The sequence below is a fragment of the Nesoenas mayeri genome (genome assembly GCF_963082525.1).
Source record: "Nesoenas mayeri genome assembly, chromosome: 2".
Taxonomy (NCBI): Eukaryota; Metazoa; Chordata; class Aves; order Columbiformes; family Columbidae; genus Nesoenas; species Nesoenas mayeri.
Genome location: NC_137543.1, coordinates 155,457,507 through 155,529,595, shown reverse-complemented (window position 1 = coordinate 155,529,595; position 72,089 = coordinate 155,457,507).

Genomic DNA, 72,089 nt, shown 5'->3' with positions numbered 1-72,089 from the left:
AGTGCAGCAGCACCACAGCTCCCACTGTGTGGATAACTCAGTGTTTACCATGACCAGCCACCACCTGCACTGGCCTTCCTGGTAGTACTCAGATTTTTGCACACAAAACTGCCCAGGAGACCTCAGAGCAGGTCTCCTTCCTCAGTGGCTAGTGACTTATTTATTAGACCACAGAGACTTGCATGGGGGCTGTTGCTGTCATGATGACATGAGCAGCTGCTATCTCCTTCCCAGCAGGAAAACCAAAGTAAGAGGGTGTTTGGGGGGACGCGCTGCTGTGCCAGAAGAAAGCAGAAAGAACAATGTTATTATCATGCCTACAGAGGCCGTTGTGACCACAAGAGACAGTGATGGTAATGATGTTTTACAGTAATTCAATCACTCTTTGTGCCGGGGGATGCGTTACTCAGACTGGCCTTATTTGCTAAGTTACTAGATCACAAAAATAAGAGGATTTTTGTAGCTGGCACAGAGAGGCCACTTTGTCTGTCTTTCAATATAGGGAATAATCAAAAGTTGTTCTAAGTGGACAATTAACTTAATCGTTTGAAATATTGAATGCTCTCCAGTCTCAGAGAGGTGCTCTGCAGAGTCGAGAGGTGCTGAGAGGGAGCTGAGCACACCAGGGCTGGAATGAATGAAGTGGTGGCCAGGGCTGAGCACCAGGAGCAAAGGCAGGAGATGCAGGAGTCTTCTCCTGTCTCCAGACCAGCTCTGCTGCCTGAAAGGCATCTCCACCATCAACGTTCTCCCACGCAGAAGCTGCGTTGCTGTTCAGTTGTAGTCCCGCAACTCTATCCTCATCACCCCAAAAGCATAAAAATAGGGAGATGGGTAAAAATCTCCATTCCTGACCACATATCTTTCCTCCCTCTGTCTTATTAGAGGACAGTGTCCTCCAGGTGCACGACTGCTATTTGGGGAGGAGGGCGGGGAATTTAACCCTCAGGATCAGCCATGAGCCTCTTTTTCTCCTCTCAGCAAGAAGAAGAAAGTGAAGCTACAAGGAGTGTGTGGAGGAGCCAACCCTAGCTCTCCAGAGAAGTACACAAATGCATCTGCAAGACCCTCCTTCCTTGGGAAAAATAGAACAAAACAAAAAACCACACTCATAACCATTAGTAATATTCACTATCCAGACTTGCTGAAAGCCACTGAAACTAATCAAAATTCCACATCTCATTCCATAAACTGCGCAGGGATATATTAAGCAAGTGAAACATATACACACTGTTTGGATGTGCTGACACATACCCCTGTCAGGTATAATTAAGACTTCCATTCTTCCTCTTTCCTACTAGTAGTTCTATATATTAAATTCCATTCTAATTTAATTACCTTTATTGCAGCATTTCTTCATTCAAAACAAATAGCTCCTAGGAATGGTGCTTTCAGGGGAACATAGTGGGCTTTTTTTTTTTTTTGGCACTGGAAATTGGCATTTGCAGTAATTGGGGAAACCCCAGTTCCCAGTGCCTTGGGGAAGATAATGAATTTTGCACAGTTCTGAGAAATTCAAAGGGAACTGGAGGTCTAAAATAACTTGTACTAAAGAAAACAGGAAACTTAGTTTTTGTTACAAGAAGCAAATGGGAGTCTCACAGACAAGCTAAACCCTTGTGAAGTAATTTGTTCCCCATGTTAATGTTATTTATGTACCACAGAGCAGCATCTGAAGGCTTCGCCCAAGCCTGGGACACCCTTGTTCTAGGACAGTCCAAACAGGTTACTGCAAATCATCCACACCACGTAGGATACAGAACAACAGCTTAACAAAAATTTCCCTTAAGACTAATTCTTCTGATGGAATTTGAAATTCCTGCAAAATCATCTGTTTTAACCCAGTTCTGACTCTTTCAGATGGAGGAATGAGCCCAGAGAGCTCATGCCCTGTGGATACCTGCTTTCCTGCTGCCAGGGAATGGCCTCAGGTTTGCATTCAGGGGCTCTGTTAATTTCCCTGGAAATCCTGAATGCGTTTTCTGTGCAGGGACAGTGTATGGCTCCTCTGAAACACATTGGACTTGCTGCAGCCTACAAGGAGTGTCTGCACATGCATCCAAAAGTTGTCTGTGGAGCTCCTGGGTACACCATCAGCATAGACATTTATTTCTGCTAGGAATAAAACCTCCTTCTTACCCGTGTAGCACATCATGGAGCATATGTCCCATCCTCAAGCATTTTACCAAAAGAAGCTGAAATCCAGAACAAGTGGAGCAGGGGTTTCCAAAAGGGGACACAAAAGCAATCTGCCTGAAGCATGTCAGAAGTAACTAAGTCATGATTGCAGAGATGACAACAAAACCGAGAAATGTCATCTAACTGAAAGGTCAGCCTCGCTCTTCTTTTTCTTCCATAAGAATAAAAAAAATTTGTAGATTCTGTATATGCCATTAACTTCTGATCTAAATATGTGTACGGATAAGATGAGCGAACTGGAAGAAAAATGGCTACAGAACAGTGTTCTCAGGAGACTTGAGCCCAAGCACATTTTGTTCTCAGTCCTAAGATTTAGAGCCACTAATGAATTTGGGTATTTCCTTTTTAGACATCCATGCAGCCTGAATATTGCTTAAATCCCCCAGGTTGGCATCACCCATCTGTAAACTTCATCAGTATGCTGCTAAGCCCTATTGCTGGCATTTGGAGTACAGTAACACGACCAGTTATTGATATTTCCTTGAATATTATACAACCCCTTGACAATGTAATCCATCACAAGAGTGAAAGCAGATAATTTCTTGGGAGCACACTGAATTCCTGTGTTTAGTTTCCTTTCTGGTTAAGCCCACTTGCTGGTCCCATTGTATTGCTGCCTGTTCTTTGAATTGCCATTTATAAATTGTTCTGGGTACAACTAACTCTTGCATAAAAGGCTTCAATAATAGCGATATACAGTCAAATGCACGTAATTGCTTTTACAAAAGGAAAAGAAATCACATCAAGGAACATAAACCTCAGTCCCTGTGTGCTGCAGTTTAAAATAGATTATGCCCTATGGCTGATAATGTACTTCAGTTATAATCACTATGAGTCTACTAAATAAGAAGCCAAATTTTGTTCTAACAAGGCATTTGTTAGTAATCTGGACAGAGATCATATAGATGGTATACAACAGCTGGAAGAGGCAAAGAAAAGCAGAAAGTGATGGGATGAAGGTACAGGTATAATAAGTAGAGCTGCAGCCCTTTTAAAAGACCTGGCTTTAATTAGGAAGAACAGCAACCTGCCAGCAGCGACACATGCTCCATCTTGCTGGGTTTCTGATGAGTGCTGTGCTTTCCCCAGCCTTTAACGTGAGATGAAACCAAACAGCACAGCTGCAGAAAAGCCACCGCTGTGGCCAGCACAACCCTCCATTCCAGGCTCATTCCAGCTGGTGGCACCTGTGCAAGCATCACACAAAGGTGCCACATCCTGCTAGGAAATTAGCACCACACATAAATAGGGCAGGACATCTGAGAATCATTTAAGCTAAGCAGCCCTATAATTTGCCCAGGTAACACCAGGCTGAGGTATAAACTTCCTGAGCTCGAAGTGGTGCTTGGATGGCAGATGAGTCACAGCCCTGTGGAGCTATATGGTGGCCACCATGTGGTTCAGCTGATAAATTGACTAATTTTCACTGCTAAGAGATTTCAAGCTGATCCTGCAAACACCAGGTCTATAAACAATTCTGCAAACTAATTGTAGGCTCCTGCCATAAGGATCTGGGTGTCACCATCGCTGAACCACCACAGGCGCAGGTGAAGGTGGCAGCCAGTTTGGTGGGATGTGCTTTCTGCAGCATGGTTGCATCCAAGGAGCTTGATGGAAGAAATTCTGTAATTAGGGGGTTTTTTTTCTGTGGCTCCTACCCAGGTCAGGAGCATAAGGCTTGGCCCCGGGAGCTCTGTGGGAGAGAAAGCCTCTCTCTGTGGATAGCTGTGTTAGATCAGTGCAGAATGATCCCTGACAAGCTCTCTGTTGCTTTTAAGCCACCTTCGAGTAGACAAGACAAATCTCCATCTGCACTAGCATGTGGGTGAGCATGGAGATGACACCCTGAGATGACATGGAAGTCACCATTGGTCACACAGGGAAGACTGAAAGTGGTCAGAAAATGTATCTAGTGGGGCTGTTGGAGGGGGAAATGGAAAGCCCTCAACTTGGCCAGGAAGAAAGCTGCCCAGCTGGTCTTTACCTTGGTTGGAAGTGACCCCTGGCAAACCACTGAGGACAACACCCAGGTGGATCGTGGGCATCACACAGTGACTGACCCAAAGGGCAGAGGACGTTGGCAGGTACAGTCAGATCTTCATGCTGTCTCCACCAAGTGCAGGATGCATGTCCCAAAGGCTGTCCCAAGGCTTGCTTGCTCATGCTCCTGCCACAAACTTGGGTAGAACCCAAGAAAGACTGGACATGAGCCAGGAATATGCACTTGCAGTCTAGAAGACCAATCGTATCTTGGGCTGCATCAAAAGGATTGTCCCCAGCAGGTGGATGGAGGTGATTCTGCCCTTCTGCTCCATTCTGGTGAGACCTCCCTGCAGTGCTGGTCCAGCTCTGGTTCCTCAGCACAGCACAGACATGGACCTGTTGGAGAGGGGCCAGAGGAGCCACAGAAATGATCCGAGGCTGTAACAGCTCTGCTGGGAGGACAGGCTGAGAGAGTTGGGGTGTTCAGCCTGGAGAAGAGAAGACTCCAGGGAGACCTTATTGTGGCTTTTCAGTACTTAAAAGGGGCTGATATGAAAGATAGAGACAGACCTTTTAGAAGGGCTTGTTACAATAAGACAAGGGGTGATGGTTTCACACTAAAGGAGAGGAGGTTTATACTAGACATGAGGAAGAAATGTTCTACAGTGAGCGTGATGAAACACTGTCCCAGGTTGCCCAGAGAGGTGGTGGATGAACCATTCCTGGAGACATCCCAGGCCAGGCTGGACGGGGTTCTGAGCAACCTGATCTGGTGAAGATGTCCCTTCTCATGGGAGGAGTGGCACTGAGTGAGCTTTGAAAGTCCCTTTGAACCCAAACTATTCTATGATTCTATGGCCCAACTCCCCCCAGGCCTGGTGAAAGTGTGACTATGGCTCAGATCAACTGACGTTCCCTGATGAAAGATGGGGATAGTAGAGGGCTACCTAGCATGTGTTTTCTGATCTCAGTAATGTCTTTCTGCTGCCTCTTTCCCCATGCCGGTGCAATGAGCATCAGGCTGCTGTGCCAGCACCAAAACCTGTGACGCAGGATATGGTGGCCCAGACCCTTGATTTTGGTTTGAAACAGCAGGTTTTGCCAGTAGAAGCCCAAAAGTTAAATAAGTGCACTGATAGTTAGTGCCCTTTCCTTTGCAGGGGAGAGAAGGAACAAAATTGCTGTCCTGTTTGCCTTGCAGCATGGCAGTGGAGGAATGGCTCTACCATCCCTCCATAGGCCCTTCTGAAGATGAAAGCAGCATATTTTCCCCTCCAGGAAGATTTCCTTTTGGCATTACTAGAGCAGGGCCGGCCACCACCACAGTGGCCCTTGTGTTCCCCTTGCCATTGTCACCTGGCAGCTGTAAGAACCCTGTTACTGTTAGAGAAAGAGATGGAGGGCTGTGTCCACCCCACATGAGCCCACCTGCATGGGGTGTCCCTAGGAGAAACCACAAAGCCACCACAGCAGAGAGATTCTCCGATCTCCACATTGCAGAGGGAAAAATTCATACTCCTGTGGATCCTGTAGCTATCTGAAGACATAACAATAACTTTACTGGTGCATTTTCCAATATGCCTGGGTGAAATATCCACAAATTTGGGACAGGCTTGTAAGATTTTTGTGGGGGATAAAAAGCAGGAGGAAGAAATGGAAGGTAACAAACACAAGCTGCTCATTTGGTCTCAAGCTGGGATCAAGACCTGTAATGAAGGCACCAAGGCAACCATCCAGTTTGATTAAAGGAGGCAACAACTCCTGTTCTTTTTGCAATATTTGGCTCACCGACATATCAGCAGAAATGCCAAACACTTACCCTTGGTCTTTTTACCTTCTCAGGTATCAGTTCTTTGTTGCCTTGCACACTGCTTTCCTTGGGGTGGAAAATGATACGAGAGGAAGGCAAGGTCTGGCTTTCTTCAGAACAAATGCTTCCAGACATTATGGAATTAACCTGGACTGGTGGAAGAAGTGAAACTCAGCTAAGAACCAAAGATTTCGCTATTAAACTTGTGAAGATGTGGTAGGAGGTTGTCAGTCTGGTGGATTCCCAATGGGAAACAGCCCAACATAGTGCCTCTGCCCATCTGGGAGGGCAATAGGGTTTGCAAATGGCAGGAGATTACAGCCTTCACTTGTTTATTGGATTTGTCAGTGTCCTGCAAAGTGTTGTTTTCCAGGTCTTCTGGAAGCCAGAGAACTCTCTGCTTATATATATACACAAAATATAAAAGCACACAAATGCTGAATTTTTAAACAATCTCTTACAAAAATCTTTCATTGAAGACAACACACACATTGATTGTTAAAATGCTGCCTTGTGAACCTTAATAGTGAATGCTGATATGCAGGTATTAAATCTTCTCCACTGCCAAACTACACATTTGCAGGAAGAGGTTTCTGACCCTAACTGAAGAATTCTGTTGCATTTATTGCCTCTCTGTTTTGTTGTGGGGTTGATTTTTTTTCTGGTTGGTGGTGTCTTTTTTGGTTGTCTGTTTGTTGTTTTTTCATTTTCTACAACTGTGGGTCACCCCATTGCAGATAAGCCAGCCTGGACCCCTCTCCATGCTGTAAGGCTCTCTCCCTGCTGCTCCCATTTAGCCCAGAGCAACACGGTGCAGCACAGCATCTCGTGTACTTGACCCAACAGCATCCAAAGAGCGATGGAGAAGCAGACAGGGGTGTATGAGGATCTCATAACAACCCCCATTTAAAAATAAATGGGGTGTGCTGAACCTGTTCTTCCAGCCTCTATTTCTTTTTTATAGTTTTACTAGGTTAGTCCTGCAGTTTTTTTCTGCCAGATATAGGGGGCTGCAGGAGCTTGCAGAGGTGGGAATGACTATGATGAACTACCATTGCATGTAAATCCCACTCCTTTCTTCTGGTTTTGGATTTTCAGGAAAAGCTGGGTAGGGCATGGGAAAGTGCAGAGAGTGGATTCCCAGCAATGAAGTGCAGAAGCTGCTCCACTGGGCTCCAATACAGTCCTGATCCCTAGTGTGCCTCAGTTTCCCAGGAGTGTGATCCAGAGCTCAGCATCCCCCTTGGCAGTGCTCTCAAGCTAGATTTGGTCTTTGCAGAGTTGCCTGAGAGAGGAGATGAAGGTTTCCACATCAGCAAAGAGTAAATAATCATTAAATGAGAGCTAATGAATGATCACATGAATCTCAAACTGGAGCAGTTACTCACTCTGCTGCTGCCAGAGGGTATTTTCCCTGCTGCCACAGTTGCCTCTAGGTGGCTGATTTTTAAATTACTCTTTCCTCATCACTTCAAGACATTGCCTTGGGACCCAATCAAGCTTTTTATTTTTTTTATTGCAAAATATGCCTAAGCACTCATTTACATCCAAGAGCTGTGCTCCTGCTGCAGTCCAGGTGGAGCTGACCTCTCAGTCTGGATGAAGTTTACTCTTATTTGCTTGAAGGTGGGATAAATGCTGGCTAGTTACAAAGCAACTTTGCACACACACACCTGCATGAGGAGCTATAGGACCAGTAGCTACACCGGGCCATAGGTACGTGGGCAACTATTGGCTTTGCTGTGCAGGAAAATCTGCTTCATTTCTTGCAGTGGAACCCACACCAAAGCAACATCTCAAACTTGCTACAAAGATTTCTGCAGTTACCCTGGACACATGCTGGGACTGGAGTCAGGATCTCTGGCCAGGTTGCTGTTATCATCCCTGGGTGCTGAGGCAGAAGGAAACTGAGGTAGGAGAGGCAAGGGAATCTCTGAAATCTCTCAAGAGGCAGCAACAGGATCCCTGGAGCTGTGCAGTGAGTTGGATTTAAGTGGCTACCAGCAATGACTCCTTCACAATCCTAACAACAACCAGGCAAGGAACCTGGCCCGTCAGGAGATTGGCTTGAAAACATCATAGGGTTAAAAACTCAAATTATTCTGAATCCTCGTTGCTCAAAAGATCCCCATTTTAATCTAGTTTTTTGCAGCTGCAGATGTGGGGACTTCTGTACCCAGTAAACCCCAGCCCCAGGGACTGAGGTGGGTTCTAACACCCAGGGTCACAAATTGTAATTACTGGTGCTGGCAGCTCTGGTGCTTTTGCCTGAACATTTGTATTCCATCCACTTTGGGTCCATTTAGGTGTATAAAAGCTCAGCACATGTCCCAGCTGGCAAGCGAATGCAGCAGAAGAGGTTTAGGCAACTGGCTTTTTTTCATCACAAACCTGGCAAACAGTAGCTGCAGGATAAAAAAATGTCCTTTGCTACCACATCCCTGCTGAAGTCATGTCTCATAAACTTCTTTATGGCTCATGTAATTGTTTCACTCACTCATAATTAATGCCCTTTTGCTCTCTACGAGCTGGGTAAGATGTGTTTAACCACCCACGGCAATGTGCCCATGGCTCATGTCTACAGCTCTGCAGAGCCGCTGCTTCGGCTGGGAAAGGGCGTGAGCAGCTCCCAACAGCAAATCGAGCACCTCTGGTAGGGTGAACCACTGGTAACAACCTCACTTCAGCCCATTTTCCTTGACTGACTGCACCTTTTTAAGCACTTACTTCAGTCTTCCATGATCAGCATGAGTGCTGAGACCTTGCCATGCTCAGATTCCCTGGTACGGAGTTTTGCTGGTGGAGGAGACACGGGCAGAATTTGGCTGAGCGCTGCCAGAGCTGTAGCCAGCCCTGACATTTTTTTCCTTAGGTTATAGCTAATTCAGCTGGGCACATCAGCTATGTTTATATTTCAACAACACACAAAGAAGTGACTTCATCGCCATGGAGACAGCTATGATTTGCATCTTAATTAAGCAATGACAGATGCCCTACTGATAAAGGCAATCTTTAGCTAGGGATCCCCATTGACTTCAAGTTCCAGCATTCCCATTTATTATTAGGTACTTCTGAAATCAAAATTTTACCAGGCGATTGGCAGGGAGTTATGTCTCTATGTTTTTGCTGTGCTGATGTTTTGATGTGAATAAATATTTCCAACTGGTGAGACAATCAAATGCTCCGGACTGGAGCAGAGTGAGACTGGGAGAACACTGGCCAGTTCTGCCTAGCATAAAGCCCACCGTCTGAGGGGCACAAAGTGGTCAGCAAGAGAATGGCCATGGACATCTGTATGATGCTGACAGCGTAACACAAAGCTACCCAAAAGGGCTCCAAAGGCGGCAGAGTTGGGCACTCACAAGGCAGGTGATGCCCATGCTGGATTTCCAGCCCTGACAGCTCTTGCCTGGTTGTTGGACACTGAAATCTTTGTTTCTATCCCCTCTATGCTAAAGGAATATTGCAGAAACATTGCAGGCCTGTGCATATGGCAGCAAACAGAGTGCAAGGAGTCAGTTGCAAGGGTGCAAGGAGGAAACTGGGTGCAAGGAGCAAATTCAGTGCAAGAAGTTGGCTGGGCAACGGAGAAAGCAACTACAATGGGTGAGATAGAACAACTCAGGTACAGTGCGTGGCTGAGGCACTTGGCACAGTCACTGCTCCCAGTGCAAGTTGCTCCTGTGCTCAGGGATGTACCCCTAACCCTCTTATCTGCATCTCAGAGCTTCACTGCATTAGTGGATCCAACACAACAGCATTTACCACCTTCAGCAGCCTTACCATCTTTATTCTGTGCATAGGGCAGGGGGGCAGTGGGAGACAACTCTATAACTGCCAGCAGTACTCACTAATTTGGAGTGTCCAAGGAGTAAGGATGGTAAATCCAGTGGACCTGGCAAAGAAATTATCCAAATCTGTTGTTGTTCAATGACCACGTACTGGTCTCAGAGGCTGCATGGCTCATTTGCTAAACCAGACAGATCAGATCCTTAGAAATTAGATTTGTGTTTCATCTCCTCTTGGTGTACAGCATCAACTAAACACTTAGGAACGCACAGACCTTTGAAACAGGAGGTAACTTGGCCACAAGGAGGGCAGAGGTGTGTCCCTGTCATTTAGGTAAGGATGAACTTCTCCTTGAGAGGTGTAAAGGTGTAAAGGTGACCACCTGAGCTTCCAGAGCCTGGTGCCTCCTGGATTTTGTCGCATAGCTGATTTGCTGGCCTTAGAGGAAACGTGAGCTTAAAACAAAGCTCTTTGCACTTCAGTGGGGTTTACTCACATTTCATTTGCATTTATAAGGCTTTTTGCCATGTGAATTTGCTAGTACTTTATATGGTCTGAGCACACATTGCACTCTCCTTTTGGCTAAGGTCCACGGTGTATCTTTCTCCTCTGTCTGGCCACCCCTTTTCTGCAAATTCAGACAAAATATAACTTCTTTGCAACTTCTTCTCACTTGCAGAATTTGCTGAAACTTGGCCAAAGGCTCAGGAGGAAAGGTGGAAGTGAGGACAGGTGGGCAGCGGACTGACACCCGTGCATGTATAGGAAACCAATACAGGTTAGTTGTTAGAAATTATTCATGAAATTTCAGTCCACATGGTTATGTCTCTGCAGACATATTTTGGAAATATTGAATGAAGTTCTCTATCTTACAAAAGACAGTGACTCCTTCATCAGAGGCATGGATTAGGCCAAGCAGATAAAGGAGCTGGGAAGGGATGTAACTGCAGCTGGTAACAGAAAATTTCCATTTATCCATGGAGCTGCTTCACTGCTGCACTATCTCTGCCTTCAGGGCAAAAAGTAGAGAGGACATTTCTAGTTCCAACAAGTAAAACCAGATTTAGCAGTCAGGTCAGGTGCCTCCTGGGAGGATCGTTTAGCCTCCTGTGCTTCTTCACGCTTTATGGCATGCTGAGCATCTCCCGCACTTGAAGGGCAGTAGACCCATGCCTGAGTATACCAAAAAGTTAATTGGGAAGAGCAGCTGTGAAAACGGCCTGACCTTTTCCTGAATCGCAGCCCAATGCTGAGTAGCAGAGGTCATCCAATTAACGGGGAAAATGATGCTGGAAGAGAACTTTCTGCCTTGAAGGAGTGATGCTGAGACTTGTTAGGGGAGCCCCCTCACAGCATGATCAGTTTTAACGTGGTATGGTCTTCACAATGAGAAAGCAGATGCTCCAGATCTCAGACGTGGACAGTGGTTACCAATACCGAGGTGGCTGCTTGAGCTCCAGCAGCTCTGCCAGAGATTAGAAATGGTCTGCATAGCATGCTAAAATGATGCTCCTGCTTCCTGAGACTTCTACTGTCAGTAAAGTTGCTTGTTCTGAGGGAAACAGACAGGTTGGATGAAGTTTTTAGACCCAGCAATTGCCTATGCTAACAGGAAAGAGAGAAGACCATTTCTGTATCTCATGTTCTTAGCATATCCAAGCCCTAACAGGTTTCCTGCACTCCGTGGGCATTCAATTTAAAAAGAAACTCCTCCCTTGACACTTTCAAAAATATTCCCAAGGTTATTTTCCAGGCTCCAGCAGACTGAATCAATGGGACTCCTTCAGGCTGGTTCAATGGTCTGTGTCACTAAAGCACATCCATTGGGGTGCTTCTCATTTCACTGGTTAACAAGGATGTTCCTTATCTATTTTCTGATGAAGGAAAGCAAACAATCACTGCTTAGTATCGTGGGATATCAGCTAACAATGTAACTGGCTTATATAGATAAACTCAACTTCTTTATGCTTCAAAACACTGAGAAACTGTGTCAATCTTGAACAAGGAGCTGTGACTATTTTTACAAGGTGTGTTTTAAGAGCAGTTTAATCTGGATAGTGATCTTTCCTCCATGTTGACTGAACGTGTATAGCATAAACATTTATAACCAGCCTGCTCCCCAGGCCTAGGATTGTTTGTCTTTGGGTGAGATGAGATATCCCGTACTCAGATCATTCTCCACCGGACCATCTTAAAAAGCCAAGAGAAGGGCAAGAGAGAACAATGATTCACCTTTTGCACCTTCTACAATCCCAAACAAGTGACAAAGCTAAGGCTAATACCAATACAAGAAAATCAGTCAGGATGGATTAAATTACATTTTATGTGAATTAGAAAAGCCTTCAGCTTAGTTACAGGTTCAGAAGAAAGCAGACAGGGAATGCATGATCAAAAAAGTGAAGGGAACTGTTAACTTGCCAGTGATTTCCCCACCAGCCATTACCAGCAACTCCAGCAATACAGAAACTGAGAAACATGGTGTGAGATCCTCCACAATTCATCGGTGCTGACTGATGGCACCCGGGGGAGCACCAGAAAAAGTGTGTAGGAAAAAGGAGTATTATATGTTCTAAGTGATGGAAACAAATGCCAACAAGCAAATGGATGGCTGTTTAGGGGATCATGGGAAATCCAAGCAGCTGGAATTTCAGATCGCAGCTGGCTTTTAAAGAAATGTAATTCAGATAATACTTCTTAGAGTGCTTTCTCCAAAGGGGTCTTCTATTGTCTCACCAATTTTGTTTATTGTGGTCATAAAGAGAACAACCAATACATATGGAAATTAAAAGTAAACAGGGATTACCACCGCAGTATATTAGAGACATGCCAGATTTACTACAGCACCTGTTTAGCAAGCTTGAAATCACTTTAAAAAAAAAAATCTCATTTTTTAAATAGGTAATTAATTACAGCTATTTACTTTGAGAAGAAATATAAACAGGAGTTACTAAGAGATTTGGCGAGATTGATACCTGTTTCTCTAACAGAAGTGTATGAGTGATGGTGGGGGGTGTCGCTCCCAGTTTAAAGCAGGAGAGATATGTGTAAATAAATGCTGTAATTAAAACTGACATTTTTTGCTTGACTGCTAACAGTGACCACAAGGATGAAAAATGACATTAGTTCCAGCAGGGGCAGAGGCACCACTAGCTGTACGAGATGAGGGGAGAGCATTAAGGCAGTAATGAACTGAGTGATGAGCTCTTGCCCAAGGATGCTGGACTGCGCCTGTAATCCACGGTGCCACCTTCAGCACAATGACTGGCACCGGTACTGATGGACAGGACAGGTGCCAGCTTTCATGAGAGCTGTTATTTGCAAATATACTCCACGGCTGAGATGTAGTGAGAAAAACTCTGTACTCAGTGAAGGCACAGTGCTGAGAGCTTCAGGGCATACAGAGGCGTGTTGTGACAGTGAGAGTGTGGTGGGTAGAGCTGGTTGCTTTAAAGGGGACAAACAGATCAGTGATTCACATTCTGATGGGCTGACATGGAAACTCCACCATCAAATATTCCCCAGGCTGTTCTGCATCTTCTGCATTTGTCACAGACCGAGGGACAGGTCAACTGCAGAAAGTCAGAGCCTGTGGTTGGGTTACACAGTCAAGAGGAAATGGCCTAGGATGAGAGGAAATGGTCTCACGTTGTGCCAGGGACGTTCAAATTGGATATTAGGAAACATTTCTTCCCAGAAAAGGTTGTCAGGCATTGGAACAGGCTGCCCAGGGAAGTAGTTGAGTCACCATCCCTGGAGGTATTAAAAGACACGTAGACGAGGTTCTTAGTGACATGGTTTAGTGCCAGAGTTAGGTTGTGGTTGGACTCCATGATCTTGAGGGTCTCTTCAAACCAAAATGATTTGATGATTCTATGTTTCTATAGCACCTTCTGGCACTCATCTGGCACTAGAAGTGCCCAAGGGCTGCACCAACTTCACACAGGTCAGGTTCCTGGGGCAAAGGGATGATGTGGCACTGGAAAGGAGTGAGGTGGATGGGGAGCTTTGGACATGTGAGAATTTCAAAGAAGGTGGCACCAAGATGTGACAGCTGCTCTGGATACCTGGGACAAGGACACAGAGTTTTCTCCCTGTCCACACTCGCCTCTGGGGAAGAGTCCTGGCGTGGAAAGGCCAGGGAGAAACTTCAGCCCACCAGGTCCAGCCCCAACCATGGTGCTCAGCAGCTCCTCTCCATGTCCAAACAGGGTGCCCAAGACACCACTCTTGGCAAACACATTGGTGCTCATTTGCAGGGGAACTAAAAAAAGATGTAGCAATTTTGCAACAGCCATGACATCAATCAGAATTCATAAGCAGCTTCTTGAAATTATCACATATGGCAACTGCACTGCATCTTTCTGGTAATTAGATGTCAGTGCTTAAGAAACTGTAGCTGATTCAGCATCTCCGGCTTTGTACTTCCTTTTCCTCTCTTTTCCTCTTCTTGAAGTGGAAATTTAGCTGATTTTTTCTAGCCAACACAGCAGCATAAGAACTTGGGTGTCAGTGTGGCATTTGTGCCTGAAAGGAGACTCAGGTGGCCCTGGTCCAATACCACCTATTGAACAACGGGGTCAATAATACTGCTTCTCTAACCTCTGCATGAAATTTGTGAGTGCTACCTATCACTTGATATATAATTATGTGCTTTTCTTTCCCTCTGAAATGAAACACAGCTTTTAAATCATGCTTGTATGGGGTCAGGTCTGTGAATTGCACACAAGGAACTGGTGCGGACCACCTCATGAGAAGCAAAACAGCATGAATGCTGTCAGCACCAGTCCATGGCTTGTAAAAATCACGTTTTATTATCTTTCAAAAATAAGATAGAAGTGTCTTAAAATAAATGTTCAGCAGAAGATTGATCAAAACAACTTTAATTAGAGACATGAGGCTATTTACATTAGCTTTCACTTTTCTAATTTAGCTTTAATTTTTGTGCTTGAGAGTAACCAAGCAAATCAAAACTCATGTGGCTTAGTGGAAACTTATGCTGGTAAAGAAAGCATCTCTCACTCTGTGCAGCAAAATAGCAAAGGAGATGACCAGGAAACAGTGATCCAGGTGCTGATGCTTTTTGAAATGCTGCGGGTTTGTCAACATGATCAGGTGCCACTTGCTCTGTGAAGTCATGTCTGATCTTTGCTCCAGCCAGGTGATCTGTCCAGGCATGACTCTCTGCTGGAGATCCTGAGAGCTGGTCCCAGAGTGAGTCAATGTGTCCCCAGCTCCTGTGTGACCCCTGGAGAATTTCCACTGCCTCTGCATTCCTGTCCACTACCTGTGCACCCAAATGGAGCCACATGTTGATGGGAGGTCAGCTCCTCCATCCAGACCTCACGTGTGCTTCAAGTTTGGATTTGACCTAATTCCCTAAGGAAACATAGCCTGCATACCTCCCAAAGCACCTGTGCTTTACTTCTGGTGGTGTTGGGTGGGAATTGTCTCTACATTACAGAAAAACGGTTTCAGCCCTCTAACCCAAACAAGTCCTCCTGCACTAGTAGATTCCTCTGTCATTTGGAAATGATGTACAATACAGAAATATATACAGAAATATGCCATTTGGAAGAGGAGGAACCACTTTTGGCAGTATGAATGTGTCCAGAAAGGTTTAAAAGTTCCAGAAAAACATAACATTTCCAGAAAGATTTTAAAACATCACAGATCAGTTTGGTACAACCAGAAGCACAGTCCACAGTGGAAGCTCCGGTCACCAGCAGGACACATGCCCATGGGATACCCCGCTGCTTTCAGTGCTTATGCAGCAGTAGGCTGGCACCTCTGGTGATTACAGCCATAGGAAGAGATTTTAATCAAAAATTGTTTTTTCAAACGGCTTTTCTTGCAGTGAAGATTTTCCATCTGAGATAGCACATCACAGCATGCTGACCGGAGCTCTTGCACCCGGCTCTATCTGCTACACAGCTCTATCTGTGTAACAAGGTGGGCATCAGAGTTCCCTGACCACATGGTTGAACAACCCTGCCTAAATTCCCTTTGTGAATACTCACCTTGCCACATCCCACATCCCACCTGTCCTCACCACACAGCCCTGAGACAACTTGGGATGCAAGATAAAAATTCAAGACCCCAGAGGTTTCATTCTGCTTGCAGAAAAAAAGCAGAGGAAAAAAATGGGTCAGGAACCATACCCCTAGGTGTCCAGTTCTTTTAAGATAAATTCAGTAAGAATAATACAATGTTGCCTGTTAGGAAAGAAGACAGAGAAAGAAATGAGGTGGTAAACTAGTCAGGATCCTGACTAGCTGGTGTTCAAAAGTCCTATACATACAAAAAAGGCATATAATCTAGTCTTGTTGGCTCAACTTTGAGTGTTACAATTTTTAAACTATCAGTGCCTTTTTGAAGTGCACATTTGACAAAATACTAAAACTGGAACTGGATAAGGGCCACTCTCTCCCATTTCCATGGGGGGAATCCTTGTTTTTCCCTGGTAGGACCAGCAGCCTGGGTCTCTTGCCTCTTACCTGTACGGACGGAGGAAAATCCTTTTTAGGCATTTTCTTTCTTTCTGAGCACTCATTCTTTGTTCACCCCAAAACAGTAGAAGCTGCAGGATGGAGAGGATGGACAAAGATGGTCTGCACTCCTTCTGCATTCCACCTCTGCCCACCACCCCGTGGGAGACTGCTCTGCCTGGATTTAGTCCATTAGCAGCCAAAACACCCTCAGGTCTTGGGGTCCGGGAGTGCTGAGGACACTGCAGCTGGGTGGGCTCAAGCTCTCGCTAACAAGGTCAGTGTGTGGCACCTACCATGCTCCAGGAGACCAAGTCAAAACATGACAAACCTCAGAGATGGGGTGCTTCCCACTGCAGCAGATGCACTCCCCCTGCCCACCCCCTGCCCAAAAGCAACTGAAACTTAGCTGATTGATCACTATGGTCATGCACATGCCCCTTGGTTGACAGACAAGGCCCTTGGCCAATGAAACACCTTGGTTGTGAGAGGCTTCTAGACCACTACCATAAATGACCACAGCTCAAATTCAACTTGGGTATAAATGGAGCTGTTTGAGACTCTCATTGAGCTGGTTTTCTTTGGAGTAGTAGATCTGCAGGGAAAGATTTTCCTCCTTAGACTGGCTATCTAAGGAACATTCCTCAGGAACTAGGACACTTTACTGACCTCGTAAGTGATCTTCTAGGTACCCTTGAGAGTCCTGACTTTGAAACTGAGTGGGAAGATTTTCATTTTGAATCATCACTCTAGAGTTTTGGGATCTGATCCCGTTGAGTTTGAGATCGCCAGGTAGTAACTGAACTTCTAACTAAGATCTGAACCTGTGTTTTATAATGTTGTTAGAGTGCTAAATAATTTTGGGTAAACCCTGTTTGTAGTTGGTTTTCTGCTAAAGGGTTCTGGTTAGGATAAAGTCTGTTGCCTGCCTAAATTCACTTTGTGAACACTCACCTTGCTACATGTGGCTTTGGCCCCTGTGTGCTTCCTCTCCACCTTTCTGGAGAGGAGATGTCAGACCCCCTTTGCTGGGGAACGATGTTTGCTGCGGTGGGGATAGCCACCACTGGCAGCTAATGGCTGTTGTGATTGATTATACATTCATGCTGGCATTTAATCAGCTCCGGCAGCTGTTGATTCCTACGTACCTTACACAGTGATAGAAACTCTGGCTTAATCCCTCCTGGTGAATTGAGGGTTGACTCTGCCACGCTCCTCAGGGTCCCTCCAGATGTTTGCGTTGCTATCGTCTGCTCTGTCTCCAGACGGACAACGGGTGTGAAAGAGTGATGGTAACCAGGAGAGGAGACGTTTTAAAGGTCAAACAGCAAAGCTATGTGTAATGATGGGAGATTGAACAGCGAGGCAGCTGGTTTCCCAAGCAGTATCTGTGCTCTTGTGAGGTGGGAGGGAAGGAGAGGACATTCTAATGAATGTGAGCGAAATGTCTGAAAACGTTTAGTGGGAGAAAAGGAATATAGCTATGCAGAAATGGGTGATGTATCAGAGATGGGGTAGATGGACAAAGCGCATGGATTGCAAGAGCATCCAAGTGCTTTGCAGCTGCTCAAAAAAGAGCCCAAGCACATCCCTGCACGGCACACCTCACCCATCTTTGATACATCTGAGCACCTCCATGGGAACACAATGATCTTGCTCTGGAAATTAAATTGCTGGTTTCAGAAATGGTAAAACAAAACCACATTCAGACTGCAGCTCCAGCCCACCCCAAACACTGACGCATTTCCTTCTCACCCTCTGGCATGTGGGGTAGGGTTCAGGTGTCCCTGAGAAGCGCCTAAACCCAAGATAGCTCTTCCTAAGCCAGCCTGCCTTAGGGTCTGTGGAGAGAGGTGACCACCTGCCGTAGCCTGAGATAGCATCCAAGCATTCACACAAGTGTCTCTCTGGAAGCATCTCCTCCTTTCTGCTGGCTGTACAGGGAAATAAGAGGTCCTGTCTGAGATTACCACGTCTCAGCCTCCTCTTCCAGGTGTTCTAAGAAATTCCTGCGTAGCCACAGAAGAGCCACCAGGAAATGGGATGCCTGAGTAAGCAGAAGTAGATCACCCCATGGGATGAATTCCTTGTTTTCCTTTGCTTGCGTGCAGCTTTTGCTTTCCCTATTAAACTGTCTTTATCTCAACCCAGAAGTTTTCTTACTTTTACTCTTTCAATTCTCTCCCCCGTCCCATGGGCAAGGAATGAGTAGCTATGTGGTACTTAGTTGCCGGCTGGGGTTAGACCATGACAACAGGCTGCTGGCTTCAAAGAAGGACTGAGAAGAAAAATAGTCTCTTAGCGAAGTCCAAACCAAAAAACTCGGGTTAGTTTTCTTGTTATAAGAAAGAAGAAGTTTGTTGCTTTGAGCTCTCTACTGCTTTGAGCCTGGAGGGCACACTGGAAAACCTACATCTACTGTAGACAATAAAGATGACATAAAGCAGCAAAGGAAGGCACAAGTTCAATGCTACATCAGCAAGAACATGGCACAAGTGAGCAGAGAGGGACTAATAAACTGGAGACTGGAAAACAAAACCTTATTAGAAACGTAAGTTGGAGCCAGAAAACGCCTTTGTCAATGAAATAAATAGGACTCACTTTTCCACACTTCCAGTGTTACCTATAAAAGGCTGCATCTATATTGCCTCTAGTTGTGTTGTGTTATCAAGTCTGTATGCTCATTTATTTTTAATTCCCCCTATTCCATAATATTCTTAAGGATGAAAATTATGTATAATCAACTTCTGAATTTCACCTGCCTTTTGCTGACAAAAATTCTTGTCAGAAATATCGAATAAAGTGGAAAACAAATGTTTTGGAAGCAATTTTTTTAAGACTGTCTTCTGTTTGGGGTTTGATGAACACTAGGCAATCAAACCGACAGTGTTTGCAGAGACCTGACTCATGACCTGCCATTAAAAGGAAAATGCAAAAAATCACGATAGCTTATTGCAAGCACTTACAGCTTTCCCAGGGCAGGAGGCCACCTCTCGCTGCCCCCTCATCCCGTTCCCAGGCTGGACAGAGAGAGACAAGACGGTCAGGATGTGGAGGAAGGCAGAGCCTGGTTCTGTGGGGCTATCTGAAGTCACCCTGGCTGGCCCCACCAGGACACCTCCCTGGGGACTTCAGCCCCACTGAGACTCCTTGTGCTGCTTGGCAACAAGCAGCTGAGCCCAAACACTCTTTCCTGCTGCTGCTTCTTCAGCAGCTGCATCCTCTTCTATTGACTCCCACTCCCATAGAATATCACTGTCATTCATGCTATGTGCACCCAGGGACAGTTCTTTAGAGACGTGCTGGGATGTGGCCCTTCAGCCCAAGGGCAGGCTGGAGCCCGGGCAGTGTGTTTATCCACAATGGGGTGCTGGGCTGCAACGCACCCTTGAGCTTCTCAGGGCTGTGCTGGAACCCTCATTGACTGTCCAGGTCCAACAATCCCCAAAACTCTTTTGCAAATGCCTCCTCCTCACTTCCCTTATCTCTTTAATGGTCTCACAGTTATTTAATTTATCTCCTTGGAATTTCATTTTCATTTTAATTTCCCCAAGGTTCTCTTACTTTTACTTTTTTTTACTGCCTCTAGTTCAGCAGTCCTAATTGAAGTTCTTTCTGGGCCAAGCTGTGAGATGTGTAGCTGGTGAACATTGGTCTAAATTATCCCTTTTCTTTTTCAATTCTGCAAATAAAAACATCGTATTATTTGAAGAGATTGTCTGAATGCATCAGTTGCTGTTACATGAGCCCCCTGCTTGGATGGGGAGGCTTCTCAATGGCAGAGGTTCAGGCATGAACACAAACACACGTGTTGTGTAGCCACTGACCACAAGTTCCTGAGGAGTCACATGCAAATATCCATGTCACCATTTGCATTAAGTTTTACCAAACCACAACTGCTCATCCCTGGCTGATTTTACTGTGACAGAGTCTGAAAGAAAAAGAGCAAAGGGTTATAACCCAAAATGTGTGCTCAGCACCTTGGACCAGAAGTACCTCCTGAGTACTACTGGACAAACTCTAGAAAGGCTGGTTGATCTGAGACATTTTCTCTCTAGTAATTATTAAGCCCCAGAGAATCAAGATAATTCCAAAGCAAAATATGATCCATTATCTCTGAAGCGTTGTTTCTAATTTAATTTTAATGATGCTTATGAGAAATGTGATGCCTGCGTGTCTGCTTTATAATTGCAGCATGTTCTATCTCTGAGGCTCTAATGTCATTTCGCAGACGGTCTGTTGATTTCCTGCTCTATCTATTGTGATGCAACTTCAGACTATTTGGTAGATATTCTGGAAATTACATATTGTATTATAACTTCCCTCAGACATGGGTTATGTGGCAAAACCTACTTTATTAGCTCAGCGTAAAAGGCAACTGCTTTGTCTAGTGTAGCTGAGGCTGAATTATGGATCTGAAAGTATTAGAGCCTGTTATGTAAGCGTATAAGGAAGTGTTATACCAATAAGATATCCCACATTATTGGAAAAAAATGAGCTCTTGAGATACTCTGATTTTGTAGCATTCATTGTCCCAGCAGTCATATTATCTGTGTTTAATTTGAGATGGCTGGATTAATTAATTGTTTTGTTTCCTGTAGATTGCCAGACAATCTAAGATCTCACCACTCTTCCCACTTTGTTCTGTCTTGCTCTGTGAAGGAATGCCCTTTAGGACCTAGGAGCACATTATAAAGAGATTATTTATTACTCTCTTCTGTCCCAGTAGTGTTGCTCTCTGGACAAGAGAACACCCTGATTTCAGTTTTCATCTGTACGCTTCCTTAGGACCCATCAATAATTTTACTACAAGTTTTTTCAAGCACCAGGACTGTTAATTAAAAACATTTATAGAAATTTTGGAGGCACTTCTAACAATTCTAATTATTCTAACTGTTGCATCTCCTAATTTCAGGTGCTTTTCTCAGCCTTGACTGCTGATCCCTCTCCTCACCTATGCATAGTAGTAAAGCTACAGAAGAACCCAAACAACATGTAGGAAGTTTGCATTCAAGCTTGGATCTAAGTTTTTTTGGCAGCCAGGTGTTCACTTTGAAACAAAATGGGAACAAACCTTCTATATTATCTGTAATTATCGCCTCTCACTTATTCTCCACAATATTCCTCCATGCAAAACTGTGGTGCCAGTGAGTTGGAAAGCAGCTCTGCAGAAAAGAAGCTCTGTAGAAAAGGATGCAGATGTCCTGGTGGACACCAAGTTGAAGAGGATTCAGCAATATATCTGAGCAGCAAGGAAGGCCTCTTGCATGCTGGGTTGCATTAGCAAGGGTGCAGCCAGCAGGTCCAGGCAGTGACTTTTGCATTGCACTTTGTTATGGCTCTCGGGACACTCAGGACCCTGTCAGAGGAGAAGATGAAGTCAAGCTCTGCTCAGAAGTGCACAGGAATAGGACAAGATGCAGCAGACACAAGCTGGTGTGTGGGAAATCCCAATTACATTTAAGGGAGAAAAAGGGTTCCCAATGGAGATGTGAAGGTGCACAGAGATACTGGGGAATCTCCAGCCTTGGAGACAAGCAAAGCTTGACTGTAGAAGGCAACCCACCTGATCTAGGTTTGTCCTGGGACTAGGTGACCTCCAGAGGTCACTTCCAGCTGAAATCTCTCCAAGAACCAGTGATCTCACACCTTTCCTGTCTTCTCTGACCAAATCAACCAGAACAGTGAACATGCATGAGTGACAAAACCAGCAAAAAACATCGAGCAGCTGTGTGAAGACAATGGAGTTACGCTAGTATAAAATAAACAAAACCTCTTTGTACTGGAAATAAGCTGACAAGCAGTTTTATTTCCTTCAAACACCAAAAACCCACTCACCACCTACATTTCTCACTGCTCTGTTCACACCAACGTTTTAAGCTATTAGCACTGTAATACATTAATAATGCTTTTTTTATTTAGCAGCCTTATTAAACCCTGGAGACTGACTTAAGCTCCTAGTTTGTTACATTATTAAGCTTGTCATTCACTATTAGATCAGTCTGAGTTTATTGTAGCTCTGAGCTACAGACTATTAAATGCCAAAATCAGCATTTATATAATATTAAGGCGGCACAGGCCAAAATAAAGTTGGAGGAGTCAAAGTTTAAGCTGTCATGTCACCATTATTGTTCATTGAAAAGGAAGAAGCTGGCTAGCAAGAATTACAGTGGCAAAGCCTGGTTCTTCATGGCCTTTCTCCCATGAGGAAGAGCCATACTAAAGCATCCACCTCCATGACGATGGATGAGGTTGTGTTTGTTGGCTGGGAGGACTCCAGTCCTGGAGGAGGTAATGGCCACAGCTGGGCTGTCCAAAGGGGAGCTGGATGGGTTTCCGTCCTCTTGGCAGAAACAGCTTCATCCCATTTTTCTTAAAGGAGTTCCCTGTCTGTCTCTTCTCTGATGCAGTTTCAGATCCCAACCTTGTAATATGAAGCAAATTATGGCAACCAAGCTAAATTCCATTTTTAAGATGAAGCTTAACCAGTCAGTCCTTCGGTCTCATCGAGGCAGTGATATTTTCTGAAAAACAGACAGGAGGTGTCTGTACCACCAGCCAGCATTTCTTTTGTGCTTTGTAAGGTCTGGCATGCAGATGCTGTGGGTGCAGAGCACCACTTTGCCTGGGCCTCCCATCCAGCAGCAAGTGGGGCTGAGCATCTCTGGGGTTCACAGCCTGTGAGCCAGCCCTGCCCGGAGATGAGAGCAATCCCAACTCTCTGCATCTGTCAGGGTGCAGCTGACCTACTGGCAACGCTCAGGGCTGCGAAGTCCCTGCACCTCTTTTATTGTGTTTTCAATAGGAGTGAGTAAATGGGCTCTTGGGATAAGCTCAGGTCAGCTGCGGTGTCGCGGGAGATAAGACTTGGCATACGCGGGGAAGGAGAGTGAAACACAGAACTGCTGTCATTGGAGTGACTTGGAAGGAAAGGTCTTATACGGCCTCTCTGATGATGGACTTTACCCCTTTTTTAACAGGTTAATTGGTTTGCCAGCAAAGAAATGTTCAGCATTTGAATTTTTATTACGTAACTTCAAGTTTCTGTAAAAGGAAAAGCAATTTCTGACCACCTCTTTAAATACTGCCTTTCTTACTAGTCTCTCCCCCCACCCAAATTATCTGATAATTTCTCAAAAGGGCCCAGCAAAGACTGAAATCCCCACTTTTAAAAGAGCAGAGATTTACGTAAATCAATTTTTTTTTCTACATAATAGAGCTTTGATCTGTCATCCACATTTCATTTCCTTGCCATGACAAGAGTGTCCTATTTGATGTTAATAGAGGATATTCTTCCATTATTTTCCTAAACTGTTTTTCTTTACAGTTTATCAGGATCAAAGAGCAAACATTATAGCTTCTGATCAAACACAGACTGATTTTGTGGCTCTCATCTTCTCCTTTAATTATCTGGCCACTAAGAGAACATGTCTAATGTGCTCCTGCCTAGGTTATCAGTTGCCTCATCCTCCTTTTTGGTCCTTCTGGTCATGTTATCGTTCTTTTCTTTAATTTCTCTAAGGAACTGAGAAAACATATGTGAACAAATTAATGTGCGAGGGAAGGTTTCCTATACTGTTTAGGAAGTCAAAGAAGCTCAAATCCTGCTAAACATATACAGCAGTGAATCAGCATCTGAATGAGCACATGAGCATCAAAAACACCTTTTGTTTAGCCACTTGGTGGCTCATCCACAGTCACATCAGCTTTTCCTGGAACAAGGTCCCAACAGTATCACGTTGGCTGCTTGTGGCATCTAAAGGCCAAGTCCCTGTTGACGAGCACTTCTTCATCCATATCTCAGGGGATGGGAACTGGCCCTTCATTCACCCTACCCCTCCCTACTATTGGACTGACAGTGACAAATAACTGGGTGGCCACAAGGTTTTTGCTGTTATTTTATCAAGAGGTGGCACGGAAGACTCCAGCATTTGTATTCAGAAACTCTCTGATCAGCACTCATGCTCAGCACCACAGGTTTAGCGCTGAATCAGCCCCCAAGGGTCTTATTTGGTGCCTTCTCAATCTTTATTCCCAGACTGGTGTGAAGATCAATGAGGCTTTATTAGAAGAGGCAATGAACCATGCTCATATTTCCCTTTCACTAGATACCAGATTTGGACAGAGAACAAATGAATTATGTAAAGCTGAGATGCTTCTGAGAAGAGCAACTTTAATTATAAAATCAAAGCTGAGCCCATGCGGAGCTTCTCAAAACCAAAGCTTTGTATGGAGAAACACCCCATGTTTCAGCAAGACAGTTGCTAAAGGGGTTTCTTGGGTTTAAAACCACATCCCAAGGACACTAGCCATTTTGCTAACACCAAATGACCTATGTTCGAATCCATCATGCATCTCAAAACGTACGACGGTAGTGTTGCCATAGCTGTCAGCTTTGGAGGTTGCCACTTTATTTCATAGTTGAAGTGCAGTCTGTATATCTGAGAGCTTTTTTGGAGTTTTTTTGCCATCATTTTTGCATGGTCTAAACTTAATGTACCTTGTTGTGAAGGGTTTTGAAAAGCCTTGGCTTTGTTCTGACAGAGAACAGCTCGACCCTGTTGTGAAACATTATGCTCCTCTTCCAGCATTCTCTGTCAAAAACAGAAGTCCTCAAAAACACCCACAAGCAGTTTATTGGCATAACTGCAGCTGAGGCAGCTTGCTTGGTAATGAAGACACCATCCTCCATGTAACTCTCTGACATAACACACTTTCCTCTTTTAATATTTCAGCCCATGGGGGAACCATCTCAACAAGTAATTCTGAGTATTGAGCACCCCTTTGCACATCTTCAGTAGAAAGAAACCACAGGAAAAATGTGATAGACCATCAGGCGAAGAGGAGTGTTCAACAAATACAAGCTCCTTAAATATATCTTCAGTGCTGTCTTTACTTGAAGTAACTTTAATTTTGTTAATGAGGAGTTTAAACCTGAGTGTTTATGGATTTTTACTGTCAGTGCCTGTAGCAACTCCTGACGCTATTCCTGATTTAAGAATTTAGCATTTGATGTCTGTTTAGAGCTATACTTAGAGTTTGAACATTCGTAATCTCAGTACATCCATTATGGCTGATGTCGCCAAGCCCATGGAGTCCTTGCAGGTCCAGCTCATGGTTACCAATGAAACTGGCCTGCAACATGTGGCCCAAAATCTTTGTGTATATCCTTAAGGATATCACAGAGGTAAATACGCACTAAGCTATTTCGTAACCCAAGGCCAGAGACTGTGCGTACTCTGAGCCTCCCAGGCTGACACATGTGACTTCTGCAGGACCACTGTGTAGAGTGGGCTCCTACCTCAAGTCACTTTAGAGCAGCTGCTTTAGGACCTTCAGTTTCTCCAGAATGCAACATCAGAGGTGGATGCTCCAGGAAAGCACATATACTGGCAGTGTGGATATGTCCCCATGTTTTTTTGAAGAGCCGTACGACTCTATATTTGTCATAATTATCTCTGCCTTTCCCTGAGGTGATGAACACTCTGGAAGTGCGATGGTGGGTTTCCTCCATGACTTCTCTCCAGTGATCAAAGACAGAAGCTCATGTGTCCTGTTTCTGTGTGATATGGCAATCTGGATATGAAATATTAGCTTGGTTGCTAACTGGAACACATTCAGAGGAGGCTCCATGTTGCAGGTTATCCCATAATCCAAACACTGGGAATTATAATACTCACACTGGCCTGTGGTGGAAAGATGCCAAGAACTATTTTTGTGAGGAGACCTTGGCTGTGCTGGGTGAAGGGCTAGAATCATCCTGGGCCACCACAGCATGAGGCCAGAGTTGAAGGGGAAGAATGGAAGTGTGAGGCTGGAGCTAGGTTTTTCATTACTGTTAGTAGGTCCCTCACTAGAGGGAGACCAAGATCTACCCTGTGATGGGCATTGATCTCACCTCTGGTTGGAAACTAGGAAAGATGAGCTTTGGCTTAGCATTTCCCTGCTTATTTTCCCAAAAATGTTTAGGGTCAAGGTCAGGAATATAGTTTGACATCATTACTACTGCCATGCAGCACAATTGGCATGGATAGTGCAGCATACGCTTAGGATTTCCTCCCAGTTTAATGCCATGGACTTGGTTCAAACTTACTAAGAACTATCATTTGCCTGGTTTTATTATATAACTTAGAGTGGAGGATTTGGTCTGGTCTTAAGGGAGAAATACCAACATCTGAAGCACATCCAGTAGGGTTCAAATACCAGCTGGGGCTTTGCCAGTGGGAAGACTGTGTTGTTGCTGCCATTTTGTGGTTTAAACAAAGTGGAATTCAAAATTTTATACAGGAGGTTTGGAGTTTTCCTCTGTTTCTCATGATGGTCAAGATGAGATTTGCTCTTAAGATTAATCTTACTTTTGTTGCAGTGTGTGCCAGGAGTGTGCTGGAGACAAGACTCTGCTGGAATGTGCTGGAGGTGTGGGCCAGGGTGGGAGGTACAGCCAATGCTCTGCACCTTCAGCTGGTGCCTTGGGGTCAGCCCTGGGGGACACTGGAGAGACCTGTGCCAGGGCTGTGCCCCCATCACAACCCCAGCCATTTCATTCAAAGAAGAGTTGGCCACGCAACCACAAGAGTCCACTTTGACCATAGCAGGATAACCACACCTGTACAGCAGGTAACACGAGCTCTTTGCTTCATGAGCAACAAGCAAGTGGGGAAGGATCTCAGACAAAATCTCACTCTAGCTTGTCAGTTCCCTTTCCTAAGTGAGGTGCTTATTTTGTAAGAGAACACATAGATCACCTAGTTTGAAAATTACATGTCTATTCTAACTTCCAAGATATTCTAGCAATCAAAATTTCTTACCAAAGTAAGCTTCTTTGTCTAACTCCTGGCACACATCTGTTTTCTGGCTCCTTTCTGTAGCATGTACATGAAGTAAAATTTGTTTTCAGCTTGTGTTTGCTGCGTGCTCATGGCCTCTCCACCACATCACTCCTCCGGGAGCAGCTGCTGCAGAAATACTTGCATCGCAACCTGATGAGGCTCATAAAACACTGTTAGTGTAAACATGATCAGATTTACAAAACGGTATGTGTCTGACAGCTACTGGGGACTGCTATCGATGGAGACAGTGACAGCCACCGTTTGTCATTTGGTAAAAGGGTATAGCTCATGTGTCCTTCCAGCCCTCGTTCTTATGCAGCTGGTGGGATGTCTGTCCTGCTGGAGAGATGCCACAAGGGAGGGAGCCTGCTGGAGAGATGCCACCAAGCTATATTCCTCCTGGTGTAGGCAGGGGCAGCAGCAGAAGATGGCATAGGGCTAGGGGCAGGAAAGTGCTGCCTTAGCCCTGTCTTCACTCCAGTGTGCCAGACACTGGTGGAGAAAGTCTCTCGTTTATTAGCTTTTGCATCAGATTTTGGTGCTGCAGCTGGTCTCTGCTCCTGTGTTGCAGAAGGTCCCTCCTCCCGTGCGCTCGGCTCCCTGGCAGAGAGCTGCTGAATATTTGTGTCCCTCACTTTTTCACACTTTGGCTCTTTTGTCATTCTTTTCTTTCCTGATGCTGCTGATGCTGCAGTATGTTATCTGCCAGATGAGATTAACGGGTGCATGTCTCTGCCTGACAGGTAGAGCGCACCCAAAGACTTCTGCACACATGCTGCATCAGTGCAGTTGTCTCCTGTGTGATGTAACTGGGAAACCAAACCAATGCTACCTTTTATATGATCCCCACATAAAAATAAAGTGTTGGCCAGTTAATCAATTCACTGTGCAGTCCATATGACAGGTTTTCAAGGGAAAGAGTAAAGAATTAAGGGTTTAAAATAATATCAGCATTCCTGCACATGATTCCTTGCACAGTGTTTTTAAAATGCACCCCACAAATCACACTCTTTCCAGGTCCTGACAAAATCTAATCAGTAGTTAATCTTGTCACAAGATACCTTCATCAGCCAGAGTGACTTGCGATGGATTCATCTAGCCACACTATTAGTTCATAAAAGCACAGGCAGGCTTATTGCAGGCTAATCTCTTCCCTAGCCCCAAAAGCAGTCACAGAGGCAATAATTCATCTCCTTCCAGCCCTGGCAGGGTTGTGGAAGTACCTGGATGTCCATGAAACATTCAATGTGACACCAAATATCCAGTTCAGCTATCTGCCTACCTCACCTGTATGCCTGGGGCTAAATGGCCCCACTGGGAGAAGAGCAGGTAACACTGAGAAGGATTATTTAAAAAATAGTTTAATCTGCTCCTTCCCTGTGCAGGGCACCTGAGCATCCCTGTGGTCTTGTTGGGTGCTGCCAAGTGAGTCGGTCATCACTGCTGGTCTGGACTTTGCAAGCTAAAGGTGCTCCTGAGGCATTGCTTTGACATCAGTTGTGTCTCCCAGCATTGCTCCTGGCCCTTTGGCTGATCCCTGAATGCTCTGATCTCCATGGAGAACCTCATAAACCATGCAGAAAGCCAGGGCCCATCTGGGCATGCCCTGCTGCGAGAGACCACACTGTAAATGACCGGCTGCTTTTAGGGCTGTGGGGTCCCTTTGGTCCCCCACTGCAGGACCAGTGACACCAAAGCCATGTTTATGGATCTGGAGGAAGTGTGTGGTTTTCCTTGGTCTCAGTCTGAGACTCATCTGATGAACCAGAAAGGGGTCTCCTTGCTCTGAAAAGCAAAACCTTCCTGAACATTGGACATTGAATCAGGGAGGTATGAAAGAGCAGACCTGAAAACCAGAGATATTTTTCAACAAATCGAATGGCTTATGCAAGACCTGCGTGAAAAAAACCACCATGAGGAACAAGTCACAGTGAGACGGGGGCCAGTTCACGGGTCAGCTCGGCTGCTGCAGCCCAAGCGTGGCAGCTCACCACACAAAGTTTGTTTCTTGTCTCCATCTGCTGTCAGGTCAGGTAACCCACATCACAGCCTGGCTTTTCTGGATGTTTAAGGTTGCCCAAGGAGCATCATGCCGCATGTTTCAGAGGGACACTCGCTAGCTCAGCGTTAGTCTACATCAAGTCACTGGCATGTATGGACAAAACTTTCTATGGAAATGTAATTTATTGCTTAAAATAAATGACAGGCTTTTTATTATTGCTTAAAATAAATGAGATTCAGAGGGCTCTCCATAGATTTAGCTGGGCAATAATTCCCGTGGAAGTCCAACTCCGAAAGACTTCAGCTGGGAATAGTGCTTTCAGTTTAAGCTGGTATGTTGTTACTGCAGCAAAATCGCAGGAGCTGCTGATGGAGCAGTTCTGTATTGCTGTCAACTGAAACAAGAGCTCTGAACATGCCTCTCTCTACCCTGTTTATAACAATCAAACTTATTTATCAAAGCTAGCTAAATACTGCAGTGATCTGCCACGAGAATGGTCCAAAAGGATAAATTTTCCTATCTGCCTTGAAATAAAACTATACTCCACCAGCATTATTTACTGTAATGTTAAATCTACACAAACACTACTGCTTTATCTAGTAGGCAGGTGAAGACAAAGAATGATGGCCAGAGCTAGTGTAGCAGCAACGTTGTTTGCTTGTTTTCCATGCCTGCTTGAGAAGAAGCTGTTGACAGCAGTCAATTATGCTTGAGTGTCATCCCAGAGAAATTAAGTCTTTTAACAACATCTTGCTATCAGAAAGCCATTCTACCAGGTCTCCTTAGGAACATTTGCTCATGTACAGGGTCTGCTTTGAGTTTATCCTCAGTCTGGTCAAATACAAGTACCATCTCTCCTCTCCTTTCACATCATGATTTTCACAGCAAAACCACCTCTACTGCTGTTGACGGTGCTACCAGCACCCAACCCAATGCCCTTTTGGCCTTGCAAAGTAGAAACCCTCAAGGAATCCCCCTCTGATGTGATCACCTCTGTGGGCATCATGGAGAGACAACAGGGTTTACAAGGCAAGGGTAGGCCCCAGACTGCAGAGTAAGCCACTGAAGTTTATGTATCAGTTCTGCCTTGAGTAAGTACAGTTTATGTGTTAGTACTGCCTTGAGTAAGTACAGTTTACATGGCAGTACTGCTTTCCACTCTTTAATGACTCTCTTTGACTCTGGAGAGCTTTTCAATTCACCCTGGAGCAAACACACACCTACATCTGGTCTGCTGACTCATTCCATGGAAGGAAATGGGACCTGAGACACTTAACTCTCATGGTAACACCTACGTGGTGACACCTCAGTGTAAATGTTTTGCTTAGCAAGTTGAGTTACTCCCTGGGGGGAGAAGCAGGGATCTATGGGACTGCAACTGTTGGACTTCCCAACAAGGAAGGAAGCATATAGGTTGGATATTAGGAAAAAATAATTCACAGAAGGGGCTGTTGGTCATTGGAACAGGCTGCGCAGGGAAGTGGTTGAATCACCGTCCCTGGAAGTGTTTAAAAGACATGCAGATGAGGTTCTTAGGGTCACGGTTTAGTGACAGTGTTGGGTTAATAGTTGAACCCGATGATCTTGAGGGTCTCTTACAACCAAAATGATTCTATGATTCTATATGCCATGGGAGGAGATCTGACCTCAGAGCCATGCAGAGATTTTGGGCTTGAGGATGGCATAAAGACCAACCCAAAACTTAGTAGGGATGGGAAAAAAGACAGAAATTGGCTATAAGTGACCACCAGTGTCACATGCCTTCAGAAAATACAGTGCTTCTGGATTTGTGGTTCCAGATCCTTGCCTGGCTGCAGTCTCATGTGTCTACCAACAAGTTATAACCTCAGATCAGAGCCGGCAGGGTTTGAAGACTCAAGTTTAATGACCAGATTTGTTGATGAGGGGGAAGGCTGATCCAGCCGGGCACTGCATGTTGGTCAGCAGCTCATAGTTGGAAGCAATCCCATGGCAAATAGGCCATGACAAACCCCAGCTTGCCAAAGAAGTTGCTGCTTTGGGAAGGAGTTGGGGTGGAGACAGCAGATGACACCTGTGGGAAGGAATGTGTGGAGTTGCAGTTTTGTTTGGAAGAAGCAGAGGAATTGAAAGGCAATAGGGAAATGAAGGTGGATGCGGAGGAACCTCATGTTTTGTCCTGCCCTTTAGGAAGGTTGTAGTGTTGCAAGTAGGAGATGTGGTCATTGCATCAGCATTTAAGTTAAAAGGTAAAGAACTTTAGAAGTTATCAAAATGCTATTTACCTAAAGGCAGTCAGAATTGCAATTTTGGACTCAGGCACCTAAATTCTTTCTATGTCTCACCTGAAACACTTGCACTGCCTAACGATTCACTGAGGACTTTACTAATTCTCTAACTTTTTGGGGACCCTGTCTTTTCTAGGATCCAGTCCCTCATCTTGTCACTATGGTATACATTCCTTAATCCTAAAATTATGAGTTTACTTTTACTGCCTTAAAATACCTTTTTTAATTATGTTCAAGTTACTGAGTGATTAAGGTCATGCTGTATAAATGATTCTGCCAACAATCATGTGTCATTTAGATATTTTTCACCAATGGCTTATATTTTTCCCTCAATTTATGGTAGTTCTGTGATCTTATGATAAATATATAGATATGTCTTCGGCAAAGGAATAATGCCTGAAAGGAAAAATTGGTTGATGATTCCTAACTAAAAATATTAACTTACTTTATGAGATTAACCAGATAATTTTAATCCATTTAATGTGCTGTACATTTTTTATGCAGAGTTTTAACAAAGTTAGAGCATACTATCTGATTATAACACTTGAAAAAGCATAACTACAGTGCATTCAGTTGACCTCTATCAGCTAAACACGTTAGCTCACCAAAGAACACTATCAAAGTAACGTAAGGAAGAACTGTTCTCTGTGGAAGCATCTTGATTGTTGCCAGTATTTTTCAGCTCATAAATTCAAATGATCAGCTCTCACAATAGCATATAGTGGTGTCAGGATTTCTTGGCAAGCTGTATCTATTTATATAAAACCTGCTTTATACAAATACAAATACACTGGAACACAGCTATCAGGGCAAATCTAAATAATAGGCAAAGGTGATTGTATCCTGTAAAACCACAACACTGACAGGAATTTATAATCTGCAATGAATAAATAGCTCAATATTATATTTTCTTAAACAATGTGGAAAAAGAAGACTCACAAAATGATGGGAAAATATGAGACCAGAGAGGTAATGTATGTATACCATTGGTGAGATTTGGTAGAGAAACTTATTTACTGAAACGGAATATTTACTGAAACTTACTGAATGCAGTGAGACTGGCAACATTTCTGAACGGATGTTTAATGATGGGAGAGCTTTTAGTAAGAAGCCACAGAAAGATCTAAGAAGTGGAAAAGATGCATAACTAGTACAAGAACCGAGAAGCCGCATCTGTTCGACTTCATCAAAAAGATCAAAAATTGGTTTGATCACAGCACATAAGTACCATTAAAGGAAGGAAATCCTTAGAAGAAAGGGGACATGAAGCCAGAACTGATGGCTAAAAGTTACAGCCGGACAATTACCAATGAACACAGAACACAAGTTTTTCATGGGAAAGGTCATTAGCCGCTAAGGCAAACTAATTAAGGAAGCGTTCATACCTTGGTGGTTTTCTGAGGAGTGGGAAGCATTGCCACCATTTCCTGCAGTCAGTGTGATAACCAGCATGTGGTTTCCAGTCCATAAATTGGTTTATTCTATCCTTTAATTATTCTGAATCTAAAACTCATCTGTGCCTCCTCTCTAGAAAGTAACAGAGGAACAATATATTGATTTCCTAGCCATAGCTGACACTGCTAAAGCAAATATGTCTCTTCTGGCGGCTGGAGTTTGCAGCCATTGACCGCAGAGCAATGCCAATGAACAGAAGCCATGCAAGGGGGCTCAGCAACAAATGAGGCTCTGGGAGATGCTCACCAGGAATCCAGGCAAGTCCCCATCCACAGTCTGCATTAAGATTTAGCAAAATCTTCTCCACAGAGAAAAACTGAACACTTTCGGCTCAACAAACCAGCACTGTGGTTTTTGCAGCATTATTTTGGACCTTGCCAAGCAGCCCTAGTGAGCAGCACAAGTCACAAGTCACTAAATCCATGCACAACTTGAGGAATGACTGATGTACCTTCAAGTGAGAGGCGTGGCTGATGGCTCTTGCTAGTTCCAAGCTATAATCCCCCATCATGCTCTTCCCTGTATTCCTAGAAATACACGTCTCATCCTGCCTGTTTTCCATAACAAATCTTATCATTATTTGGTGTGATGAAGCAAAAAAACATCATGCTTTTGGAGATACCTACACTGTGTCTTCTCTGCTGCCAAATTCACTCTCTGCAAATCAGGTGTTATTTTTACCACATGCACTCAAGGAAACAGCTTACCCTAGCTATGGTTTTCAAGAACACAGCCAAATAGTTCAAAAATGTGTACTATCATCGTGAGAACTCTGTCAGTCAGCCTGCCTTGGGAGCAGCTTTATTGTTCCTGCATTAGCTGTACTGTGATCAGACCCAAGAGTCTCAATGTGGCAGACACTACATAAAAACAAAAAAACAACCAAAAAAAAGGCAGTGAAAGCCCAGTTCCTGCCAAGGTTCCTTGCATTGATTGTGGATCCTTGGAAAGGCTGCTGGAGAAGAGAAGCTTTCACAACACATCTGTTGTGGTGGTTAGAGAGGCTTCATCACTCTGGTACTCACTGCCTAAGATCTTCTTCAATGGAAAAGTGAGGGAAGAAAAGGCTTTTTGCATGGATGTGATGTGCACACAGGAGTAGGAAATGTGGAGGGATAAGCATCAGCCTCCCTGGTGAAGTCATATATGTCCATGCAAAGAAAATACAAGCTGCTCCTGAATGAAAGCATTAATATTTTATACCTATTTATTTATGACAATTCAAAGCCTGACATGGGGGAGAGCAAGACCATTTCCCAATGGAGCGTGACCTGAGAGGCTGCAGCCATCAGGACTTTCCTCCCCTCCTCAATGCCACGAGGGAAAACATCCAGCCTGCAAACTGATGGAAAACTACCAAGAAAGTCTTTAGCCATCTGCCAGTCTGCCCCGCATCAATCAGGAGCCCGTATCATACAGCAAGAGGGAAAACCTAGCAGAGATTAATAGATTTCTTTTCCATGCAGGCATTTTTAATGAAAGTTGTTTCTTGAAAATAACTAAAAAAATAAAAAAGGTGATGACTTGTTTTGGATTCTGGGAGGTTGGTACAGACTCCATCCAGAATTGAAATGCACAATAAGACTGTTGCTGTTCCGCCCTCTCGCCTGATCATTGTCAGACATACTACTCCATTAATTCTGCTCATCTCCAGCATTTGTATCCATAATTAGTCTTCCTTGACATTTTCTGTCTGGCATCACCCCAGTATAACCCCGGTAGAGCCATTCATCATTTACAGCACTGTAACCAGCCAGGCAAAGATGCAAAAGTAGTATAGCCTGAGTTCATAGCACAAATATATTCAAATTGATATGAAGAAAAGCTACGCTCATTCTACACGGTCTCCACGTGGGACTGCAGCAATGTTGAGGGTGCACTGAACTCAGGCCGTTGGGAGAAGGACACTGTTGGTGTCTGATCTCGCAGCCCTGACAGCACACGGATTAGTGCAGAGCAGAACTCCATTACAGACCGCAGCAGCCCTTGTCATTCTCAAGAGTACGAACCGTAACTCTGCTCAAAACCCCATGCACGCAGCGACCTGGTGATACGGAAAGCGAACTGTCCTTGGCAACACCAAGCAATGGCCTCAGCTTGAGACAGAGGATATCAGGTGTGGCGGACAACTCCCTCTGGGATGCCCGAAGGGACAGAGGAGCCGTGTTGCCCCTACAATAAACCACTTTTTTATCCCTTTAAACTCGCCCACAGAGGCATCGGTTCAACGGACACAGCAGCTGCACCAGAGAACCACTGCAGGCAGCTGTAAAGGGTCCATAACAGCAAACGGGACACTTATGATATGTCTGATATGTCTTCGGGGGGAAAAAAAGCATCTTTGCTCGTTGTGTGTAGAGCATGTTACACTTGAGCTGCCAGTCAGAAATGACAATGTTCATTGGTACAGACACGTGGGGCTGATCAAAATGGCATCATCAAAGGCTGATGCATCACAAAAGCAGAACGACGATCCAGCCTGCTTTTACATTTTTGGAACACACAACCAAGCCAAGGCCATGGGGCCAAGAGCCACCCAGTTTGGCTCTCACCAAGCCAAACTCCTTCAGTTTATTTTACCTCTCTCCAAGTAGGTGAGCATGAAGTCCAGATACAAATGCTGCCGTCACCTTAAAATAATATTTTTATCTATGCAGAAGCAAAATGCAGTTAGTGCAGGAATCCTTCATCTCATATATCAAGAAGTCATACATTCCTTAAAGCTTGCAGTGGAGAATCTGTCCTTGTCCTCATGGTCATACTCATGCAACCTGGAGCTCAGGTGGGCTCCAGCCACAGACAGCAGCTCTCAGCTGGTGGCCTTTGCTGCCCAAGTGACAAGTAGTGTGGAAGCAGCTGTAGCTCGGCTGATGGCAGGTCCCTGTGCTGGGGGCTGTGCTTCCACTCCCCCCAGCAGCAGCTGCTGCTTTTGCTCTCCACTGCTGCCCAGAATGGTCTCCAGGTCTCCACGATATCGGGACTGGGGGGGTCTGATGGTGGTTCAGTTATTGGGGGGGTCACTTCAACACTGTAGAAGACACGTGAGTGCGGAGAAGACAACAATGTTTTTAGGACACATGTGGAGCTCAACGTACACCAGCAGAGCTCCAGAGATGCACACAAGTATAAAAACTGTATTTTTGATCGTTTTCTTTCCTTATTACTAATCCTCTTTTACCTTATTTAACAGTATCAAATTAGCAATGTCCTGTATCTGTGGGATGTTTAAATTGCCTTTAAGTGTTCCCGGCTCCGGTCTGGGGTTGGACTTGATGACATTTGAAGGTCCCTTCCAACCCAAACTATTCTATGACTCTATAATTCTTTTTTCCTCTTTCACAGATTTTGTTTCTCTCTCTCTCCTTCACCATTTCCCCCAACAGCACCTGTTTTTAAGCAAGACCTGGACTAATCTGTGAGAGGGATTACATGATGAGCAGTTGACCCAGGAAGCCCCTTCCAGCATGCCCCATGTTTTCACAGCAGCTGTGCAATCGGGCAGGACTTAACCCACCTGCCCTCAGGAGAGAAGCCTATTTACTTCCCCAACACTCCTTTGCTAACATCTCAAATCAAGCTCCTCCCTTATTTTTAATATTGTTGCACCTCCTTCCACATTAAAAAAAAATAAATCACAGCATTAGGTGGTTATTAGCATCTCATTAGTCCACCGAACTGATAGATCGCCTCCTCCTGCTTCTTGCCCAGGTCTCGCTGGCTGGTGGCCACATTAGTCAAATGGGTGTTTTGACACCAAGCAGGCCTGAACACATGCAGTAAACAGAGACAAAATACAAAATATGCCCCTAGAGTGCACACACACACACAATTCTGGAAAATGACAATCAAGCAGAATACGACAATGTGATATCAGAAGAAATGAAGAGCTAAGGTGTCCTTGCATACAAGCAATCACGAGGATGGAGGGAGGAGGTTGCTAAGAGTAATAACATGTTTTTATTCTTTCTGCAGATATCTAGTTTGTCAAGTAATAATACAGTCAATAGCTTTATCTACCATCTGCAGCTGGCAGGCAGAGTATGTGTAGCAACATTACCCCCTACAGTTCAACACTATGTTCCCACTTTCTTTAAGCTCTCGCTACTGCTCTGGGTTTGCTGGTCTTAAGCCACTGAGGAAATTTCTTCTTTTAGTTTGAATCTATTAAACCTGTGCATGTGTGGAAAACACTTGGAGGCAGCAAAAGGAACATGTAAATTGGCAGCCTGTGAAGACTAATTACTGCAAATAAATCTTGCAAAACCATGTGTTAACTTAGCCTAAGTTACTTTGTGTTTGCATTTTCTCCTTCAGCTTTTTGGTCACAAGGTTTCATCTGACCCAAAAGAACTGTGATTTTCTGCTTTCCCCAATGTTTCCATCTACTAGTTGAGAAAGACAAAAAATGTCTTACAAGTTGGAAAAAAACCTTAAAATTTCAGATTTGGGAACTCTATTAGGAAAATGGTACATTCTTACATACAAAGAAAAGTTTTCTTACACAATTTTTTTCTTAGGCACAGCATTTAAAAGATTAAACAGCAGTTACCACAGTGTTGCTGGATGCTGGGGGAGCGTCCCATGGGCTCCTTCAAGTCTCAGGGATCCCATTCCTGTGGCCCTTGAAGGGCTTGTGGTACTTCAGTCGGGCCTCAGTGGCTATTCCCTTGTTCTATTTTTTTTTCATTTTCTTTGACACGAAATGAAGAGGAAACACAATGTGGCTTTTTTTAAAATGCCATGAGCCTTGTGAAAACCAAAGCACCTTTAAAAGGGGGTGTAAACATATTAGGGCTTAAATATCCATAGGTACTAAAATTAAGGCAATGCTTCAGAGAGGAGTACCTTAAAATGCTGCACAAACACCTGACTCTGTAAAAGCTGAAATTGGCTTTTTGGAGCTCATTTGCGCTCCTGGGTAGAATTACAGCCAGGCAGTGATATCCTAGACACACAGTTACCTTTGCATTTCTCGTGGTTAACACTTTATGACTGTAAAACACCTGAGATTATTTATCATCTGAGAAAAATTACATTTTGAAAGGTTTGGTGTGCAGGCACAGATCCAGGAGTGACACGAAGGTGGGGAGGAGGAGAAGGAAGAAGAGGAGGGGGAGGATGCTGAGCCACCGGCCTCTGTTCCCAAAAGCCCACCCTGGTGCTCCATAGTGCACAGCACATCCCTGCCCTGCCCGCATGGAAACTTGCATCAAGAAAGCTGCTTTTCTTCCCATTCTGAGCAGGAAAACTTCATCATCTCACCCACGGTGATGGAGAAGAGAAACCACCCCTGTATGAATACACCTAGTGGGTTGTAGCACCATCAGAAAGGAGCCAGTGTTGCATTTTGCAGCGTATCACACAAAATGCAGCTCATACAAATAGCAGGCAAGCAATTTCCTCAGCCAAATGTGACGACTTCATATACATCTCACATAAAAACAGGGGTATGGAAAATTATTAAAACTGAAACCCTGACATTGCAATCACAAATCTGAATGGATTCTGGCGGGGCTTTGACTTTGCCACCGTTAAAAGTACATTTAAAAATCCAGAAGGATTTGGTTTCCAGAATCATTCCTTGTGTCCTGCCCCTGTTATCATACTTAGATTTTATCAGTATAGACCAGATGTCATATGTGAGCATTTCCCTGATGGGAGAGGAAAGCTACAGGCAAAGCCTCTGCAGACACAGCTTTTATTGGATCTTGTTAGATCACCACAAACCTCTGCTTGGGGCTATCTGATTTTTTGGTGTAAAAGTACCTTATCTTGACTTAGCAGTGAGGAATCAATTTTGACTGCAGGTTGCTTTCAGCCACAGGGTCAGACTGCGGCATTTTGTTTGGAAGGTAGGGCATGTTCTTTGTCCAAAATAGGAACTTATTTCTCACCAGATGCTGTATTTGGGGGCTTGCAGGGCAGACACCAGCAGTCACACCTCTGCTGGGCAAACATCACTGCATGAACCAAGGGCAGGTTTTTCCCCAGCAAATTCAGGGAACAGACCAGCATTCAGGAAGTTATTCAAACTCGTCTTGTTTTCTCTTCCTTTAGAGGACCCCTGATAGCAGTGCCCAGTTGTAATCATTTAATACATTTGCTAGGAATCCCTCAATTCTCCATCACGCTTTCAACTTTCTCGGAGAGTGGAGCTTGAAGGAGAAGCACAGAGTTAAGACCTCTATAGGCACATCTGTGCATTCATAGATAACTCCTCCAAAAAAATGCTCAGGGCCAAGGGAGGCAAACGCTGTATCAGAAACCAGGATTTCTAGTCCCAACATCAGCTCTGCCACTCAGGCTGCAACTTTCTCTGTCATGGGATAAGCACAAAGGTACTCAGATCCCAGGAATGGTGGAAAGAAACTTGTGAGCACTTTGAAAACACTTTCAAATCGAGTGTTTGTTTCATTTGGGGTTTGTTTTGTTTTGTTTTGTTTTGTTTTGTTTTCACTGGGTTTGTCATTATTTTTGTTATTGTCTGCATTTCCTTTTCCACCTAAATTGCCTTTACTCTTATTTTCGCCATGATGAAATGAAGGTTGAAACGCCAGCATCCCCCAGGGCTGACACAGAGCTTTTCAAGCAGCTGTTGCTTGAAACCTGCACTGGGGCTCTTCTGGCACAGCACTGAGGACCAGCACAAGTAGATTTAGCTCCAGGTGGGTTCATAACCCCCCAACAGATCAGGGGGAGTGAGTTGTTCCTTGGTGTACAGCTGATCCCCAAGTTACTCAGATTTCCAATCCACTTGCTTCCCTGTGCAGAGAGTGTAAACACAAGGTAGAGCATTGTTTTCTGAGAAGTGCTGAAGCACCCCAAAGACCTAAGATACACACTACGTACCAACACTAACATTAATGCCAAAAAATGAAGTCTCAGGGCAGCAATGACAGTGAGAAATGTGTCTTGCCACAAACCATCACCAAGGAATTCGAAACTCTGTGTTTTAAAGAAAGTGAAACCTCAAAGCTCTTAAGTCCTGTGCAGCTTCACAACAAGACCTGCCTAAAAAAAAGAGCAATCAGAGCTTTCATCAAAACCAATTTCATATGCTAAAGTGATGCCAAGTAATTATTGTAAGACACTGCGGTACAGCTGCCTCAAGTTCCTGTGTGATCAGCATGTTTTAAGGAGAGTTTTGCAATGCCGTTTCTGGATGTTGCAATCACACAAGAGCCTCGGGAACCACATCAGTCTCCCTGCCGCAGCTGGGCTCCACCACCTCCTTCTCAAGGTGGGAGCCCACGTCAGCAACAGCCTCTGGGATCCTTCAGGATCTATTCCCTGCCTATTCCCACTCTATCTTACACCAAGCACCCCACAGTGGGAGTCTTTCTGTGAGATATGGAGAAATAAGGTCATATCCTACTCCTACTTGTGCTGGAGTGGGCACTGCCACCAAGGGACTGCCCAAATCCAATGTTGAAGTCATGTGGATCAACCCCTTGGTCACAAAAAGCTTCAGCGAAGCCTGAAGGCAACTGCTCAGATGTCTAGAGCAGGAGTCAGCTGGTAAAACAAAGAGTTGTAGACCCCTTTGAGAGACCCTAGGGTTTCCAAGACGTTCCTAGAGCTTTTTCATGAGACCCAATAGGAGGCCTGCAGCTTCCTGGGTCAGCATCTGGAAGCTAGGCAAGATGCCTTAGGGGTTCTCAAATGGCACTGAATGTGCAGGTTTAGGTGACTGAATCCTGTCCAAAGGATGGGATTCAGCTTGAAGATTAAGATACCTAAGTCAACAAGTCTTCATTGTAGGTGTCAAGGTAAGCAAAGTGTCTAGTTCCCACTAGAGTCAGAGCAGACCAGAGGCTTGATTCAGTTGCCCAAATTCAGGGACCTGCTGTGCTCTGAAATGCTGTGGGATATATCCCTTTTTTATTCCATCTGACACTCCAGAAGCTCATAGCTCTCACACAGGTTACATGTGAATGTGTCTAGGATATATTGGATAGCAACAGATGTCTATATGTGGACACCAAATTGAGTCCTGGATCCTCATCATCTGTAATGGCAACTCAGCATTTTCCTCATAAGCAGATACATGTAGACACCAAGGCATGTGTATCTTAATCTGTGAGCTGAATCCCATCCGTAGATTTTTGTTGTTCTGTACATCACAAGAAATTCACATTCGCTGCTCATGTTACTGCTTGTGATGTTATTTCCCCATACGGTACTTACAAGCATATGACAGGCTGGATCCCAGCCTGGTGGAGATTTCACATTGATGTTAATAGGATCAGGAACATGGCCTACGCAGAGATCAAATATAAGCCTCTTACCTCAGCATCTAGAGGCAAAATAGTATTAGGCACTTTAGAAATGCAGATAAATTCTATACTGATACAATGATGTCAAGAAAATAATAGAAAAAGAAAAGATAGTTTTGTTGCCTGCTGTTTTGAATTTATAGGAGACATTACACAGATCATCAGAAAATGTTAACAATTAACTACATCTTAAACATGTGCTTAGAATTTTTTTCAGAATCTACTTAAACACAAGAACAAAAGGCTTTTCTTTCTCAGAACAAACATAAAATGCTATCTAGTGTTGGCTCTTTGCTACTGCAGTCTCGCATAACTATTTCTGGATTAAATAAAATGAGCTGTGAAGCAGGGAGCGTGCACAGCAGCATCAAATGCTCAGGAATATGGGAGCCTTGTCCAGTTTAAAAGTCTATTTTAAATTTCAAAGACCCTATAGAGCTCACACTTGCTGGATTCCCACCTTGCAGAGGAAAACTGGAGCAAGGAAGAAAGACTGGGAAGAGAAAATGGGGAAGGAAAGGTCTAACCTGCTGCTGACCCAGGCACTAGTACAGACTAAGTCGTGCTCTCTTTTGGTTTAACATAGCACAGAATTCCCTCCAGACAGGAAAAAAATATATTATTTTTAATATACTTCAACTGTGTGTGAAAATGTTAATATTAAAAATATTTAAAATAGTTATTTAACAATAAATATCTGGATTTAAAACTCAGTGGAAGAAATGGCAGTGGACTGAACGTGCCCGGGGTTTCAGATCAGTCCCTTATATTTATCTTCTGTGTTAGTTAAAAGAAATAAACTATTGTAGGTAAGTATTTGTGGTTTCTGTTCTGATGGCTGCGTTAATTAAAGATCAGATCCTGCTTCCACAGCCACTCTTGCAGGAAAGCTCCTATATAACACCACTTTTCCACGAGCAGTTTTTCTGTCCATCAGCGAGGAGCTATGACATCTCAGCACACACAAAAAACATCTTCTTTAAATTGCCATCCGCCTCGCCTAAGAAGGATCAAAACATCTCAGCTTCCCCTGTGTGATATGTCTCAGAAATGTCACTTTTATCCTCAGCAGGTGACATCCCAACTAACAGTTTTCATGTCGTTCCAGGAGGAGGGAGCGGAGGGGGAGAGGAGACAGTGGCAGCCATTAGCATGACTGTTCACATGCTGATTTTGCTTTCTGAAGCCAAATTTTCCATTGCTGGCTCTATGAGTTGCATCATATACCCCTGTTTGTGGCACATGTGTCTGGCACCACTCTGCCTGGGAACATTCCACACAAGGGCTCGCAAGATTCAGGGTTCATGGAACAGACGCCATCAAGCTTTGGCCATTATGTTTTTTCTATACTTTTTAATATGCCCTGTGCAAGCATATTTATTTTCAGTCAGGCCACTGCAAGTAAAGGCTCAGAAACACTTTTCTTCTGAAATCCACAGTTTTCTTCCTGATGTAAAAGCAGAAGGAACTGTGCACACCAGACCCTGCTCCTGTTTCTATTGTCAGACTGGAAAACTATTATATACTTGGAAAACTATTAGACATCTGGAAAATTATTATCAGAAGAATATTATCAACTTAGCAAAAATTTGTTCTCATACAAGTTTAATTCAAGCCTTATACAAGCTCACTGTGCCAAACCTGTCCTGTTTTCAGCACTACACAACCCGTGTTCAGGCAGATTCCTACTGACATCCCTGGAAGTTTTGCCTGGATTAATCACAGGCCTCACAGTGGAAAGATAAAACTTTTAACTGTTCCGTGTCCCTCCAAGGCTGATCTCGGGGTCTGCAAGTGCAGGACACCCTTCATGCCCCCTGGATCTCACTGGAGATGGCGATCCTTCTGATGGGACTGCAGGCTACACAGTTGTTTCCTACATGCCATTTCAAAAGGTTCCCAAAAATCAACTCACAACATAGCAATAAGTTCCCAACAACCCACAGAATACAAAACAAGCCATCACACCCTGGCAGGAGCAGCAGCACAATGCTGCCTCTTGCCAGCAAAAGTGCAGGCCAGCAGGGACCCCCAGAGCATCACGACACTCCAGGGCCATTCAGCAGCAGGCAGGCTTCTTCTCACCAGCCCCAGGTGCACAAAAACGCTTCATTCCTCAGAAACACAGATGTGTGCTGAGAAGGGAAAAGATGAGACCTCTGGGGCCAGGACCCCTCTCCTGTCCCAGAATCTGATGGACAACCAGTTGATCCCAGCAGAGGAAAAGTCCCATTCATAGAATCATAGAATCATAGAATCATAGAATCATAGAATCATAGAATCATAGAATCATAGAATAGTTTGGGTTGGAAGGGCCCTCCCAAGCTCATCCAGTGCCACCCCTGCCATGAGCAGAGACATCTTCACCCAGATCAGGTTGCTCAGAGCCCCGTCCAGCCTGGCCTGGGATGTCTCCAGGGATGGTTCATCCACCACCTCTCTGGGCAACCTGGGCCAGGGTTTCACCACCCTCAGTGTAAAAAATTTGTCCTTCATGTCCAGCCTGAATCTCCCCTCCTTTAGTTTAACACCATCACCCCTTGTCCTGTCATAACAGGCCCTGCTGAGAAATCTGTCCCCGTCTTTCTGCAGCTGCAGGGGAGAAATCTTCAACATTTCTCGGGGAGCCCGAAGGGTCTGGGGACAGTCTCTGGCCAAGAGGAGGGGACACAGAAACAGGCGGCAGTAGCCTGCCAGGGCACATGCCAGCCAGCCTTGGCGCGCCAGCAACAGTGTCCAACTGCAGAGAACTATTTCTTTGCCAGAACTTGGTATTCTGTGAGCATTGGGCACTGACGCCATGCACAGCGGGCAAGGACAACCTCCAGACTGATATCAGCCTCAGAGCGTAAGGGAAGAGCACATTTCATTTCTGCCTCAAATAAAGAAGATTTAACTGGGACAATCAGGATATATTTTATTCCCATGTTCAACCAGTAAAGAGGCAGTTGCCAGTTCTCATGATGTGATTTCACTGCTACTTGTTCCAGCTCCTGGGCTCATGTGGTTACGGACACATGTCAGCTACCACTGTAGAAATGAGCTCCAAGTCTTTGTTCCTGCAGGGACCGATCTTTTAAAGTGTAACCCCAAAAGGCTGGAAAACCAAAGGCGAATAAAAATTGTTATGCAAGCCATAGCGCTCATCCTCTCTTTTTCATCTCAGTCTCCAAAGGTGAGATCCATAACATTTTACCAACGAGGGTTGGCACTATGAGACAAGAAGCCACAGGTGCTGCAAGGGCTGGCTGGGAAAGTACAGAACTAGGTTATAAACCCTGGTGCTGGGACCACATTTTACAGTTCTGGTTGAAGGCGTGCTCCAGCATCAGATAAAAAGACGTATCACACCTAATGGTTATTACCTACTAACAATACATACGATACTCACCCTTGAATGAAGAACCAGAAAAGGTTTAGTAACACTTCAAGGGTCTTTCCCTGCAACTGCCTCTTCCAGGTTCTTGGAAGTTGAAGCAAAGGCAACAAACTGCCTTGTCACTCGGGGAGAAATGTGATCTCCCACTGAGGCACGAGGCTTCCTGCAGTGAATATGGGAAAGAAAATATCCTGAGCAGTAATAACACAAGCTTCACACCCTGGATGCAGGCACCACTGCGATATGTAGTATATATGTATGACTTTGTAGTACAGAATGTACATCTGTAGTACAGAATTTAGTACATCCCTGAAAAAGCAGGAGACAATGAAAATAAATGCCTGTGCTGAATGACAAGGTCTTTCAGATATTTTCCTTTCACAAAAAGAACATCTGCTAAAAGTAAGATTAACAATGTATGGAAACATGTAGACTGACCTGAACACATCAGGCTGCAGAGGTAGTTGCTGGCAGCTCGGGAACAACGAGCCATGAATGTGGCAGGCACCTGAGGGGCCAAAAGTGCTGTGGTACATGGCACACGTATGGTCAGAACACATTGTCCCTGTTCCAGCTTCTCCTCGCTCCTGCCTCCCTGCTGGCCCCTCGCCTGGCTGCCCATTCCAGCATCTGCTTCCAGCACCCAACATCATTTCCCAGATCTCAGTCTCACTTTCTAATGGTCTTTGCCAGCCCATGGTGCCTTCCCCATGACCCAGCAATCCCTCAGCTCCAGGTCTTTCTCCCAGTCTCCCCCCGATCAATGTGGTCCCAGTTTTTGGTGGGTTGGCGCAGCACACAGACACTCATTCTGGTCCCTGGGGGTAGAGATGATTTGCACAGAAAAACCAACTGGGGCTTGCCCAGTGTGGGCAAACACTGATCTTTTAAATTCCACTGAGTTTTACTGGGCCCACAGTGGCTGCTGCTGGTGTTTTAGCTGTTCAATCCAGCTCCAATGCTGCATCTACACCAGGATTTTTCCAGCTTAGACAGGTCAATTAAATATATCCTGTCCTTAATCAGCGTATGCATGGTGGCAGTCTTGGGCCAAAGTGATCTGGGAAGAGCTTCTAAATCGCCCACTGGCAAGCTGAACCTCCCCTGCTAATATCCTCTAGTCCTTTCACTGGTTTTGTGCTTTTTCTCCCTTCATTAACCGTTCTCCTCCTCCTCTTTTACTCCTGAAAAATCCCCAAGGTCTGGCAGCAAACCTCTTGTTGCTGAGAGCTTTGCTCTCAGCAGTCGAGCTTTGCTTTTCCTGCATTTCTGCCATGAGGGAAACTCATCCCATTTGGGTAGAAATGAAAGAGTGAGCCTGACATTATTGACACACTAAATGTTTTAAAGGAACAACCTCAAGCGCTTGTGGGAAGTGTCCTGAGCGCAAGAGTAAGAGCTCTGCTTTGAGAGATGTTTTCAAACACCTGAGGGTGGTTCACATCACCCTGAGGTAAGAGCGTTGCTCCCAATCCCTGTCCCTCTGGGGATCAAGGGCATCTTTACCTGGGCCATGGGCACCTCACCCACATCTTGAAGAGAAAGAGAAGAGAGAAGGTTTTGGATCTGAAAAGACTATTCCTCTTCCCAGGCTGATGCTGCATGATGGTGTCGAGCATCCTGATACCTCAGTTTCACAAGCTACTTGTTTTCTGCTGATTTCAGAGAGTTTTAGCACCTTTCCCCCTTGGGAAGCCCTTTTTTCCTGACTGTTTTTCAGCTATCTGGGTTTTTTCAAGCTTGTCACTAATACACTGCATTGGGGCAGAACTGAAAAATAAAGTGTTGTGCAAAAAAATTTGCTACAAGGGTATGGTCCTGCCTGGATATTTTAAGTCCTTATCGCTTACCAAATCAGTAATGGTCTGGAGGCGGAAACTGGCTCAGCAGCTACTCGTAGCTCACATCCCGCTGCTTCTTGGATGCAGATTTTTTAACGGAAAAATCCTGCAAACAACAAAACCTTGAGAAAGCAGCTATTTACCAAAAGAGGAATGAGTCACTGTGTTTACTCTGCAGCCTGCGATGTGAAAGACAAGAAGCTACAAAAGGTCACAGAGGAGTTGTCTCCTTGCCACTTATTTTCTCTGTTCCTCCGACAAAGGCGAAGCCATCTGCGGTACAAGCAATGAAGCAGTGATGACCAAAAGATTTCAAAAGGACATATGAAGAGCGCCAAACACTCTTGATAAAAAAGCAAGTGAACAAGAGGAGTCATACAGCTCTTTGTGTAACCTTTACTCCGCTGCTAAGTGCACCAGTTTATAGCAATTATGGAAAAGCCACTGATTGTATTATAAATGTAATGGCATTAGCAGGAATGTCACTGTGTTTGTAGCAACAGTTGTGAAATTAATTTTTTTCTTCATTAAGGAGATCCTTATTTGCATGATTAAAATGTCAGCCCAGATAAATGCATGTGCCGGAGAATGAATCACTGAGCAAAAATGCCACCTGCCAAGCCCGGAGAATAGGACAAATAAACAAGCAGCGAGGAGCAGCTCAAAACTTGATCCAGCTCCCAGTGGGAGCCGTTCCATCATCCTCGGGAGCTGCAACAGGCTCCAAGCGAGCGCCAAGGCGAGGAGGCTCAGCCAAGCAACAGCCCAAATACTTGGGATTTTTGCTTTGGCCACAGTCAGTCATTTCAGAAGGGAAAAATACATACAGCCTAATAGAAACAGAGTGTCTTCACTGTGGTTTGAGATAGTACAAAAAAACCTACTCTTATGAAAGAGGGCAAAATATATTACTCCTTTGCTACTGTTTGGTAAATCAAAAGCCCAGCTATGACCCCTCTAATGTGGCTGAAGCTCATCAACTCTACCTACTACTATAAATCAACGACATTTCCTACTTACTTTTAAGCTCACTCAAATACTTGCTAAAGCAGATGAATCCACACAAGAAAACCACATCTTTGTATGAAGTTCCAGTCTCAGAGGATGACTTACAGCTGTCCTCAAAAGTGCTGGATCCCAAATGACAAAATCAAGAATAATGGTGTGAAAAGCACCGAGCTGTTTTCCTTTTTGCCCAAAGTCGAGAAGGGAAGGGAAGCTGAGAATATAATATAGTGCCGAGGAGACAGCAGATTTTATCTGTTTCAAATAAGTCCCGATCCTGCAAAAGTATTTTCACTGATAATTAAAGCAAAGAGAGATTAAAAATGGTAGAAAAAAATTGCTATTTTAAACTGAGTTACTCCTTTTAAAGTACATAGAGACTCTTACTTCTCCTTTTCATCACAAATTTCATTATTTGGACTTTTTTCCATTTTAGAAAATGCAACAAAGCAAGTATTTTTGAGATTTCCTGCAAACTTCAAGGAAATGTATTTGTTATTCAAAATGTTGGATTTCAACACAGTGAAAAATTATAATTTGATTTTATGTTTTTTTTTCTATATAATTTGAAAACGTTAAGAGCTGTGATGAAAACTCATCTATAAAAAAAAAACAGAACACTTCACTCCGGAAAGGTGAAAACAAAAGACTTCAAATGCGGTGCCAAGGCTGTGTCCGAAACAAAAATTTATTAAACCGGTGTGTTTTGGTGAAATTCTATTGGTTAATAAGTACTGTTTAGAAAATGACTTGTCAGACACCTTCTGGCCTGCTCAACGTGGTGCCGTCACACCTGTCCTGGGGAGCAGAGCTGCTGGGCAGGAGGCTCCTACATGGCAGTTCCCTCTGCAGAGTGACTCAGTGGCAGGACTGGGCAGGCAGGACAGGCAGGACAGGCAGCTGCCAGATGCAGATGTGATCCCAGTTCATCACAGCTGAAATGAAGAGGCACAAGCATGCTGGAAAGCTGCATTAGCCTCAACCAGCTTTCTCATCTTCCTGAGCAGATCAACACTGATGGTATAAAATCTTTCTTCTGACCTTCATCAGAGCAGAATGTTCTCATCAACGCTAGTCTACACCTTCTCGCTCTCTACAACTACCTGAAAGGAGGTTGTAGCATGGAGGCGGTTGGTCTCTTCTCCTAACAAGTGATAGAACTAGAGGAAATAGCCTCAAGTTGCACTAGGGGAGGTTCAGATTGGATATTAGGAAAAATTTCATCTCAGAAAGGGCTGTCAGACATTGGAACAGGCTGCCCAGGGCAGTGGTGGAGTCACCATCCCTGGAGGGGTTTAAAAGATGCGTAGATGAGGTTCTTAGGGACCTGATTTTGTGCCAATGTTGGGTTAACAGTTGGACCCGATGACCTTGAGGGTCTCTTCCAAAATGATTCTATGATTCTATATTGTGTTTTCCTTAAAAGAGAATATTTTACAAAGCTACTTTGGAGTTCCTGAATGTTAATTGGTACATACCAATTTGTTTTTAAAAAGGTATACTTCAGACCACAACCATGAAGCACCACTGGTGCGATGGAATAAAAACAAAGCAGAAGGCTCAAACCAGGGAACACAGACCACAATATATACCTCAGATCTTCCAGCAGGTCTTTTAGTGCACTTATGGCCAGAGCACTGAAGGATTTGGTCACTGAACTGAGGGTGAAACCCCTTTTTCAAAGGGGATTGTCTGTAGCTGTTGTCCAGGTGAACATGGCACTTTTCCCTTCCATCCCACCTTCTGCCCACAGGGCCTGACAACTGTGTCCCTCTGCACAGCTGCCACAAAGCCATACATAAACCTTCCAGGGAGGGTGATCTATGAGAAGAATATGCAGAAGACACAGCAGAACTGCTGCAAATGGCTCAGCAGCACAGTGAGAGCGTGTTGGGATGCAGTGCCATCCTGCACCGCACAAAGCCCAGGCTGCAGGGACTGAGGGGACCAAAACATGGGCAAGGACAATGCTCCACATGCAGGTTGTCACAAGGTTGACATCCTACGTGCAGGTTGTCACACGGATGACAAGCAATAGCTGGACTGGGAGGGGTCAAGCATTTTGCTGACCACATAGCTCAGTCTTGCAGGCAACAAGATGATTCAGGGTCAGACCCAAGATAATGGTTCTTCGTTTCCAAGGTAATGGAGAGTCTTCTGTTGGCCTCATCAAACTTTTATGAACCTCATCTTGCAGAAAGAGGAGTGAACAGAAAACACAAAGCAGTTGTAAAACCAAGATTAACACACCTTTATCCAAGGCCTTTATCCTTCACAACTTCTGCTGTCACCCTTGCTTTCCATGAGAACCGGGTGGACAAGGTCCAGCTTTCATATTGATTCATGATTCATATTTCACAGCTTCTATTGACTTACTGCCCAGGAGCTGAATAGATAAACATGGCCCAATTCAGCACCTTTGTGGGTCATAGAGAGTCTTTCCTAGGATTTCAAGAAGCCCTTAGATGGGACCTCATGCTTAGGCAAGTGTAGTAGAGGCAAAGCAAAGTAAAAAGGTGCATGGAAAAGAGTGAAACAGCAATTCTTTTCAACAGACCTTCAGGGTTTCATATTGACCTGCACATAACACAGTTGATCATGTATCCTGCAGCTCTGCTCCCCTGTCACCCAAGTCACGGTTCTGGCTGCATTGTAGCAGAGCTCCCAGCCGCTGCACCGAGTGTCTCCCATGGGACCCAGGGCATGGGGCTGGCACAGGGTCAGCATGGGGAGGGAGAGGAGATGGGATGGAAGGTGCATATCCAGGTCTCATCTCCTGATGGAGTCAACACTTTACCAAGGAGCTAGAGAAAAGCCCTTTAACCCAGGTGTTGGATATGGAGAGAATCCCTGCCTCACACAAGGGCAAAGCAGAGAGGGTTTTGCTCTGGATCAGTTCCTTACATATAGGCAGGGTCTTGGCTGCAGGGCCAAACAGCATCTTCCATAAAGCCTCCAGGGATTTAGGGAGCTGTTGCCTCACCAGGAACGTTAACTCTGCCTTGCCTCTGTGAGGCAATGCCTCTCACTGAGGTTTTGCTGGGGTTTCAACCGAAGTTCTGCAGTGTTGCTGTCAAAGCTAAAGTGGAAAATACAGGAGCCAGCCCACCTTCCTGCATGGCCTGAAGTGATGAACAAGAGGGCTTGGCCACCTCTCCTATCGTCATCATGCCATGGCTTTGCACTTTGAACTCCTGCTGGGTTTAGATCTCAGTCCCTGCTTCTCCCTCTTCTTCAAGCACTGAACAGACACTGCAGCCAGGATCTCACTGCATGATAAGGACAAGTTTTTTTTCCTCTGTAGGAAACTAAAAAAAACCAACAAACTCCAGATGTGGAATTCTGCAGCATTAGACTTGGTGTTACTCAACATCAGCACAGGGCCTCTGGAAGAATCTACCCTTGACCTACAGAAGTGAGCTTTTCTCAGCAAGAACAGATTGCAAAACTCACCATGGAGCACAAGAGGAGAAGTTCCCATGTCTGATGAGAGGCACAACACAAACTGCACAAAAGTCTTGTTCTGCCTTCTCTCAGCCTTTCCCAGCAGAATTTGGTTCCTGGCCCAGATCTTGGCTCTGGTGAGTCCTGCCAATGATGACATCTGAATCCTCTGACACATGCCCCGTGGCTCCACTTGGCATCCCGGATCACAGACATGCCTGCTGGAGACAGACATGAGCTCATCCTCCTCTTCCGCATTCACAGTGAGTTTCTGACCACCACAGACCACTTTGCATCATCTTCCACCAAGATGATTCTCACCAACACACCCAGGTAGCTGCTCCCACTGGCAAGGGTCCCCAGACCCGAGTCTGCAGGATCCTGGATGTGCCTTTAACCACCAGTAGCTACTTTTGCTCTGAATGTTATTTTCAACCGAGTGTTTCAGAATGTGAGTTTCGATACTATCTTCTCCTGCTGTCATACAAAGAAGTAGGAAAGCCAACAAATCCTTATTACTTATTGGTTTTCAGCTAGGTTCAAATCAATTTGTATTACAGTACACTGGACGTATATTTAATTCTTGCATCCTTCCTGACACCAGGGAGATGGAGGGGGTTTATTATTATTGTGGTATTTATGCTGAGAAGTTTCACAGCAAGTGTGCAAAGAAAAGAAGAATGACAGTGTGATGTGCAGAAAGTCAGATGATTCAAAAGAAACCAACAATGCAGAATGAAAAATAACTGCTTGAACTGCACAACATAAAATACCATACAGGAGAAAGGCATGACTAAAACACTCTTAATTTGCAATGTATTACCACTACCAGCCCTGGATTTCTGGAAGGATGAGCCCAATCTGGGAGATTATCTGCAAAACCACAAAGAAATGAGTAAAAATTCATAAAGCAACAGCAGCATCTCTCTCAGGGGTATCTCTGCTGCCCGGGCTCCCTGGGAAGCCCCTGTTTCATCTGCGTCCCCTATTTATCTGGGTCCCCAGTAAATGCCTTTTCTGCATTTTAAACTGTAAACTTTGCAGTCACAGATTTCTCCCTCCACTGTTGCCACAACACAAGGCAGATGAGCATGTTCTCTAAAACTAGTTATGCTAGGGGAAAAAAAAAAAGCCTCTAATACAATAAAAGCTTTCCTTGACCTTGTTGTATAGTTGGATCAACATTTAATTGCTAGATGTTGCACATTTCCCTAAAGACAAAACAAATATGAGGAGAAGCCACTGGATTGTGAAGGCTGGCAAAGCTATCTACCATCTGCAGATATTCAGCGGGGCCTCCAGCAGATAACAATGGCAGACAATACCTTGATTTTCCTCCTTTTCTCTCCTCTTACACAATGGAATATCTTCTCCTCTTAGAACTTGGGTCCCCATTAGTCTGACTAAGGCAACGTTTTCCTGGGACCCTGCTATTGTGAAAAGCTGGAACTAATCTTTTCTGTGTATTTGTGGTAAAAGTCAACATCATCTTGAAATTGCAGACCAGAATAATTGCCTCTGCTCCCCAGAATGATCCTCCTGCTACTCCAACTAGAAAAAGTGCTTGCAATGCTTGAGCTGCAAGCACATGCAGTTGTAGAGGTCAGGCATAGGCTGGCTGGCTATTTTTTTGTAATATCTCTTGATTTTGGACTCTAAATGCATTGATCTCAGAGTGCAACGCAAGGCCACCTGCCACCTGGTCCATGTGTGTGGGTTGTGAGGTACAGGAGGAAGGAGGTCTTGGCAGGAATGACTTCTTCTTTTTGAATTTTAAGAACAAGTTGGGAGTGCATTCTGTGCCTCATGTCTGGGTCGATTCACGCAGTTCTACTCTGGAAATAAAAGTCACAACTAGAAGCATGTCTAGGTGCCCCAGGGACTGCAGTGCTGTCTGCATCTCGCTGGCAGAGCTGTCTCCTCCTCTTTTTGTTTGTTTTCGCTATGAATTTCAGGTGGTTTAGGACACTTAGATCATCTTGTTTAGGTACAAAGGAAAACCATTGACAACATATTATGCTGGCTCTTGAGTTCCCAGACTGTCTTTTTCTCTGTAAGTAAATGAATGGCCTCATCACACCCGTACAGACAATGCTGCTATGACAAGTTGTTCATGTAGCTGGTTGCAGCACCATCACTAGACAAGGAGCAGAGTTTGCTGCTGTTCTCCGTATTACACCAGGAGTAGCTGCTTGCAAAGTCACTTGCTTTTCTTCTTAAATGTATGCCTCTAATTTGGTATCTAAATGAAAGCTTCTCTCATGAGTATATCTTTTTTACAGTCAAAGGCCAATATTTGGGGGCAATTATTTCCAAACCAAGTGAGTGAAGTTGGGTTGAAGCTGTTATAATTCTATGAGTTTGTATTATGCAGACTTGATTCTCCTTGTGTTCTCCTCTAGACTATGGTAGATGGTGGTAATGGAGAATATGCTGCTGCATTATATCCTAAAATTTCAGTTTCCTATTTTGGAAACTAGCATGTCTCATGTATTCCCTTTTGGAAAACGTCCATGCTCTGGGGGACTGCTGCTTTGCCCATGTGCTAATGAGTACTTCCTCTCGTTAGACCCAGGAATCATTACTATCTAATCATAACTGGTTACAAAGCAATTAACAGCTTTTAAGAAGAATGCTGATGGTGTTTGGGAGCAGGTCCCACTTTCCAGCTGCCACCTGCAGCCTGCCATGCTCCCACACTGTGCCCCAGCCTAGGCAAGGCACAGGGACCCACCTTTGTACCCCCACGCACACGATGGCCAACATGCCACCCAGGCTGGCTCATCATGTTAACTAACCACATGCTCATGCTCATCCCGTGATTTCCTCATCTCTATTTCCCCTGCTCAGAGACATATGACTGTATTTCAATTGTTTCCTCCTTTTGAAGGAACTATTGCTGGAAAACTGTGATGAGACATCTTGGGGTCCTTCATGCTGCAAGGACACCCACCTGGCAAAGGGCAGCCACCAATGTCAGAGACACCTCAGATTCCCATAAATCACAGGAGCTCAGCAACACGGTGAGGGGATGCAATAGCACAGTTCAGCTTCCTCCAAAGTAAAACCTAAATCTGCACAGCTCTGCTCAAAAGGGAGCCTCGGGCGGGTGGCTCAGCGCTGGGTTTCTATTGCAGACAGTGAATGTTAACTGAGATTTTATCCTCACTTCTGGGATTCAAAGTTTGGAGGATAATGGCAGAGCTAAGGATTTTATTATTTTTTTTGTTGTTTTCTTATATTCCTGACTGGGCCAGTGCTTTGGTGGTAAAGCTGCCGTGACACTGAAGAAAGAGAATCAATGAATGGGTTGGTTAACTCTATGTCCTAGCGATAAATGGAATGAGTGGTCATAGAATCATAGAATGGTTTGGGATGGAAGGGACCTTAAAGATCAGTGATCCTCGCTGTCCTCATGAAGCCTCACTGCCCTATCTAGTAATTTATACCTGCCATGCATTTATTCTTACAAAAAATCCCTCAGATAAGGGGGTTTCCATGCATCTGATTGATTAGGCACAAAGTCAAACAGAATATTTGGTTTAGGGTCCCAGTGCACTGCTGATTAGCACAGCATCACTGGGAGCAGTGTGTGGTTCAGTTCAGACCAGGAGTGGTGCTCAGGTCTTCTCTGGGCAAAAATCAGCAGATGTGGGTTAAGTGACTTGCTCCAGGTGAGAAAAAAGAAGTTATGAGAAAACTGGGACTGAAACCTGGACTAGTTCAGTTCTACACATAACACCTCCACCAGCAAAACACATTTCTTCTCCCTCAACCAGAATGGATGCATAAAACCAGTGTTGGATCCAAGCTATCCTGTGGTTCAAGCAACTTTTATGCACTTAGCTGGAAACCATTTCTATCTGAGCTCCAGCCCCTGGTAGCTCTCACAAGGAAACTGTGTGTGCCCCTATACAAAGAACATGGTTTTAATACATACAAGACACATGGCATGATTCAGCCTTGCTCACTGACCTACATAGTCACTTGTACCAGAGTGGGATGGAAACAAAGCACTTCTGGTCCTAATTTGGGCGCACGTCTCTGCCTCCTTACCCAGCTCTAACCGATGCTGTGTGCCACCAGGCAGGGCAGGGCCAGACGCAAACAGGTATCCAGATGCACGGTCCTTCCTCACATCTGTTGGTCTAAACTGCAGTAGAATTTTCCTGAGTTTGAAGTCAAAATGCTAGTGTTTTAAATAGAAAATCAAAGAATAGTTTGGGTTGGAACAGACCTTCAAAGCACATCTAGTCCAAGCCCTGCCATGAGCAGGGACATCTTCACCCAGATCAAGTTGCTCAGAGCCCTGTCCATCCTGGCCTTGAATGTTTCCAGGGATGGGGCATAAAAAAGGCAAAGGAGTAGCTTAAAGGCATAAAATGATACTTCACAGCAGAAGACTGACTAGCAGAGGGCCCTGTGCAGAACAGCAGTGCTGGAGGGCAGGACTGAAAGCCGTTAGCAGAGCTTTGTGAGGACGCTGGCACAAGCAGTCACTCACATCACATCTGACATCGTCAAGGCTTTCAGCCCCTCTGTTTAATGAAGGTTAAATTGCTCCCATAGGCTATATCGACATGGAGAATTTTCTGAAATCTCTCTAGCCTCACTGAAGTGAAGCTCCACCAGCACCAGCAATACTGGTACTTTGCTACTAATCCTGCTTGTGCAAGATTATACAAAAAAATGGTAAAAATGCCAGTCATAGCAACATTCATGCTGCCATGAGGCTCCAATGATCAGAGGAACCAAGGCTTGTAGGAAGACATAATGTCTTCTATTAAATCAATGCTTTTTATTAGCTATTTCTGGGGGAAAAAACAAACAAACAAACAAAAACCAAACAAACAAACAAAAACCAAACAAACAAACAAACAAAAAACATAAAAACAAACAAACAAAAAACCAAACAAGCAAGGCTATTAAAAGCTGTAGGAGACAAAACGTTGGCAATGAAACCTATTAGACTAATGAGTCTAAGCTTAGCCTCTGTATAACCAGGCTGAAGGGAAGAGTATCACTCTCTGTCTGCTCTAGGAAGCAAAGCAGAAGAAAAAACTTTGGAAAAAGGTAAGAGAAGGTGAGAAAAACTTTGTTGAAGAAAGCAGTTAGTGTGCCAAACAGAGGTGGTTTGAGGTGACATGATGAATGGAGAAGCTGCTCCCACAAGGTACCAAACATCCCTCAAGTTCTGCTGGTATCTCACAGCCAGATCCTGAGAGACTAGAGGAAAGCTTCCTGATTTATTGATACGCTGGAAAACGGGGCACAGAGCCAACTGATTGAAAGCAGACAGACCTGCGGGCACTGCCAAGATGCTAAATCACAGGCAGAATCTGAACAGGGCATGTACGTGGAGAGGAGATTTATCATCGCCAAAGGCTGGCAGCGCTGTTTATCGATCCAGCCCTCTACGAGTACCAGATCCCGCCACGTTGCACAAGTGCAACACTGACAGAGCCGCACGTCGCTTGACACAGCCCTGGTGCTGCAGTTTCGGGGGTGAGGCCGCTCGGCTCAGCCCGACGTCACGCTCCGCACGTCGCACGGCAGCGGTTCCCAGCAGCTGGCTGACACACTGAAAACCGAAAGGGTGAAGGATTAGTAGCCAAAGGTTCTCTGGCCACCAGGTTATCTGTAAGGTGATAGTTTAACTTGCTCTCTGCCTTTTTAGCTGATTGCTGCTGGCTTTTTTTCAAATGTGCATGCTGAGAAAATGTGCCTCGTTCAGTCTTCAGCTACTCCCCAAATCGGAAAAAGTGCTCTTTAAAATCCTTGCTCTGAATCCTTTCTCTGATTATGACTTAGAATGAGTGAAGAGTTGTAGTTTTATTAGAGAAGCAGTAAAACGCATGCAAGTAACAGTTTCTTGGAGATGCCGAATGTGCTGCAGCATTGGCAGCACTAATCTGCTGGAGCACAGCACAGGGCTTTGAGAATGGCTGTGCTGGACTACAGGTTATCACTACACTCAAATGAGAATTAAATGAGATTGCTGTAGCAAACATCACACCAAGCAATTTGATAGTGAAGCACATAATCTGACTGATATCCCAACTCTTCTCTGCATCCAAGATCCTCTTTCTAACACATTTTTCACCCAGGTTGAACAGAAGCAGAGATTGCTGCACCCTGCCTCTCGGTGCAAGCCCCGCTGCCGCTGGTACCTGATGCCAGGAGGAAGAGGTTTAGTGGGATTCTGCTGAAAATGTCACATTTCACAGAATCACAGAGTGGCTGGGGCTGGAATGGACCTCTGGAGATCATCCTGTCCAACCCACCTGCCAAAGTAGGTTAGCCAGATCGCACAGGATTGTGTCCAGGTGGGTTTGAATGTCTCCAGAGAAGGAGACTCCACAACCTCTCTGGGCAGCCGGTTCCAGGGCTCTGACACCTCAAAGTCAAGAAGTTTCTCCTTATATTCAGAAGGAACCTCCTGTGTTTCAGTCTGTGCCTGTTGCCCCTCATTCCATCATTTCTTTCAAAAGATCCACTTCCTCAGTAATTTTCACTTCTTGTCAACTTTTGCATAACTTGTTTTTTCTAAAGTTGGCAGGGCAGCTTGACCTGCAGATTAACTCTTTCCACCCCCTAATCAAATGTGTAAGCTAAATGTTTGTGATTTAACATCAATCCAAACACAAGGCCACTCATGTTGTTTTGACAGCTGAGCTGCAACAAATTCTGACAAATTAATTAGGATACTTTTTCTAAGGGCTTTCTATACTCTTAAAAGTAGGTTGCAAGAAATAAAGTAAACTTAGATTAAATAAATCAATAGCAAATAATTTAAACTACGTCAGTTCCCATCTGCATATGCAAAACAGTATACACAGCGTCAGCTTCTGCTTGCATCCACGTGACTGAAAGAAGCTGTGTCACTGCCTTCGTGGTTTTGCACTTTTAAATACCCATGAAGAACTGAGTCAGGGTGCAAGTGAAAACACCAATGCAAGGAACTGTAGGGAACTTCATGATGTATGGGGCACAAAGGGGTGTCTTTAGTCTTGTGACTGGTTTTAAAAAACTTAAGCAATGCAGACAACAATTACAGCTGCACTATAAACTTGACTCTTGACAGAAATCTGCTGTACTGATAACATTTTTAAAAGCTTGCCACAGCATTTTCTTAGTTGTTATTTAGCTTCTGCAAGAGGTCACAGCTTACAGCTTGGAACAGAGAGCCAGGAGTAAAGACATTCAGGGTCTATACCTAGTTGGGTAATCATAGAATAGTTTGGATTGGAAGGGACGATAAAGATCATCTAGTTCCAACCCATCTGCCGTGGACAGGGACACCTTCCACTAGTCCAGGTTGCTCAAAGCCCCGTCCAACACAGCCTCGAACACTTCCAGGCATGGGGCATCCACAGCTTCTCTTGGCAGCCTGTCCCAGTGCCTCATCACCCTCGTGGGGAAGAACTTCTTCCTTAGGTCTAATCTAAATCTACCTCACTTAGTTTAAAGCCATTACCCCTTGTCCTATCACTAATTGCCCTTGTTAAAAAGCCCCTCTCCAGCTTCCTTGTAGACCCTCTGTAGGTACTGAAAGGCTGCTCCAAGGTCTCCTTGGAGCCTTCTCCAGGCTGAACACCCTCAACTCTCTTAGCCTGTCCCCACAGGAAAGGTGTTCCAGCCTCTGATCATCTCCGTGGCTCCTCTGGCCCTTCTCCAACAGGAAGCCACAGGACAGGTGGCTCTGGGCTAGGTTTCTATTTTCTACTCTGCCCAACTTCCATTACTGTAAAATGGGAGGAATAATACTTGCTGCTCAGGGATGATGTAAGACCTAAGTTCGCCAGGAGACCGCTGCCCCTCGGATGAACAGTGCAAGAGAAATCAATAGTATTATCACACTAGTAATGAGCTCTCACAATGCAGGGACTCCTTTGTTCAGACAGTTTTTTTCAGCAGCAGCCAGGTTCCAGCAGAAGTTTATTAGAGAAAAGTGAGTGTTGCTCATCTCTGTGTAACTGAGAATATATGGCTTTATATTAGGAGGATTTATCTGCAATGTATTGCATTCCTCAGAGGATTTACCTTTAGGGAAAGCCTTACGAATAACTCCTTACTGCCTAGTTTTGTTATGAAAATGAACTTTAGCTATCTTATGAATTGTTTATCTTAAGGCTGCACAATTACTTTGATTATAAAAGTCTAGTGTTATTCAAAAGACTGCAGAATCTCAAGTGAGTAGATTAATATTGAAAAGATATGAGGGACATTCTGCTTTTCTGATTCTGTTCCACTCATGTGCCCATTTCTCATATGAAGAAGAACAAGAGTGTAATTGTATTGCAACCTATTATTGTGATACAGAAGAAGCAATTACTATATGTATACAAAAAGACCATTAAATATTTCCACCAGCAACTATGAATCACACCAGAAATGTATTACTGTCATACCTTATTTTCATTTCATTCCCCACAAGAAACTTTGTTAACAATTAATTCCAGCAACAACATAAGGAAATTGAAACAGAAGGTCTAATAATTTTTCAGCCATCCTTACGAGCAGTCGGAAATGAAAAACAAGGTAACAAAAATTAACTGGAACTTTATAAGTTGTTAGATAGCAGAATAATGTATGCAGACTTGTGTGACTGTAGGGTTTGCAACCACAAAAGTGAATGGTGGAGCTGTGTTGCTGCAGCAATGACTCCGTGGATGCTGAAGAGGTGAAGCAAACAGCCCAACCCTCTGTTCTTCACCTCTGAGAAAAAAACAAACACCAACGTCCCTTCTCCCACCTGCACCGGCAGCAAAAGGCAAAAGCTTCAACAGGTCCAGTGCCTTGGGTTAGAGCCCCATGTGCCCACAGTCCAGGCCAGGAGAGAGCTGCCCTTGGAACATTTGTGTGTGCCGGCAAATGGTTCAGAGTCACTCACTGCTCTGTTTCTCTCACTTAAAGTGTATTTTCCTTTTTTTTTTGTGCCTTCACCAATGATGGTAGGAAATACAGAGTTTTTCTGTTGCTCTATCGTGTTTCCATGGATAAACTAACATAAGGCTACACCCTACAGGTGTTGGTCAACAGCAGCGGAATGTGAACCAGCAGTGTGTCCAGGTGACCAAAAAAGCCAAGAACATCCTGGCTTGTACCAGCACTAGTGTGGCCAGCAGGACGGGGTAGAGATCATCCCCCTGTATTCAGTGCTGCTGAGGCCCCATCTCAAATCCTGGGCTCAGTTTTGGGCCCCTCTCAACAGGAAAGATCTTGAGGTGCTGGAGTGAGTTGAGAGAAGGGAACAGAGCTGGTGAGGGGTCTGGAGCACAAGTGTGATGGGAGCGGCTGAGGGACCTGGGGGGGTTCAGCCTGGAGGACAGGAGCTGAGGAGAGACCTTCTGATCTCTGAACTGCCTGAAAGGAGCTTGGAGCATGGAGGGGGTTGGTCTCTTCTTCTAAGTCACAAGTGACAGGACAAGAGGAAATGGCCTCAAGTTGAGTGAGAGGAGGTTCAGATTGGATCTTGGGAAAAATTTCTTCATGGAAAGGGTTGTCAAGCACCGCAACAGGCTGCCCAGGGAAGTGGTGGAGTCATCATCCCTGGAAGGGTTTAAAAGGCGTGTAGATGAGGCTCTTAGGGACATGGTTTAGTGCCAGAATTACGTTAATGGTTGGACTTGATGATCTTGAAGGTCTCTTCCATCAGTTCAGACCAGAGCATCTGTGGGGTCAGTGCCTGCACCAGGTGGGAGGGGGAAGGAGTCCCCAGGGTGGGTAGTAGAGGCAGGGGCTTTCCAAAGGGGAGAGAAAAGTGTCAGAGGAGAAACTCCTGAGCATCAGGAGGGGAGGAGGATCACGAGCAGACCCCTCACAGCATCTTGTGCTGCAAAATTCAAAAGGTAGCAAAGACTCACAGGCACAGATCCCAGCCTGCCGGTGAGGTTTGCTGCAGCTCAGGGGAGAGGCAGGGAGAAGAAGCACTCAGGATGTTTGAAAGAGAAGCTGTTGTGGTTATCAGTGGACATTTTCATTTCTCACACCCTGTGACAATGTGCAATTAGCAGGTAGGGTGCAAGACACACATCTCTGCCACTGTTATAGTGCAGAATAGGAAAATTCTAAATTCTTTCTCCTCTGAAATGTTAAGTAAGAGAAGCAGAACAGCTTTGTGACTGCTCGCAGCCAGACTACTTAACAAGGAACTCCAGGCAGTTCTGTAATAGGTATAAAACAGTGTTCGGGGCTCCTGAGGTTCCACATGCATTAATCAAAGTCACAACGACGATAGCACCAGAGCCATCATTAGCTTTGCTGCCAACTGAAGACAGACATCGCAACAAAGTGCTTCCCTTTCCACTGTTTATTTCCAGCTGGTTTGCAATCAGTCATCACTGTAAAGCCTGTGGCTTTTCTCGACCCTTCCAAACGATGTAATCACTCCAGCAAAAAGACTAGCAGGAGGCCAGTTTTGAATTAGCTTTTTAACAGAGTTCAGCTGTGATCTTCCTTATTTTTGAGTGCATATAACTAAATTGAGCACCTGCAGAGTGACTGCAATCATCTAGTCACATAATATGAACACCAGATAAAAAGAAAGCTTGCCCAGATTGCTTCTTTAGTCATCTTCTGGAAGGAATCAGCAGCTGGAAGGAGAGGTAAGTCAGTTTGGTGGCACCTTGATGGTAAAAGCTGCCCCTTCAACGTGGATAACATTTATCATTGGCAAGTCAATGGAACAGCTCTCTTGGGGAGTTTCATAACTTGGAGGTGAAAAGTTCTGGATACAGCTCCTATATTCATATCTTCATTTACTGTAAAGTGTTCTGATTCTACCCAACTTAAGACAGCAATATCCATTTAGTATAGCAGAGAATACAGCACAACTCCAAAGTACCTCCAATACTTAAATTACAGGTAAACTTGTTTAAAAATAGATCAACGTGATGAGATCTTCTCCAGATTAAAATAGATATAAGCATAGAACTGGACCTTAAGATGAAGGCCTCAGGGTCCTTCTTTCTGGATCTCTGTAGCTGTTCTACAAGTCTATGGCTACTCTCAAACTGGTAGATATGACAAAAGTAGCCAAAAAAGGTGTTTTGCCTTTACCAGCAGATACTGCCAACACTTAAGCAGGCAAAAAATGGGTAGTCCCTATGACTCTACTGATGTTCTGGCATATCCCTGCTTGGAAAACAGACAAGTTGGCATCTGAGCAGAAGGATTTCTGCTGTAACAAAACAAAATCAAAAAATAAAAAAAAAATATTATTTCGACAGCACTTCTTATAACAGATTTTGTGAAGAAAAGGTTAGTAAGTCAACAGATAAAAATGTGAGACCCTTTATTTTAGAGCATTTTCCACCCTGCTACTCGGTCTGCTTTTGAAACTAAATAGCATTCATCCCTTGGGAACTTTCTTACTACATTCCAGATCTTGGGAAATATGTATATTTTTATTAGTAACCATTTTTTGCCTGTCCTTGGATTCACACCCTCTGTTCCCCCTGCATTAGTTCACATACTTATGTAATGTTTACCTAGCAATTTTTTTATTAAATATTTTTGGGGACAGTCTGGAACACCCACTGTCTAGTCTTCTAATGTGATGCAACCACTTGTGGTGTTTAGAGAAGATGGGCAACATGCTGAGCACAGAAGACACCCATCCTAGATCAAATCACAAGTCTAGCTAGCCCAGTATCTGGGTTAAGAACAGCACAAACTTGCATGGTTTGCCCTCCAGAACATTTTCCCAGCTTCTAGCGACTTCTGGTTTAGGAAATTTATGAGCAGAAATGTTGTCTTCATATTTAGCGTAGTTATTTTACATATACATTTCTTCTAGTTATTTGTTTTATCCCTTCCTCAGCCCTTGTAAACAACATATTGTTGTAGGTTGCAGATTTCAGATTCTATGGTAGGAAACTAAAACCAATAAATTTTTTACTGTTATGTAAGTGGAGTCTCATCATCTGTGGATATTTCACACCTAATGAAAAGAATAAGACTATGCTTAATTATATGCAGATTAAAAAAAAAACCAAAACATTTAGGTTCTTCAGGTTTGGATATTGGTGATTCAGTAAACAGCTTCTTTCCCTGTGAGTCATTCAAAACATTGCTTCAGCGTGTGGTTATTGCTGGAGCTATCAGCCTTAATATTGAATAAAAACATAAAGTTCCCTGCACTTCGAGACTTCAAAAAATAACAAAGCCAGCTTGAGTATTGCTAGTTCTGCTTCTCTCAACCTGCATGGCTGAAATAATCTTCTTGATGGTCACTTAAATGCTCATTTTTGTCCTCAACTGCCACATAAATGTGCTGTGTTTGACAATGGCCTTATTCTATTCACTAGGAAGCCGTAGTAGAGAGCTGTACAGAGCTATACTTGAAGCCAAATTACCGCCTTCATTGAGACATCACCCCACAATTTTATGGCTTTGGTGCTGGCTCTAATTACTGAATGGATTGAACAAGCTAAGCACTCTAGCAAGCTATTATTAAGATTACCTGAAAACACAGCTGACTGTAGCTATTAGAGGTGTGACCAACTTTGTTTTGTAAAAAAAATATCTAAATGAGAGCAACTCCTCCCCTTCCATTCAGCCTCTCATGACCTCTGCTGATCTGTCACACCCTTAACGTTTTTAGCTGAGTAAGATGAAACTGCAGAGGAAACCATGACTTACAAGTGATTCAGTACTAGGTTAATAAAATACAAAAGGAGCGTGTCCTTGTTCCTTTCTAGTGTGCTCTGCACAGCAGATCCTCTCTTGCATCACTACACCAGCCCAGCAAGGACCACTAACATCCTTCTGCTGTCATAAGCACTTCATTCTTGCAAAAATAGGTCATCTAGGAATACAAACTGCTAGAAGCATATAGGGACCAATAAACAACTTTTAGATGAGCATGGCAGAATGGGGAAATATCCTAAAAATCAGGATCACTAATTCAGTCGGAGAAAGAATCCTGTTACCCCAGGTCTCAAATTGCTCCATTGAAGTCAATGTGAATAAGGCAAACGACTTCAATGGACTCAATTCTGAAGGTGTCAAGCACTCCTGTATGGTGCTGAGGGTGCTGGCTTTCCTGTAGAAGCTCCGGAGTTTTGAAGAGTCTGAAATTTAAAAAAACAAACAAACAAAAGCAACCAACCTGTTAGAGCAGATACTTCCTGAAAATGAAAGAGATGCAAAGACATGGATGCAATACATGACTTAATTACTTCTCACCCGCTTTCAACAGGAACATAAATTACTGGTTTGACTGATTGCAAGATTGCAAGAGCACAGTTAAAGGTGCGATAGCACCTCTATTCACCATAGCTTTGGAACAATAAAAGATAAAGTTCACAAAGTAAATACAAATCTATAATGTCTTTCAATTAAACAAAACAAGCTAGATCCTTTTTGTTGACATGATTTTAATATAGAGTCTATTATTTAGACATCTAAACATTTAAAATTGAACCGATGATCTGCATTGTGGCCTAAACTCACCCTATGCTATTAATTTAAAGTAAATACAAATTATGATCAAGCAGTCCATGTTTGCTGCTGGAGGCAAAGAGGAAAACCACTTTGCTGGGACCACCAGCAGGAAAACACACGGAACTAGACCTTTGTGTAGCCATGACCAGCTCTTGGAAATAACAGCCTTGCCTACAAACACAGTGTGTTCAGTCTACTCCAATTTAGTACTAACAAAATTAAACTAACTAATAACTAAATAGTTTATTTATTTAAAATCGCTCCTGTGCACAACTGAAAGGGCAAAGATTGTTTTCTCATCTTCAGACAGCTGAGGTGCTGCCAGCATAGATACCAGAGCATAAACAGGGCCAGCTTGTTGTTCGAGAAATATCAGAATATCAATATCAGCAGTAGTGTGGCCAGCAGGACCAGGGCAGTGATCGTCCCCCTGTACTCAGCACTGGTGAGGCCAAATCTCGAATCCTGTGTTTGTTTTGGGCCGCTCACAACAAGAAAAACATTGAGGTGCTGGAGCGAGTTCAGAGAAGAGAACAGAGTTGGTGAAGGGGCTGGAGCACAAGTGTGATGGGAGCGGCTGAGGGACCTGGGGGGTTCAGCCTGGAGAACAGGAGCTGAGGGGAGACCTTCTGATCTCTGAACTGCCTGAAAGGAGCTTGGAGCATGGAGGGGGTTGGTCTTTTCTCCCAAGTAACAAGTGATAGGACAAGAGGAAATGGCCTCAAGTTGCGCCAGGGAAGGTTTAGGTTGGATATTAGGAAAAATTTCTTCCTGGAAAGGGTTGTCAGGCATTGGAACAGGCTGCCCATGGCAGTGGTGAAGTCACCATCCCTGGAGGGGTTTAGGAGATGTATAGATGAGGTTCTTAGGGACATGGTTTAGTGCCAGCATTAGACTAATGGTTGAACTCTATGATCTTGAGGGTCTTTTCCAACCAAACTGATTCTGTGGTTCTACGATTCTAAGGTAAGAGTGCAAAGAAGTGTTATACCTCTGCCTTGCTCCTGCAGGAGCCTGATCCTGAGGGCTGATTCTATTCACTGTCTGGCAGAGGCTGCAGAGGGGCCTTCACACAGCTGTGACGCAGATAAGCTGCTGCTGAACTGGAGGGAGCCGGGGATTTGACAGATGTTCATGCAACACTCTGCTTGAATCAATACAGCATACCAGTCTGAAGTCAGCTTTCCACATAGTAAATAAACGGAGGTCAGCGCATCCCCAGCCTGGTTAATCCACAATCCAGACAAGCCATGCGTAGATAACTGAGAATTGATTTCCACATTGAAATGGTAGACAAATGACTACAAACTGTCCATTCAGCTTATGATCTACAAGGAAAAATACACGTTTTATTTATTATCAGTGATAATTTTTTTTAAAACATAAAGATCCAAAACAAAAGATAATGAAGTGACTTATTTAAGGCATGGCTTCTTGTTTGCTGATATGAAAAGCAAAGCAGTGCCACTAAGACAGATAAAAAAGCCTGAGCTGTCTCTCAAGCATATCCAGCATAATTTGACACAGATTAAGGGGTGAGCAGAGGAAAGTAAATTTAAACTAGCTTTGGATCCTCCCCCTTTCAGTCTTCTCAGGGGACAAAATATCTAGTGGCATCATCAGATGGACTAAATGAAGAAAGGAAATTGGAAATCCATTTGAAACAGCTATGTCTCAGGCAGTTTGAAAAAAAGGAAAATAAGAACATATTGTGGTTTCCAATAGAAGAGGTGACTAGCAACACTGCTACAGTAGCTAATCCAGTCATAGATATTAGGTTTGCTCTATTTTCTCTTGTTCTTTAGTTAAGTGTCCATAGGTACTACATCAGATTGTGGGAAGGAGAAAAGTTTTATGTGCGTTAGCTTGGAATACAGAACCAAATTTTGGGCGTTGTCCTCTTGACCAAGTGAGTCAGTGGGTCTGTTCCTAACAGTTGTTCAGAAGAGGAATAAAGCTTTGTTTGCCTTTTTGATGTACTATACAACAAACTGTAAAGGAGCTGCAAGAGACAAATCAAACAGGATTTTAGCTAATGGGAACAAATCTTCACAAAAGACCTGAACTAAACATTTCATATCTCAGTACAAATTCAAGCTTTACCAAAAGGTGGGATTGATCAACCACGCAGCTGCGGGTTAGCTCACAACAGACTCCTAGAGCATTCATTCAATTCAGTATCGCTCCAGGCAGTAAAAAAGCCTTTGCAGCAGTTTTGCTGAACACCATTCCCTCAAGTCTAGGTCCAAATTATTTTTCTAATGTTTGGTTTAAGCAGATCTTCTCATCACACCATTTCTCTAGGGCAAAAGGCCAATCGTGCTTCCACTGGTCAAAAACATTCTCTATTCTCCTTGCACTTCTGCCAGTCTTTTTTCCCTGCTGAAGAGCAGCCTTCCAAAAAGACCAAGTAAGGCTGATGGATGCACAGTATTACATAAAATTATGGTTTTAATTGTTTTTCAGCTGGTTTGTATCTGTTCCTGAAGAACGGTTAATTGCAAAAGCAATGACACGCCACTGCTTGGGAAGAGTTAAAGAGAATCTTTCAAGTTTGCTCCTCACGAGGAATGTGTTTGCTGAACCACCTTCTCCATGTCCTTGTCCTCTCTATTCTCCTGGGAAAGATATTGATGGACGTACATCATCTTCGACATGAAACAGAAGCAGGCTTTATTTGTACAGAGAATCCAGATTTGTTATGCAGACAGGAACATTAAAGACATACCAATAATTCTTACAGTATTCATTATACGGTTACCTCAAACAGTTGAATTAATAGTTATCTGTAAAATGTACAGTTAGACTAGTCTAAAACACTCATACTAGATATAATAAGTCTTTCAAAAAATTTGTAAATTTCCTTTCTCATTCAACAGAATTTTTCATGAATGAATCTTTTGGAACAAACTCACGTTTTTGTTTTTCCCATTGAAATTTATTGATAAAGGGTATTTCCTAATAAAAAGCAAAATGTTAATGACCTCCCTTAGCAAACGAGGTTGTGGACTTTAAACATGTGTTTAAAAATTTCAAGTGCAAATCTGACTTTTGCTTATGGGGAAAGTCATTCAGTAGTCAGGCATTTCTGACCGGCTGCCAAATACTGGATAGTCATGACAAAATTTCTCTTGTGAATGGACAACACTTGGCTTTAACAGACCCAGCTAGGTGTGTAGAAGCATAAAAGGACATGTTCCTTCCCCAACCTCATAAAAGCTTCTTGGCTACTTAAATGAGTAATATCCCGAGACCAAACAACAGGACTAATTCTGCTTGCCTAATGCAGAGAAGCAGTCACAGTAAAGCCCATTAAATATGTTTATAGTCCAGGTTAGAAAGCTTTGTCCAAATCTTTGGGGAAAACCAGATGGAAGTATACAGAAAATATGGCGATGGTGTGATAAAGGTCTGATGGAGAGTGAGAAATGTCCAAGGCTACTCACACACCTATCACCAGCACCACTAAATGCAGCACCCAGAGAAGAGGAAAGACTTGAAGAAGGAGCTCGTTTCCGTGGGTGGCTGCCAGAAGATGAGGATTAGATGCTGCTGTACTATTAATACAGATTGTTTACACACAAGAAGCAGGAAAAACACTATAAAGAAATAGGATGGGTGATACTAATCTCAAAATCACGAGGAAGGCTGTCTGTATACGTGAGGGCGAAAACTCATGGACTCCACACAACTCAATATGAATTCAAGCAAAGCCATTTATTACAGAAACAAGCCTCCTTATATATGCAGTTATTTCCTGAGCACGCATCCACGCTCCAAGCATGCATTAGCTGATTGGATATTGTCCACGTTCACGATCTGTCCACGCACCCGAGTCTCACTGCTGTTTTTCAGCCTTCGAGCTGGCCTTGAGATTCCTTTGGCTAGTTCAGAAATAAATCTCTATCTAATAGAAACCCATCCACACAGCCTCAAGAAGATCCCTCAAATCTCCCACATGTATATATTTACTATGTTAATCAATACTGAGTTGGGAAGTGTCACTATGTTTAGCCTACTATCTTAAGGACAAAAAACATTCAGCCCTGCTGCCTTGTCTGTTACTCGCTTGCCTACTTACCCTATACCTTTAAAGCCACTGAACAATTTTAACCTGATTTTACAACTGGATAAATGTCAGTAAGCAAATAAAGTTCAACATGTTTTCAGAATGAAGGCAGCAAGGAAAAACACATAATCATACATGCTTTTTTATAAGTTCCAGACTGAGGGAAATACTCAACATGAGATTACAAGAGTCTACGAGGGAGTTTAGATCGGAGAAGGGACACAGCCAAAACCAGCAGGGCAATCTGTGTTCCCTGGCTTGCGTCCCCATTCTGCTTCGCAGAACGATGATGCAGGGAGACCCACGAGCACACTGCAGGGACTGGCAACAGGGACAGGAGCAGGGACAGGGCCGACTGCCCGGTCAAAGACAATCTGAGCTGCAATACACACACAGGAAAGGCAGACGAAAACCTGGGACCTGCAGTAAAGAACGAGGATGAGTGGATGGTTACACCGTGGTAATAAAAGGCTTAAAACAGATTGGGAAGTTTTACTCAGTCTGAGGGATACTTTGCAGCACAATTGGTATCAATGAACCCAGTAGAACTAATAAGTAAGATACCAGCCAGTGTAAGAGCATCAGGGTTTGGCCCTACAGAAGTGAAATTCTAAATTATTCCTGTTTATTTTTCGAAGACAAGAATAAATAGCTGAACCTTGAAGAAACATAATTCCGAACAAAAATAATTGTTAATAAACCAAAATTCTCATCTATTAAGGTGTTTTTGTTAGACTTACAAACAGACACTTGTTCCCTTAAGGCACGTGTGAAGCAACAGCACTAAGAGACTGTGCAATTCTTCCAAGACTAGACACGATAAATGAATTCATGATAAGTTCTAGGCTTTCACAGCTACAGCTGCACAGAGGCTGAACTAGGGTCAGGCCTACACACCTCCTCAGCTGTGGATTTCACTTTTCCTTATGTCACAACCATTTTTATTAACCTTTGTATAAAGAAAGGTTGAATTACCTATTAACAGCTTCTTCAGTTGTAAGTGTTCATTAGGATCTGTTCATATGTGTGTAGATCTTTATAGTGTACTTTGTAGCTTAGCTAATGATAACACATGCAATAGTCACCTGGGAAGGTTTATATAAGGAGTTTATTATATATACAAACACACCCTCTATGAGCACCACAAGCTTGTAATTTTCAAAACAGCCTCAGGCATTTAGACCTATTAATGTTCACTTAGGAAATTTCTACATCTGTGAAAAATCACCCTTGATGTCCAAAGACAGGCTGGTAAATAAATACCTTGTTTTCCAACAGGGCTGAGTCCCAGTGGAAGTCAAGCACTTTTGAACATGAAGTCAGTGAATAAGGCAGCTTCCCCCTTCATGGCTGTAATCACAAGACCTCCTAGTTGGAAAATATAGTCCATCTGTAATTATAAATAAAAATGGACATGACAATTATTTATACTAAATCGACTTGATATGGTCTGACCAGAAAATGTGGCCTTGTAGTTATCAATTTTATTTAAGCCTTTACATTGCCAGGTTGGTGTAAAAGGCTATTTGTGTCAACAGGAATCCGGCCCTCTTTGTCTTCCGTGCATGCAAGTATAACGTGGCAAATATTTGCCCAATTAGACAGTTTGCTCCACCCAAGCATGAACAAATAAAAACAACTGCTCATAGCATTCCAGAGAAACAACACAGCGCAAGAACAAGATTTCCACATACAAACACAAGCAACCAGTTAACCACAAAACAGCCAAACCAGCAGATTCTTAGATGTTAAAAAATAGGGGCAAGTTCTCTTTGATATCCATAAATCTTTGTGCTGCTGATTCAGAATTAGGCGGTAGATGCCTGCCTGATTTTTCCAGCTGAGATTCCTCCAGTGAATGTGAGAAAATTAAATACATATTTAGTTGAACAGATGCCAAGGTTGGCTGATGAGAAGACCGATAGCTTCTCAGATGGGACACAGAGACTTTTTAGCTTCTCAGATGGGACATGAAGTCATTATATCTTGAGGCATTTGGTATTTGTTTCTTCTGTTTCCTCTGACGGGGTTATCGTTCTTCGTTCCTTGTGTTTGTTTCTCACTTGCTGGATGCGGGACATCAGAAACTAGTAACACCCAAGAGGTTAATGCCTGTTTGCAACAAGGTCTTTTTGCAATCACAGTTTCTGAGCCTCTGCAAGAGACGTGAAGGCACCAATCTCATCTTTACAAATGTCACGAACACCTGACCTTGTGAAGCAATACGCAAACAAACCTGACCAAACAATCAAGCCTGGGTGAGTTCTGGACCTATAAGCCATTCCTTATGATAATAGGGTAGAAACATATAGTTGCTCTCTGCCCTCAAAGCTTGAATCTATCCTACTTTGCTTACTTCTGAATAAAGCAAGCAGAAGCTGCTGCTGCAGTTGGAGGAGAGAAACAGTCACCTCCCAGGGCCAGTCCAGACAAGCTGGGATCTCCGCAGGCCCCTGGAGGTACCATTTCCCCTGCTGAAAGCAACAGTTTGGCACCTCCCTTTGGTGCCTTCATCTGAGCAAACCAAGTGGGTGCAGAGCACATTCCTAAACCATGCACAGCGTTCTCCTATGTGTTTCGAACTTCTTTGTCACTTAGCATAAGCAATGTCCCAAAATAAGCCTGAAAAAGCGAGTGAAGCTGGCAGTGTGCGGCTCAGATCATTAACAAGATGAGATTATTGTGGCCTTTCAGTACTTAGAAAGGGCCTATAAGATGGATGGGGACAGACTTTTTAGCAGAGCCCATTACAATATGACAAGGAGTGACAGTTTTAAACTAAAGGAGGGGACATTCATGCTGGATGTGAGGAAGAAATGTTTTACAGTGAGGGTGGTGAAACCCTGGCCCAGGTTTCCCAGGGAGGTGGTGGATGCCCCATCCCTGGAGACATCCCAGGCCAGGCTGGACGGGGCTCTGAGCAACCTGAGCTGGTGAAGATGTCCCTGCTCATGGCAGGGGTGGCACTGGATGAGCTTTGGAGGTCCCTTCCAACCCAAACTATTCTGTGATTCTATGATTTACAGAATCCTAACCTAGTATTTAAGACTAATCTGTTAGCAGTATCTGTAAAAATCGTAAAATTTACTGTGACATATTTGAAGCTGTTGTATAAGGTCCAATCCTGCATTACAATGATAACAAGAGTTACATTAGCATATAATTAGTACAATTTAGCACATAATTATGTCTTTTGAGTGTGCATGCAAGTGGCCTGATCTCATTAGTACAAGTGTGCCCTTTTCATAAGTAAAAGCTGAAGGGTTTGGCTTTAAGTAAATACATTTTTCAGCATAACCTAGCTTCAGCAGTTTCTAAAGTATCACTCTGGGCAAAGCTGTAGGCTTCCCATATGCTGCACTTCTTAACTTAAAGTTCAGCTTGGCAATCTGAAAACACACCCAAGAGCAATTCTTACCACCTAGGTATAGGGAACTGCATTTCAGATTACTGATGTAATCAGTGAAATGGGAATCTTACAATTTTGCCTGAAAAGTGGTAATGCTTACAGTACTAATCATGATGCAACATGGAAGCCACACTTTCATACCACATCAAGCGTTAGTGCATATGTACATTCTCTTTCTGATGTTGTTTCTCCTCTGCGTTGGTCTTTCTGGTTGTATTTTCTCCTAACGTCCTGTTCAGAAACAAGACTTTTCTGAATACAGTATGATGGGAGAAAAAAATCATGGTGAGATTAGCTCTGCATATTCAGGCTCTCAGGATGGCAGCGCGGAAGAAGCACTGGCAGTATTCAGGCACCTCCTGTGACCTCTCTCATACAGTCATAACTTAGTCCCACAA